The 67,508-nt window shown below is 29.8% G+C and overlaps 4 protein-coding genes across 4 annotated transcripts; 3 read left to right on the top strand and 1 right to left on the bottom strand.

Annotated features, from left to right (window-relative positions):
* Positions 1-16,064: 16,064 nt before the first annotated feature.
* Positions 16,065-21,557, top strand: LOC117916461 (L-ascorbate peroxidase 1, cytosolic). Its single transcript, XM_034832515.1, has 10 exons — positions 16,065-16,174; positions 16,537-16,667; positions 16,773-16,947; positions 18,774-18,839; positions 20,319-20,367; positions 20,489-20,574; positions 20,703-20,782; positions 20,922-21,024; positions 21,132-21,190; positions 21,312-21,557. The coding sequence occupies exons 2-10, from the start codon at positions 16,549-16,551 to the stop codon at positions 21,325-21,327; spliced, it is 753 nt and encodes a 250-aa protein (XP_034688406.1). The 5' UTR covers positions 16,065-16,174; positions 16,537-16,548; the 3' UTR covers positions 21,328-21,557.
* A 4,892-nt stretch (positions 21,558-26,449) lies between these two features.
* LOC117916611 (mitogen-activated protein kinase 3) lies at positions 26,450-29,988 on the top strand. Its single transcript, XM_034832730.1, has 6 exons — positions 26,450-26,745; positions 26,913-27,042; positions 27,522-27,659; positions 27,785-28,117; positions 28,502-28,685; positions 29,420-29,988. The coding sequence occupies exons 1-6, from the start codon at positions 26,573-26,575 to the stop codon at positions 29,587-29,589; spliced, it is 1,128 nt and encodes a 375-aa protein (XP_034688621.1). The 5' UTR covers positions 26,450-26,572; the 3' UTR covers positions 29,590-29,988.
* Positions 29,989-42,756: 12,768 nt separating this feature from the next.
* LOC117915846 (protein NRT1/ PTR FAMILY 2.7) lies at positions 42,757-45,672 on the top strand. The gene is made up of 4 exons (XM_034831565.1): positions 42,757-42,988; positions 43,077-43,294; positions 43,962-44,506; positions 44,724-45,672. Exons 1-4 carry the CDS (start codon positions 42,862-42,864, stop codon positions 45,565-45,567), a joined length of 1,734 nt encoding a protein of 577 aa, XP_034687456.1. The 5' UTR covers positions 42,757-42,861; the 3' UTR covers positions 45,568-45,672.
* Positions 45,673-65,276: 19,604 nt separating this feature from the next.
* On the bottom strand, positions 65,277-65,815 carry LOC117916710 (GPI-anchored protein LLG1-like). The gene has a single exon (XM_034832857.1). The coding sequence runs from the start codon at positions 65,806-65,808 to the stop codon at positions 65,293-65,295; it is 516 nt and encodes a 171-aa protein (XP_034688748.1). The 5' UTR covers positions 65,809-65,815; the 3' UTR covers positions 65,277-65,292.
* Positions 65,816-67,508: the final 1,693 nt, after the last annotated feature.

Consider the following 67,508-nt stretch of genomic DNA (forward strand, 5'->3'; position numbering starts at 1 on the left):
TTACTTATTTTTCTCTATTATATAAAAATTATATGATTTTAAAATGCATAAATTTCTAACTAATTTTAATTATATATATATTTTTTGATATTTTTCATAATAAAACCAAACAGAAGAAAACCTTTAATATTTTTTTATTTCCTTGGTATATTCCCGAAACCAAACATAGCCTAAAAGCATAAACTTATAGGGTTTGAGCTCAATTTATATATATTATGCTTCTTTATACCCTTCCTCGCATATGACTCTCTGCATGTGACTTATCGTTAAATCAAATTTTAATATCATGTTGAATTATCAATTTTTTAAAAGCTTAAGCTTATAAAAAATATATATATATTTTTAAAAATAAAAAACATATAGAATATTTGAAGTTATTTTCACTTGTTTTTTTAATAAATATTTTAAAAAATAATTAAAGATAATTTATTATGGATAAAGTTTATTTTAAAAATACAAAAAAATATGCTTAAACATACTTTTATTCTATAGAACATTAAATAACAGTTTTTAAAACTGTTTTTCTTTTTAACACTTTCCCGAATAAAGCATCAATGATTGCCGAAACATTTGCTTCACTTAAAAAGGAAAAAGTAATAAACCTTATTCCTTCTTTCATATTCCTTACTGAAAATTAGGTAACGTTTTCTCTTTATTTTCATTTTTCAAGCATACAAGTGGGTAGGATATGAAAGATACAAGATATCAACTCTTTATCATCCAATGGACCCTCCAATTATTGAACTAGAAGGGAGATGATTGTCCTTTTGTTTTTAAATCTTATGGACGTTTCGTTTGGCTGGATTCATGGAATTTGGAGGTTTTGGAATCACTTGTAAATCAAAATCTCTTTGAGATAAAAACAAAAATAAAAAATAAAAATAAAATAACATTCATTTATAGAAAATTGTAAATTTAAATTCAATTTGATGTAATTATTTTTGTACTTTTTTCAAAATTGTTTGGATGTGAGTTGATAATAAAAAAATTAATGGAAGGTATTTTTTGTCTACAAAGGGTTGTATTTGATATTTCTTCTTTTAATCAAGTAACCCATAAAATAAATGGTGTTACTAAATATTAAAATTGGTTATTTAACTCCCATATTTACAAATCTAATATTTCACATATTTTCAACCTAGAAAATAAGTCATTTTTTTTTTATAGAAAGTATCCTTCAACCCTTTGGTAATTAGTTTTGAAACAATTTTATAAAATAAAATTTTGTTTAAAAATTTAAAATATTTTAAAACTATTTAATATTAAAAATAATTTTTATATTCAATACTTTATTTTTAATTGTTTTACATATTTGTATAATTATTTTCTAAAACAGCTCTAAAAAAATAAAAAATAAAAGCAATTTTAAAACACTTTTAAGGTTGTTGTCAAAAAAAGTAAACCCAAATTGAGTATATAATAATTTTAATTAGATGCTCGATCATTGTATGTTGCATGATCTATTTTTATTTATTTTCTATTGAATTTGAAAGTTTTTGCACTTAATTAAGGTTATGTTTGGTTGTACATTTATTTTTGAATTTTTTTCTTTTATAATATTTTTTTTTAAGTTTTTTAAAAATTTTGATATTAAAAAGAAAAAAAGTTCTCAAAAACTTTTTATTTTATAAATTTTTAACCAATATTAGAATTTGAAATTAATAGTGACAATTCTCTAATATTTTATTTATTCAAAAGTATTTGTTGCATGAACGCTGCTCTCAAAACTAGCATTCTTTTTCCCATGTATAGCCTAGTGATGATTATGAAAATCCTTTGAAACAAATGAGAATGGGCTCAAATCCCATTTTTCAAAAATTTCCATGAGCAAGTGGCCCATTGGGCTCAAGGCATCTCTATCACCATACACCCCTTAAAAAAAATAGGATTCCTTTTTTCTTTAGTGTAGTCTAATAGTAGCTAACAGAAGTCCTTTGAAATTAATGGGGGAGGGTTCAAATCCCCCTTTTGAACAATCTTTTTCAAAATTTTTGTTTATGATGAAGGAGGCCATGCATAACACACCTACTTCTTAAAGACAACATTCTTATTATCTTTTAGTGTGGCTTACTGGCAACTATGAAAATTATTTGAAATAAATTCCAATGTGTTGAGATACCCGTTTAAACACTGGGTTTACAAATTTTTAATGACTATCCTTTTACGTGATAAAGTTTGGTATGATTCGTCAAAATAATTCAAAACATGAACTGAACATGCTTTTTACGAGTTTTGATTGAATATATTCAAATTTAAGTTAAATATGTATCGACTTGTATAACTTGTTTAATAAATAAATAGTTTTTTTTTGTTAATTTGTATAATGTAAATTTGACATAAATTAACTTATTTAATAAATAAATAGTTAAAAGTTGTCAATTTGCATAACATAAATTTGATATGAATTAACCCACTTGATAATTTTGTTAATTAGCCTAATCATAACTTTAAACTATTCAATTCATATTTGACTCGTTTTATTTATTTTTAATAAATATGTCAATCAAGTCATAAATATGTTTGGTTGAAATATTAATCATAGACTTATACAAGACCTAACTCAACTTGGTTATTAAATGAATTGTACAATGCATTATTTATTTAATAATTAAGTAACATTTAGGCTTATATTCATTATAAGATTATTATTTGTGTTAAGTTTGGATTAATTTATATTATAAAATGTTTAAACTTTAACACAATATAAATACAATCCACCAATTAATTAAAATTAAATAAGAATTTAATTTAATTTTTTTAAACACATCTAATGAAAAATTGTTGACTTTTTTTTTTTTTTGCAAATGGTTGGGGTGGGAATGAATGAGAACGCATTAAAGTAGAATGACAGAGAAAGTGATCTGACCATATGAATTGACATCCTTAACAAGAACCTAAATCCAATAATGACATCTGTGGGCCAAGGAAAATTAATAGCTATGTGGACTACTTTCATCCTACCCACCTACCCTACGTTTGAAGATAGTATTTACTATTTAGTAGCTTTGTTGCATTACATGAAAATATGCTAATGCGCTACAACCATTCAGTCATATGTAATCATTCCAAAACTTAAAAATAAATAAAAAAGTTAAAAAAAGTTATCTCTATAGAAATGATTATGAAAACTTTTTAGCTATCAAGACATCCGAATAACCCTGGAAATCGCTATATCTCTAAACAAATGGGCCCAAGTTATGCCCATATTCAAACCCAGGCCCAATAAACTGCCGTCTTATATTCAATAACTGGATATAAACTTGGAAGGTGGTGCAAACACCAAGTGGCTATGGATTTAGCTTTCCTTTGATGAGGCATAATAATATAGTAAACTAAGAGATAATTATGTCTTAATTAAGGTTAATTACCAATAATCAAGCGGAATTTATCCATGACTAGCAACCACTGTCACTGATGTTGGGATGTTTCTATTGGATTTTTGAAAAGAGTATAAAAGTTTTAAAAAATAATTTTTAAACTGAGAAAAATAATTTTAAATTTACAGTAGTTTTGGTCAAATCTTTTAAAAAAGTGAGAAATAAAAAAATTTTAAAAGTGAAAAATCATAATTTTTCACAAAAAAATGAGAAATCGTTTTCTAAAAAAAAATAAATAAATAATCCATTTTTCCATTTCCTAAAAACAATATACTTATACAAAAATAATTTTAATAATATATATATATATATATATATTATAAAATTAATTATTTTTGTTTATTAAATCTAATATATAAAAATAATTATAATTATTAAGATATTTTATATTTATCAACAATAATATTTATAAAATATAAATTATGTTTAACATTCCATATTTAAAATTTTTTATATTAAATTAGATATTGAATTAAAAAATATTTTTTTCTTAACCTTCAATTTTTTCTTTAAATTAATTCAATTAATTATAATTAATAAAATTAATTTAATTTGATATTGTTTTTTATTTATAAGATAAATAATATTTATCTATTATTTTTTGTTTCTTCCGTTTTGGAATTAAAAAAAAATATATCAATTGTGTGAAAATGAGTTTATAAAAAACAAATTTATTATTAATTTATTAATTAATTATGTTATTTTTTGAAGGTTTTTTTTTTTTAATTTATGAAAATGGTCCGATTTTGTCTATATTTTTATTTTTTTTCAATAACAAAATCGTCTCTTCATAAAGGATTTCTTATTTTTCTTTAATACACATTTCTTCCCTTATTTTATTTAGAAAATCGTCTCTCCTCTTGAAAAGACATTTTTGTCAGACAAATTTTTTTTATATAATTTTTTTAAAAGAAAATAAATTATCTTTTGAAAAAAAGACGATTTTTAAACTACAGTTTTCCAACTGCGTATTATTTTTTTAAACTACCGTGCTTTTGTCAAAAATCTGTTTCTATTCGACTTTTTGCATTGGGCTCTAATTATTTAATCCGAACAGGTGCCTACGAAATTAACTCGGATTGGGCCAACCCAACCCAACCTTGATGCTGGGCTACAAATGGGTCAAGTTCGGTCCAACCTAGCTAACCAACCCGATTCGGCCGTGCCGGCCTGATCCAACCTAGTCCAATGGTCTATTTGGCCTTTCATGTAGGAATTCCATGATCTCAAGTCTCCCATATTAATTCTCCTCTCATTTGCCACATTCTATTTTTTTTTTTTTTTTTATGCCATTTTTTTTATTTTCAATGTTTCGAGGGCTACATTTTGACACTGCTAAAATTCTCACAAAATGAACTTACATATAGTGGACACTCAGACAAATAACTTCTATTTTTTTTCCTTTCCCTTTATTTTATTTGTTAAGATTTACACGGTAATATTTATTTTTTAATTGAATATAAAAAAATGAAATATTTAATTTTTTTATAATCAATTAAAAGTAACGACTAAATTGAACATATTAATAATAAATCTATTTTAATTATGTTAATTGATATCAATAAATTACTTTTAATCGAATAAAAAAATAAAAAATTTTAATTTTTTTTATTTAACGAAAAAACAAACACCATCAAAACACTTTTTAAAGAAAATTCGTCATACCAATCAATTTTTTCTACTTCTTCACATTTCAAATTTTATTTTATTAAATTTCATAATAATAAAAAAGTATTTTAAAGAAATCAAGTGTAACTAACTACCGTAATAGTGGAAAGTAATTCTGAGTTTACACTTCTATAAATCAAAACCGATGAAACTTTGTAAATTTTTACATCATGTTGAAGCTCATATATTATACATTAGACACGTGATAGGTTATAATTTATCCACGTTGACTTTGCAAAATAAGAAATCAACATTTGCCCACTTCTCAAATTCATGTTGCATTTGAAAAATCATCTCTCACTGACAAAATTATATCATGGGCGTGTAAGAAGTGTAATTTAAAAAGGGCAAAGAATATTAACTCCGAAAATTTAAGCATTTTTGCTTGAGATCACATGTATCGAGAAATAATAAAAGTAATCAAATTCTGTCATCAAAGTCAATTGAAATTATATAAAATAAATAAATAAATAATAAATATGATTATTATTGCAGTTGTATTATCAACTCATGGTTGTGCGAATATGGTTATCATAGAAACAACCTGCCCAAAGTTTGACCGGTCCGAAAGTTTGGCATTTCTTTTCGCACCACTTCTGGATGCCTGTGCGGCAACCAAGACTTGTTGGGTGGCTACTCGCACGTCATCTTCAAATATTGAGTATTTGCTCGCACGTCGGAACAAGTCGTCCATCGTCGTAGGAGGCTTCTTAGCCAGCGATTCGAAGAATGGGGTGCCTGGACAGATGCTTCGCTTGAAGATCTGCAGGACAACATCCATGTTGTAAGAATCTACTTGTAACACGGTCTGACCAAACCGCTTCATGAATTCCCTTAAAGACTCGTTCTCCTGCATTTTTATGTTTTGTAGAGTGTTGATGTTTTGTTTATGCCGAGCGGAGCATAAGTATTGTCCCATGAAAGCTTTCGACAGGTCTCTAAAATTATCAACAGAGTTGGGAGGTAGGCGGTGAAACCATGAGAGGGTCTGCCCTTGTAGGCTGGCGGGGAATACTTTGCATAGCTGCCCTTGTAGTCATGAGTTGTCGATAATGCATGATGTGGTCGAAGGGGTCGCTGGACCCATCATACGTGGAGAATTTAGGCACGAGGAATCCCCTTGGGGGGTCGTAATGAACAATATGAGAGCAGAAAGGCGTGGAGAACATGTCGTCCAGCCTTTTGCTGATGGAGCCGATGGGTGGCTCGTTTGGGAGGTTTCTCACAGCTTGTCGTACTGCTTGGTGCGGGGGAACGTTCTACACCATAGGGGTGACCAGAGGGTCAGGGTGCGCTCCCCAAGTTGTGGCTACTGGCGGCCTTAGCCTCCCAGGCTCCTGTGGGCCTAGCCTTGCGCGCAACGCATCTGACAACTGGGGTCTTTTGTCGCGTTGTCTCTTTGCTGAGAGACGAGTAGAGTCTGAGCTTTCCTCCTGGGGAGCTGGGTGCATGGGCGTGTGTCGCCCTTGTGGCCTAACGTTGCATGTTTCAGGGATGGCTCCTGCTGTCCCAGGGTATATTGACTCTGGGTCAGGCCTCAAGTTTGCTACCTGGCCTCTTGAACGTTGACCACGAGGAGGCCCCGTCGATGAAGCCTGGATGCGCAACACAACGTTTTCTTCTCTCAATCTCGCTGTTTCCTGGAGGAGAACCTGCATTTGTCGCTCGCTTGCTAACTGTCTTCTCTCAATGGCTTGGCGTCATTCATTATCTTCTTCTCCCCTAGCAGACGAGCGGCTTCTGGAAGGTGTGACCATCTTTGCCGGCGACTGAATTAGCGTTTTCCCACAAACGGCGCCAATGTTGATGTCTTGCGTTCCTATGATCCACGTAGCTGTCAAGTGGACGCACGCTTTCAACCAAGATTGAGCTCTGGTTCAGTCCTCCCTGCAAAAGATGTCCGGACAGGGCTTTCGGATACACCCTCCGATGGTTTGGTTAGTCATGGCTCAAGAGATTAAGCTATCAGGCTTTTCCAGGGATAGTCAACTTACCTTCCTCCTTATGTGAAGGTCCTTTTATATAGTGTTAGAAGCTCTGCCTCCCTCTTTAATGGTGGGAAGACTTTTTGACCCGTCATGATGCCTCTAGGTGATGACATGGTCATCATCACCCTACGGGCGGCTGTCAGAGATCATGGGAAGCGACTTGCCATCATTCTTGTCATTTCGCCCTGTAGGCGGCGGAACGTGGGCTATGGCAGGCTGTCGGAATGATGTAGCAAGGCTTGCTCACTTTAGTCAATGATCCGGACAACATATCCAGATAGGATATACTATCGTCCGGGTGTGACGTTCGCGAGTGCCGTGTGCTTCTCCCTGAGAGAGTTCGGATAAGGGAGCGCGCCACGTGTCCCTCTTGGGGGAGTCCGGATAGCGATGCGCGCCACGTGTCATCAGGATGAGGGGTCTACTAGCCCAGATGGTACCAGGAGGGCAACCACACAGACCAAGTCTTGAGTTCAAATCCTGGGGACATCACTCTAGGTCGCTTTGGTACCAGAGCCAAAAATCGGGTCGCTTCGGCACCGATACAAATGGTGGCAACACCCAAATGTTGCAAAAAAGGCCAACGTTTATGTTGGGACGTCATTTGTTTTTGTCCGGGCAGGGCTGCAGAGTATATTTTTGGCTTTATGCCAGTCATGGGCAGTAGCTCAGATGGTACCAGGAGGGCAACGTCTTAAGCCTTAAGGCCTACAGGACCTAAGTTCGAATCTTGGGGAGGCCACTCTGTGATGCCCATGACTGGCACAGAGTCAAAAATATACTCCGCGACCCTGCCCGGACAAAAACAAATGACGTCCCAACACTCTTGAAAAGACATTTTTGTTAGACAAATTTTTTTTATATAATTTTTTTAAAAGAAAATAAATTATCTTTTGAAAAAAAGACAATTTTTAAACTATAGTTTTCCAACTACGTATTATTTTTTAAAACTACCGTGCTTTTGTCAAAAATCTGTTTCTATTCGACTTTTTGCATTGGGCTCTAATTATTTAATCCGAACAGGTGCCTACGAAATTAACTCGGATTGGGCCTGATAATGCTTCTTGGGCCCAACCCAACCCAACCTTGATGCTGGGCTACAAATGGGTCAAGTTAGGTCCAACCTAGCTAACCAACCCGATTCGGCCGTGCCGGCCTGATCCAACCTAGTCCAAAGGTCTATTTGGCCTTTCATGTAGGAATTCCATGATCTCAAGTCTCCCATATTAATTCTCCTCTCATTTGCCACATTCTAAATTTTTTTTTTATGCCATTTTTTTTTTCAATGTATCGAGGGCTACATTTTGACACTGCTAAAATTCTCACAAAATGAACTTACATATAGTGGACACTCACACAAATAACTTCTATTTTTTTTTCCTTTCCCTTTATTTTATTTGTTAAGATTTACATGGTAATATTTATTTTTTAATTTAATAAAAAAATGAAATATTTAATTTTTTCTAATCAATTAAAAGTAACGACTAAATTAAACCTATTAATAATAAATCTATTTTAATTATGTTGATTAATATCAATAAATTACTTTTAGTCGAATAAAAAAATAAAAAATTTTAATTTTTTCTATTTAACGAAAAAACAAACACCATCGAAACACTTTTTAAAAAAAATATGTCCCACCAATCAATTTTTTCTACTTCTTCACATTTCATATTTTATTTTATTAAATTTCATAATAATGAAAAAGTATTTTAAAGAAATCAAGTGTAAGCTAACTATCGTAATAGTGGAAAGTAATTTTGAGTTTACACTTCTATAAATCAAAACAGATGAAACTTTGTAAATTTTAAGGTCATGTTGAAGCTCATATATTATACATTAGACACGTGATAGGTTATAATTTATCCACGTTGACTTTGCAAAATGAGAAATCAACATTTGCCCACTTCTCAAATTCATGTTGCATTTGAAAAATCATCTCTCACTGACAAAATTATATTATGGGCGTGTAAGAAGTGTAATTTAAAAAGGGCAAAGAATATTAACTCCGAAAATTTAAGCATTTTTGCTTGAGATCACGTGTATCGAGAAATAATAAAAGTAATCAAATTCTGTCATCAAAGTCAATTGAAATTATATAGAATAAATAAATAAATAATAAATATGATTATTATTGCAGTTGTATTATCAACTCATGGTTGTGCGAATACTTCTATTTTTTATTATGGTTATCATAGAAACAACCTGCCCAAAGGAAAACATTAGCCCTCGTTTCATTCTTTTGTCTAGCATTAGGCCGGCACCCAACTCCCCTTATCTAAAAAGGAAAAAGCCCCGTTGTTTCCACTGGGGAAAGCCACGACCAGGCACTCAAATCTATACATTCCATACCAGCTCGTGTCTTGCAACTTGCAACCTTTCTTCTATATATTTTTTTAAATTTATTTTACTTGTTTTTTATATTATAATAAGATTAAATAATTTAAATATATAAATTTTAAATTAATTTTAATTATATATATATTTTTATATTTTTTCTTAATATTTTTTTACTTTTCTAATTTTTTTCAGAACCAAATATAACCTTAATATATTTTTTTTATTAATTAATTATTTATATATATATATATATATATAAGTTTTTAAGTCATTATAATTTATAGCAATGCTATTCTTTTTTATATTCAAATATATAAATAAAAAGACGTTATAAATTTTTTTTGTTTCTTATTTATTAGATTGTACACCTTGGCGTACCCTTAGTGTCAAGTAAATTTAGCTTTAATTAATCTAAATTGATATTAAAAATAAGACAATAATACATTTTTTATTTTATTATATAAAGTTTAATAGCGTGTGATACTTTACTAGATAGTCTTTCAATATTTGTTTCATAATATAATTTTTATTTTTTTAAAGCCACTTTCTCAAAATTTTCAATCAACCCAGTGGAAAGAGGCTTATGTATGAAAGTTTAAGATTTTATAGCTTATAAATAACTATATAGAGGTGATGAGTAGGTACTCGTAATTCTTGAATATTTGGTTAAATATTTAATTTTTAAAATTTTTTCAAATTCCTCCGCTAATAATTAATATATGTTAATCTTAAAAATTATAATCGTAGATGAGTGATTTATGTGGAAAACCACTCATAAAACTTTTCAAAGGCCTTGTAGATTTAAATAGATTGTAAAACTAAATTTATCGAATACGATGAATAAATACACAATTTTATTTTTTCTATTTTATTGACGCTGACATTGTTAATCCTTACATATTTCTTCATATTTGCAATAAAACAAATTTAATACTTCTTAGTGGACTCCACAACGACAAACAATATTGAATTCCTTTGAGAGTGCCAGGTTAAGGACAAAGGGTGATGATATGAAGATTAGTCATGTTCATGATAGAGACAATTTCATGTTTCACGGTGACTCCATTTAATGTTGCATGGACATTGTTATTTAATTTTGATTTTTCAAATTTTGTTAATTTTGTTCACACTTTATATCCTTTTTTCTTATTATATGATAATTAAAATTCATTTATAAATTAACCTATCATGAATTCATTATGTAATGACTCGCACCCAACTATGTAGATATTGCGGGGTCAACCGACAAATACTCTTTACGGAGCCAAACAAACCCTCACATTGGGGTCGAAGATCGGCTTTGATACCATTTGTAACGACCCGTACCCAACCATGTAGATATTGTTCGCTTTGGGTCAAAGGGGGTCCTCACGGCTTTATACTTGATTAAGAGAAGTTTCTACATATATAGCGTCAAAAACATTCTCCCTTATCCAATGCGGGACATTACACATTATATCCCTTTTAAATCATTATTTCTAATTAGCTCGCTCATCCTTATCTATGTTATTTTAAATTGATTTTGTAGTAATCTTAAATCTTCATAAGAAATGTAAATAATTGGAAGTCATATTGAGTCCTTCCACCAATATGAATATAATAAAATTATTAATTTAATATAAGTAACTTAATGTAATAATAGATATCATGGTCTAAAATGAAATCCATGATTAAAATATTAAATAAAAGTACATTTGGTAATATCTTTTAAAGTGGTTCCCAAAAATAATTTTGGAAAACAGTTTTTTAAAATAAATTTTAATTGTTTTTAATAATAAAATTTATTTTGGAATCTCAAACTTAAAAAATAGTTTTATCGACTTATTCAATGCAATGATATATAATATAGAAGTTCTCGAATTATTCTTCATACTTTTAATTTAATTGTTTTTCTAGAATATTCTATGAAAAAACACTTGAAAACACCTCAAGATGTTTTCAATTATTTTAAAGTGTTTTCAAAAGAAAAAAAATTGTGTTTTAAAGTTATAAAACTATTTTTAAGAATAATTACTTTCGCTCTCACTATGACAAGTAAAATAATTTAATCTCTTAGTCTCACGTGATAGCAGTTCATAATTAAAATTAAATGATATTAAAAAAAATGAAAATAATGACTTTTTTGTCAAAGACTAAGAGCATACTTTTAGTTTTGGCCTAAATTAAAATAGAGTTATTTGATTAAAAGGGTTTTTGAAAATCCGATATCTGAAATTTAATCTTCTACATTTTTTTGATATAATTTGGACAAAAATATCCTCATTATTTTATTATAAAAATAATCATTTTTTTAAACTTATATTTAAATACTTGAAATGACAAATAACATTTATGTAAAAATTGAATTAGTTTTCAAGAAAAAACATGAGAATGGTTATATTCGCGATTTGGGAATATTCATCAATTTTAACCAAATATTTCATTAAAATAACATAAAAATAAAAACACAATTCTTTTAGGCTATGTTTAGTTTATAGAAAAATTTGAAGAAAAATGTAAATGAAATAAAATAGAGAAAGCAAGTAGAAGGAAGTAAAAAAATAAAAAAATAAATTTAAAATTAACAAATTATTTTTATATAGCACTTCAAATTTATTTCAATTATTTTAATGATACAAATATTAAATAATTTGAAAAAATATATATTTCTAAATAATTTTGGAGTAGACATCTTTCTCTTAACTCGAGTAGACGTATTAGTATCAACTTCACCGATAGCCCAATAGGTATTATGGGGAAGACCACTTCCACATACACCTCAATGGACATCACATTCTATGGACATTAGAGCAAACCAAAAAATTATTTGGAGATAAACATGTGCTCAAAATAGTGCATCACATAACATATGAGAATATATCTGAATATGTATTAAAGAAGGACACGTTAAAAAATTATACTAGGGATCCGTATAATATATATCTTCAAAATAGGCCAAAAAACAATAATAAGGTGAGTAATAATGGACCACTAACGAGAACATGATAAATGACTCAACAGGGATCCTAAATATGTATACAAAGGGAATATGGATGAAGAGAGACAATTAGGATAACATGTGTTAAGAGAATAAAATTGAGTGTTACAATTGATTGTCATATCAGTAGAGAGTGATTTTGAGCAAACAAAGGCATATAATGCTATATAATTTATATGGTCATTATAAAACTTATGTGTTACACATTAGAAATATGATGTGTCATGATTACTCATATTCAACTTCTAAAATAGCACGTCAATACTTTGCTAAATAGATAATTTAAAATAAAATATATTTATTCGTTGCTGCTTCTGTTATACTTTACTAAAAAAAATGGATTCATTACGATATTTTGGGAGCAATTGGAATGACTCTTACAATAATAATCAACTGGTTTGACAAAACTAAAATTTGACATAACTTTATATTATATACAATTTCAAAATTTAATAAATAAAAATTAAAAACTATAAAATTATTAATATTTTCAAAATCATTTAATTTTACGGTTGGGAGTCTTGGAATTGAATGGACAAAATAGTGGCAAGTGGGACCAGCAAGACGGGCTACTTTTTTTCCGAAGTACGTAAAAACAAAATAGCTGTTTTCATGTGTCCTGCTGTCTCGATCTTCAACACAAAAATTAGGAAAAAAAAAAAAAAAACATATTTTCAAGAATGATGTCATGTGAAAGGCCCACCTGTCACGACACGATATCATTATTTTTGTTTTGTCTTTTGTTATTTAACTTGACCCGGTCGCTTTTCAATATTGCAAAGGAAGATTTTGACGAGTAATGCTTTGATATTATTCCTTCTCTCTTTTTTGATCCTAAAAATCACCTTAAATGCTTTTCTAAATTTTTAAATATTTATCAAATAGTTAATTTAATAATTTATAGAAAGGCTTTTGGTCTCTCTCAAAATTATTGATAAATTGGACTTAAAGTACGTTTAGGAGTGGTTTAAAAAAAATTTATAATATTTATAATATTTAAATAATAAAAAATTTTAAATATTAAAAATATTTAAAACATTTTCTAAAATTATTATTAAATGACTATTATTCTATAAGTTATATTTTAGAATTAATCGATTAAAAATGATGAAAATATTTTAAATTTATAAAACATTTTTTTTCATATTTTTTAATTTGAAAAGTAATTTATTTTTTATATAAATACTTTTCAACATTTTTATTGTTTACATGTGTATTTAATTATATTTGAAAGAAAAAAGTGAGGACATCATTTTAAATCTAAAATAAGTATTTTTTTTTTGTTAAAAGGGGTTAAATATACAATTTTATGCTTATTTTGTCACTCTTAATTTATTACCCCTATAAAAATTGTGTTTTATCGTTAAATATTTGAATTTTTTTTAATAAAAATAAATTATTGATATCAATTAATATAATCAGACTTATCTATAAATAACAAATTCATTTTAATTATGTTGTTTATTATTAATAACTTATTTTTAACTTAATAAAAAATAAAATATTTTAATTTTTTTTATTCAATAAAAAAAACACCTAAAAAAGTAAAAAATAATGATAATTTTATATAAAATACAAATTTTTGTAAATAATTAAATTAAGAATCTAATGATTTAAAAATAATTAAAATTCTAAAAAAATAGCATCTTAAAATTAAAAAATTTTGAAAACAATTTTTAATAAAATAATGGAAGTCTATATTTTTAGGAGAGTTTTTATTTTTATATGATATGCCAAAAAGCGTATTCAGCCAGACTTTTTAAAAATGATTTAAAGCATTCTAATTAATTATATAAAAAGCTTTTTCTGTTTCAAAAATTAATCCAAATAAAACATAAGTGTCAATTGGATACACTCATGTTTTATTTTTTATTTTTTTTAAAAGAATAATGATAATAATAATTTTTATATAAAAAACAATAAAAATAATTTTTAAAACTAACATTAAATTTTTTTTACTATCTTATTAAAATAATTACTATATGAAATTTCATATGTTTTTCTGCAGGAGTTTTTACTTTTTATTATTATTTTTTTATTTTTAAAATCTAAAAATAAAAAAATGTATTTGTCCGTTATACAGAATACGAGCATTTAAAATTATAAATTACGAGTAAGTGGTACGACGTGCTAATATTATAATAAATTAATAATAGTGGTTGATTCAACGTGTAAAGCGGCACGTATCAGGCGATTAGTGCGCCTCCGAGCCGTGTCAACGTTGCCGAGGGGCCAAGAGGATCATGCATTAGTACACGTGGCGATGAACTATTGCGTACCGGTCAACAACATTGATGGTGCCGAAATGTCCACCGCAAACGTCGGTGAGGCTGCCAGTGTACACAGCCAATGAAATTGATCAGTAAATCAAGGCAATAAATAGGGAAAAAAAAATGAAGAGACGTTGATGTGTTGTTCTCTTGGGATTGGACGGGTGAGATGGGTACCTTACCAGGCGGGTAATTTGATCGTTGCCTGGAAGGAATCTTGGGAAACCAGAGGCGTTCACACCTAGCGATCGAGACATTTCACGCTCTGAAAGTTCCAAGAATATGTAATTACCAAAATAACCTTGCCGAGCTTATTATTATTATTATTATTAGGATTTGCAACAAAAAGAGTATGTTTCGTAAAACATATGACATTTAAAATTTTTATCTTTCCTACCTTTAAAATTTAAGAGTATATTTATTTTAATTATAGAAAGATGAAAAAAAGATTACAATTTTAATTTTGGAAACCTAATTTGATAAAAATATAATTATTTTAATTTTTAATTTTTCATATATCACATAGTTAGAATTTAAAATTTTATTTAGGAGTTAATTTCACCCCTTTTATTTTTAATTCTAAAAACATGAAGAAAAAAAATTGATTTTTTTATTAAATTTTGGAAATCTAAAATTAATAACAATAATTTTCCTAAAAATATAATTATTTTTTATGAACCTATTTTTTAAAAATATTTTTCATAAAAATAATTGCATGGAAAATGATATCTAAGAAAATATATATATATAGTGAGTTGTATTTTTTCTAATTTAGGTATATCATTTCAAAAATAAATGTTGATTTTGTTTCTATAATTATAGCTAAGAAATGAAAAATTAGTAAAAATAACCCTTATAATTATTATATAAAAAATGATATTTAAGGGAAAAATTACACTATTCCTTTTACAATTTTAGATAAGATTTTTTTATTTAGATGTATTATTTCAAAAATAAGGATTTCATTTCCATCTTAATAGTTAAGAAATGAAAAATTAATAAAGGTAACCTTATAGAGGAGGGTAATAATTTATCATTCCTTAATTATAAAGTTACATTATAATCCAATTTGTTAAAATTGGAAAATATGGAAAATATAGAAAATATTTTCCATAAATATACTTTTAAAAATAGGAATATTACGCTAGGCACTTTAGTAATTTCCGAAAAGAACGTAAGTCCAGCGCTTTTGTCTTTCCTGTCCACGAGGATATCTTTTGGGTGCGCTCCTTTCATTGGCTGGCCCAGTCCAAGCTTTATGTGGATGATCACACCTAATAGTCCGAAAGATGTTTTCAACGAAAGACCTTGTTTTTTATCATCATTTTTCTCTCCATGCCCCATCTACCTTCCGTACATCGTTTTTTCGGACTGATCTGCACCGTCCATTCCTAAATCAATCCAAGCCGCTCGATCTCTAGGATCCGACGGGTCAGAGTAAATTACTAGAACCTTCGCCTTCCCCAAACCCTTTTATATCTCCGCCTCTGGCTCTATCGCAGCTCGTGTCCGACTCGTGCCGTTCGTGTGCTCCACATTTCTGTTGTTGAAGTTGTGAGTCAATTCTTGGCTCACTGATCTATTGATTTTGATTGTTTCTTTCATAATTTTGTTGGATCGGTGGTTGTTTTGGATCTAATTTTCACCTGTAGAGTCAAAATGCAGATAGAAAATTTGAGCTTAATTTCATCGTTTTTCTTCTCTGTTCCAAAATGAATCCGGCATTTTGCAATGATTTCCTTTGTTAATCCCGAGGAACAAAAGGAAAATTTTCTGTATTTCTGTATCGTTTGAGATGTTACTGTCTTGTCTTTGTTATTTGAAACTCTTTCTCGAGATAAATCGTTGTTGCTCGTTTTCCGATGGTTTGATTTTTTGATCTGAAATCTGGTTGTTTCTCGTGATGAATTTTGTAGAGAATCATAGCCATGGGGAAGAGCTATCCTACTGTGAGCGAGGAATACGAAAAGGCTGTTGAAAAAGCCAAGAAGAAGCTCAGAGGCCTTATCGCTGAGAAGAACTGTGCTCCGATTATGCTCCGTATCGCGTACGTCCTTTCTCTCTAAGATCTCAATAGTTGTTTTTCCCAGTTATTTGTTTGTTTATCTATTTATTTTACCAAGATGTTGACCGTGTAATCATGTGGTTTCAGATGGCACTCTGCCGGTACCTTCGATGTGAAGACGAGAACCGGAGGTCCTTTCGGAACGATGAAGAAGCCAGAAGAGCTAGCTCACGGAGCCAACAACGGTCTTGATATAGCCGTTAGGCTCTTGGAACCTATCAAGGAACAATTCCCTACCATTTCGTACGCTGACTTCTATCAGGTATTATCAATACTTGCAATTTTTTTCCTAGCTTCCTCTTTTCCCTTTGTTAATTTTCGTTTTGATCCTTTTCGTTTGCAAGAAACACGTTTAGGAAAATGAAAGAGAAAATATATATATGGATATATTTGTAAACGGACGCTAATTTTTTGCTTGGCTCTTAAAAGCTGCTGTAAATCTGATGGCCTCTTGGTTTGCTTGTTCACTTCAAACGTCAGTGGACGTGAGAATTTGTTTTGCATATTTATGTTTAGGATTCAACCAAATAGGTCGGTCAGATGGGATAATGACAGCCACTTATTTATCAAATTCCCTCGAGGAACTAACTTCTGAGACATTAACTTACCTTTTGTTAATTTTTTTCCCATTACTCCTTTCTTCCTTAGAGTTAAAAAAATTGGAACATTGAGTAATGAGATTATAACTTTACCCTACAATTCACCATGCTTAAGCTTATGTGGGTTGAAAAGAATAGGAAAGTCAAAGGATAACTAATACAAATTTATATACTTTTTTAAATTTCATTATTAGAAATTAGATTATTTGAAATATGCTTTTCTCATTAAAAAAAGAATTGAGATTTTTATTAAATAAAAACCAATCCCAAGGGTTAATATGCTACTTTATGCATGTAACAACAAACTTTAGCAATTGCTTATAGCTATGTAAAAGCTTTGTTACCCTAATTGAATAAACAGTTAATTTTTATGTGTGCTTTATTTTTCATGAGCATCTCAATTCAATAACACACAAATATTCGGCTAATGGTATGGCACATGAAAAAATTAAAGATTTTAATAATTAGGTTGTATTGTAATATAGTAGTGCATTTGTAATGTAAGTGTAATGAATTTATGTCCCACCTATTTTTTTTTATGACAAAATTAATAATTTTAGAAATACCTTTTTATACCCTATTGACATCATTACTTTTATGCATTGAAATTGTTTAATTATTTTTATAATTAAAAAAATGCTTCATGAATTCAAATTAATACTTTATTTGATTTAAAAGATGGTTCATAATATAAACATGTTAGCGAACATAAAAGTTTAAAATTTTCTAAATTAGGTTTTGTTGTAATGTATTATAATTTTAGTATATTTATATTGTAATTATAATATATTTTTATAATAGAAATAATAGTATTGGAGTTATACCTCATCGACATCCAATTGAAAATTACAATGTATTAACATCCATCACTGTATGCAATGAAAGAAAAAAAAAAAAAAAAAGATAAACATGCAGTGCAAACGAAAAAAACTAAAAATTATGAACATTATATAATTTTTTAAAATTATTCAATTGTAAAAAACAAAAAATGATGAAGTAGTGTTTCTAATTCTTTTAAACAACCCAAATAAAAAATTAGACATTTTTTCTTCACAATCTTAATAATAAAAAAACATGATTTATAAATTTGAAATTAGAGAAAAATTATGAAAAATAATCATTCTTATTGCATTATTATGGAAACTTTTTTATTTATTTATAAATTTAGATAAAAGTAGAAATGGAAATGTTTTAGAAAACATATTAGATGTTGTTTTGAAAATATTTTTTTAGAATTGTTTTGGTTTATTATTTTGATTTATGAAATTTTGTCCACTTTAACTAAAGGATAGTTATGAAATTTTGATTTATTATTTTGCTAAATGGCCTTTGTGGAATTTTTCCCCCCTTTGTCTTGTCCTTAACCAGAATGATCAAAATTGCTATCCCTTTCGGGCCATTATCACACCTATCCCACTCTATTCAATAATTTTTCTTTTATGCTTTCAGAGGTTGACTTTTCTTCTTTTTCATTTTCTATGTTACTTAGTTGGCTGGAGTTGTTGCTGTTGAGGTCACTGGAGGGCCTGAAATTCCTTTCCACCCAGGGAGAGAGGTAGGTGAATTATCACCATTCTTTCATTTCAGTTAAAATTGCATATTCTTTTTAAAGAAAAAACTTTTAAGTTCTAACTATTTAATTGATCTGTTGCTGTAATATGTTGCTTAGGATTGTCTTGTCCTTTTTATTTATGTTTTTCTTACCAGACTATCTCTGTTATATTCCATATTTAAAATTAGGACAAGGAAGTAGTTCTGTGTAACAGTTCAATTTTGTGATTGTTTTGATCTTGATAAGTTTTGTATGGGTTGAATCAAAAACTGAAATTTGGTGGGTTGGAGTTGGGCATCCTACCTTTTGCTTACTAGGTTCATGTATTTTATAGGTTGTAGTGAAAATTTGATGTGGAGCAGATATCATAGTCACCACATAATGCTTTGGTGGTAGCGGTGTTTGCATTGTTTCTTAATGCTACATTGCAAACTTATTAGTTGATATTAAAGCTTGGTAACCTAGAGCTTGCAATATGGTTGTCTAATTTGTCTGGATTCTAACTTCGCCTGCTTTAAAGCTTATATGATGCACTAATTTGTCCATATGCCTCTGGCAGATAACCAATGGATTGGTCTGAATACTTGGTAGAACCTATATTTTTAAATACAGCATGGCCTATTCACTCAGTTTTGGGACTGTGGCCCGAATCACAATGTTTCTATAAGCATGTTTTGTTTGATCTATTACTTTAAGAGGTGTAGATGCCATGTAAACTCCAATGCATGTATCTGACATTTCTTTATTTTGTTTTATTGGTCTGTCTTTCCTTTTATGGGGGAAATGTGGTTTTTGATGCCAAATTATCAAGATTTTGGGTATTTGGGTATTTCCTTTTCTGCTTTATGTAAAGTCATTGTCCTTTGAAAGGGGAAAAATCTTAATTAATTTCTCTACAAAAAAGAACAGTACTTCTAAAGTCGTTTTCAGACATAGCATTTGTCTGACAAAAAAAAAAGAAAAAGAAACTAATGTAATTATATTTCTATTCTAGTGGATTGGGGTTTTTGCATGGAGAATGGCAAAAAACTACAGCAATTGATCAAAAGGAGTTTAAAATGTGTTCCAAAGCCAGTGTCCATTTTTATTTATTTGTATAAAATTTTTCCCTAAAAATTTTCTGTTCTTTTTTCTGATTTTGTTTGGTTCATTGTAAAAGTGCCATTGGAGAAAAAAAAATCATGTGTCTTTTCCCCTTTTTCTTCTGGGGCCTTTTCTTTTCTTTGTTTAAACGGTATACATGATTTGCTTGTTTTTTTCAATTTTATCCTTTTCTTCTCATGATGCCACTATTCCTTTGTGGCAGATTAGAACAGATCTACATGATGGTGGACCTCCAAGTTTAGTTAAAATATTGTCCTACATCTGTTCTCTATATATATTCTGATTCTTGATAGATGTTACAATTTTATATTCTCTTCATTTATCGTAATGTATTTATCTTGTTATTTTATGCTGACAATGGTCCTCCTCTTATCTCAGGACAAGCCGGAGCCACCACCTGAGGGTCGTCTGCCAGATGCCACCAAAGGTTAGTATGTTTAAAATCTTATTTGCATCATGTTGTATGTTGAAAAGAAAAAAATCAAAACTTACTGGGAGAAGATGTATTGAGTTAAGAAGTTTATGTGGGTGAATCAACTGATGTGCAGGATGCGATCACCTGAGACAGGTGTTTGTTACTCAAATGGGTCTCAGCGACAAGGACATCGTAGCTCTCTCTGGGGCCCACACCCTGGTCTGTGTTCAGTTTTACAGTTATTCACACTTAATGAGTGCTGACAAGAATTGTATTCAGTCAGTTTTAAGATCTTACCATAATTGTGATCTGAAATTGAAAGATGCTGGTTGGTTTTATGTTTGCAGGGAAGGTGCCACAAGGAGCGGTCTGGATTTGAAGGACCCTGGACCTCCAACCCTCTGATCTTTGATAACAGCTACTTCAAGTGAGTTTTGTGTTCTTCTCCTTATACATTCTTTAATAGTTCTAGCTTTTGCTTTCTTTGTGATTTATTGACCAATGTTCTTGTGAAATCATGACCCAGCCTTGTTTGCTTATTTTGTTATTATTTGACTTGTTGACAGGGAACTCCTTAGCGGAGAAAAGGAAGGTCTTCTACAGCTGCCAAGTGATAAAGCTCTTCTCTCAGACCCAGCCTTCCGTCCTCTTGTCGAGAAATATGCCGCTGTCAGTAATTGCTCTGCTTATCTTCATTTCCAGTTCCCAACGATACAAGAATTTAGCTGGATTTTGATGATTTCCTAACTTAAGTTGCGACTATGATATCTTTTCAGGATGAAGATGCCTTCTTTGAGGATTACAAAGAAGCCCATTTGAAGCTCTCTGAGCTGGGGTAACATTTCCTATCTAAATTCTATATTTTCCATATCATGGAGTTTTCCCCAGAACCATGTGTTATTGTTATGTAACCGGACCAGAGGACTAAGTTTCTTTCCTATTTTCATCACTTGCAGATTTGCTGATGCCTAAAAGAAAATTGGACACAAGGTGGGTGGAGCTGGCAAGTTTCATTTGCTGATTTACCGTTATGTTTTTAGATTCTGGAAGCACTTATGTGGTCTGGGCAGTTTCATGATGAAGAAGTTGGAGTGATTTTTGCTTAATTTTGTTGGACATGGTAAATTGAAATATCAGCATGATTGCTTGGTTATTAGTGCAATGTTCATCCTCCAACTATAATAAAGAAATTGTTTACTGAATGCGCCCTCTATTGTGTTTTGCCACACTTCCATTTTTACCCCCCTGGTTTTGAATTATGAAAAAGGTTGAATTTGTGGTCTGGATTCCTTGTCCCACGCTGATTCCTAGTCTAGATCAAGGAGGAGGGGCCCTCCTGGCAAATCATAAAAGATTCTGAAGTTAATCACTTCGCCATGGAACCGTGGCCTTCATTTGGAATGGTTATATAGGAAGTGTTAGTATCAGAGGCATGCGTCTGGTATCTTCCCTGATTTGCTTCTGAATCTGGTGACTCATAGGGTTCACCCGTTATTTCCAGATTTAAATTTAATTGATTGTTTTGGGTTGGTTGGCCCTTTGATGAATCATTGCTTGAATACAATGATTTCATACCGCCATTTGATTTTACCAAATATCAGACCTGGCCGACTGCTGTTTCAAACAACCATCCATTATGCCGTGGACTGTGAAGGCCAAAGTTGTGACTCATGAAGAATGGGTCTTGTGTGGGCATTTGATGTTGGTTGGATCAAATTCATATATGACTCATAATCTATTAAACATGCTTTTTAAAAATAAATCAAATAATTATAATTATCAAATAAATATTATTATATAAGATAATATAAATTATAAGTTTTATAAAAATACTTAGGATTTGGCTTGTTAGTATAAATTTTAGCTACACCCAATCCAAATTAGTTTTGGACAAAAAAAATCTTTGAGCTTCAAAAATGATTATCTAAACTTATCCAAAATTACATCCAATCCAAATCTGGTTTGGGCAGAAAAATCTTGAAGCTTTGAAAATGATTATCTAAGCTTATCCAAAATTTGGATTAGACTCCTATTAGATAGGATTAATCCACCCAAATTGCACTCATATAGATATTTGCAGTTTGCCATCTGCAATGGTCTGAATGGGAGAACAACGTTAACATATGGCCAAAAGATTTGCAGGCCTCTGTCTATTTGTTCCCTAATGCCTCCTACTTCTTCTTCCTTTTTTTTCAACTATGACGTTGTCTTCAGAAATTTTCTTCAATGAATTAGGGTTTAATTACAGCATTAGCCCTTTTTCTCCATTCCACGTAATTTCCTGTACTCAAAGAAGAGAAGGCGGTACAAGCAAAGGTTGTGAATTCATCGACAACCAACATTAAAATTTCCTGTCCCACCCATAGAAACAACTTTAAGAATCCTGGTCGAAAATTTGATAATAATTAAAATATATTCTAAAAATGTTTAAAATCAATTCTCAAAAGAAGTATGAAATGGGTTTTAAACTTTTCTCATTTTTCTGTAGTTGATTGGAGCACCTCGCACGTGACTAGTTATGGTTGAAGATTTGAAGTTCTTCCAAGGACCAAGACCATTCAACTCATTATGCTCTTGTTGACCGACTCCAACTTTCCCAGTCAAAAATCCCGTCAAATCATCCAAAAGTAATAAGCATATCGTGCTTACGAATGAAATAAAAATGTAGCTCTCTTTTTCCCAAGGCGACCCTCATGTTCAATTTGCCAACTTCAACGTAATCGGCACTTGGCGGAGGAAACTTTTAGACCCTCGATTGGCCTAACATTTGTTTGCGTGAGAAACCGGAAACAAACGAAAACCATGGAAAACAATATTTTATTTAGGCGAAAATTTTGAAAGAAAATATAAATAAAAAATATAAGAAAAGAAAAATAGATTAAAATTTAATAAATTATTTATATGTGTTACTTTAAATTTATTTTATTTATTTTAATTCATCGATATAAAGATTAAATAATTTAAATATATATGAAATTTTCATTAATTTTAATTATATTTTATTTTTTTTATATTTTTCATAGGACAATCAATGAAAAACTCTTTTTTTTTGTATTTTTTTTATTTCTTTAGTATTTTTTAGAAACCAAATACAACCTTAGAGAAAAAAATCGTGTTCATGTCCCGATTACTTAACATTATTTATAAGCCATATATCCTCTTTCCTTCCTCTATTTTATTTATGGACAAAATGCTGAAAATTCAAAAGAAAGAAGAAATAAATAAAAAATAAAAAAATATATTTAAAGCTAGTTAATTTTTTATATGAAAAAAATCAAAATTTTAATTTTTTTTTTCTTTATGAACATTTTTCACAACCCAATATAACCTAAATTTTTTTTAATATTAGATTATTAACGAAGATATTTAAAGGTTGACTCCTAATATAATAAGAAATTATTATTAAGAAAATGTATTTATAATGTAAAGTCTATAACTTAAAATTTAAATTTTTCTAAAGATGTTATAAAATTTATATGGAAGAATATTGTAGTTATCTCTCAATGCCGTTTGCAGATATTCTACTATCTTTCCCAAAAAAGAAAAACATACTTCTTTGGCATAACATTTTGTGTACAAAATTCTATCATATAATTGATGTTGGAAGCTAAGGAAGATAAAATAAATTGAAGGGCGGTCGGTCAAACTTATACAAATCATGCTTGAATTCCGTTAGGATGGCTTGTACAAAAAATGTGAGCTCCTTTTCAACTTCATATAATAATAATACACTTCATGCGCAAACACTATTCAATTTGAACTTCAAATCAGCACATAATAATAATAATAATAGTGTAAGAAGTTAAGGTCTTGTTTACCAATAGTTTTCAAAAACAATGTTTTATTTTTTAGATTAAAAAATTTGAAAATAATAATAATAATAATAGTGCAAGAAGTTAAGGTCAATAGTTTTCAAAAATAATTTTTTATTTTATAAATTAAAAATTTTGAAAAACACGTTTCAAAATTATAAACTGTTTTTTATTTTTTATTATTAGAAAAAAAAATGATATTTTTAGAAAATATTTTTTAATTGTTTTCACTTATTTTTTTAGAGTTATTTTAAAAAATAATTATATAATAATATATAATTATTAAAAATAAAGTTGTGAACATAAAAATTATTTTTAAAACATATTTAAAAATATTTTAGATTTTTAAATAAACTTTTGTTTTACAAAATATCATAAAACAATTTTTAAAAATTGTTTTTAAAAACTATTTTTCATAATTGTTTTAAAAAACAATTATCAAACAAAACCACGGTGTTTTAAAAAACACTTTTAATGTAAGATATTTGATAAAATTTAAAAAATACTTTAAAATTTTGAAAAATTATTAAAATTTTGAGAGAAATTATTTTTTAAAAAACACTTTCATTTAAAATATTTTAAGTAAAAATATTTCTTCAAAGAACACGAGAAATGATTTTTTAATATTATAAATAAATTTTAAAATTTTTAAAAATTAAAAATGTAATTGAGAATGATTTTAAAAAGTGTTTCGAGCATTTTTAACACTTGAATGATAAAAAATTTTAAATATTAAAAATATAAAAATGTTTTTTAGAATTATTATCAAATGAAATTTAAATATTAAAAAAAAAAAGTTTTTTAGAATAAAAAATATTTTTTAAAAACACTACCAAAGGTTTTTTTATAAAATAAAAACATAGTTTCTCAAACAACTGTATTTTTAACAAGGTGACCAATTTTCTTAGGCATGACTTTGAAAGGAGAATTTCCATGGGACGAAAGTGGCCTGGCAACGCGGCGTGCTTAAACATTGACCCATCTTATTCTAGTCCATTGACCGCTCTTCACGCCATCGCTTTAATCCTGGAAGTTAGGCAGACAGAGAATTACCATTTTGCACTTTTTGTCATAAAGAATCCAACGAAAAAAGTGTCAAACTCGTGCATCTGACTCAAAAGCAATCCACACCATCCCTCCAGTCAAATGATTATGTTGACTCTAAGAAATAGCATCCAATGGTGGGTCTCCGTCTCACGAACCCTACACACGATACCGTTAAGGACTTTGTTAAGCAACGCTGAAACTCCTATCGAAATTGTTTGTGCTTCGAAAATCGAGGAGAAGGATGCAAGAAAAATTAGAAAGAAGAAAAAAAAAAAAAATTTATTTTATATAATAATTAAATAATAAAAATATACACAAATTCCTAATTAATTTTAATTACATCCTATTTATTATATTTTTTAAAAATAAAAACCTTAATACCTTCCTATAATCAAATATAATATCTAAAAAATATTTATGTTTATCAGTGAAAAAGATGTTGGATTATAAATTTGATAAAATATATTATCCTATTTTTTTTTATCTTATCTGAATCAATCAAATACTATTAGAATATCAAAGTTTACTAGAAGATTCTTATGAAAATCTTTCAATATATAATTTTACTTTGCCCTTTATAAGGAATCAAGCAGTGCTAGAATGTGAATAAAAAAAACATATGTTCTAAAAGTTTTTAGTAACTCCATTCATGGTAAAAAAAAGTGTTACGTGAAAGAACCAATTAGCATGCATTAGTTTAAAACTTTATCCCAAAGAACCAATAGTTTATATATATATTATATATATATACACACATATGAAGATATTTTATCCGAAAGAGCCAGGGTGGCAGAAGTATCCCAACCTAATTGTGAATCTGACCAAGTTGACAAAAGGGTTGGGGATAAGAATTTTGGCATAATGCTTGATTACGTGGCACCAATTAACGATTATAACAAATAAAATAATAAGCCATCCATCCCAGAAAATTTAAGAAAAATATGTCAAAAAAAGAAGAAATATAAAAATTAAATAATTTAAATATATAAGTTTTTAATTAATTTTAATTTGATTTGATTTTTTTTATGATTATTAAATATGATAAAATTATTTTATTTTGTGAGTCTGGTAGGTGTACAATCCAAATTAGCTGAAGAGGGGACCTTTGAAAAACTGGACTCGTCTCTACCGTCGATCAGAGGCGGCTGATTGTCAGCCGTCTGACCTCTTCTTCGTGGTACGCGTTATTGGCCCATCGCGCGTTTTCGAGTCCATTTCCTTTCATCTTCCCCGAAAGAGGCGGAGTCTCCTCTTCTTATATAAGTACAAATATCTTCGTGGCGTAATCAAACATCAGTAGAGAGAGAAAGTGGGAGAAGGTAGAGAGAGAAGGGGAGCTGCAACAAGTGAGTATAGAAATGGCTGACAATACGAGGAACTCCACCGGCGGTCAATTAAGTGATTTTCCGGCTGTTCCGACACATGGAGGTCTGTTTTTCCAACACAACATCTTCGGAAATCTCTTTGAGATCACAGCGAAGTACCGGCCTCCGATCATGCCGATCGGTCGTGGCGCATACGGGATCGTCTGGTATACGATCTTATGATTTATCTATTTATTTTCCCTTTTTGTTTTAGTTTTGATGAATCTGATTGGCGATCGTGTTGGTGGATGTTATAATTGTTTTATTTCCTATTTTGGATGATCACTGAGTTATTGGATTCGTTTTCTTTCTTGTTTCGGCTTGAATTTTGAAGCTCGGTGTTGAATTCGGAGACGAATGAAATGGTAGCAATCAAGAAAATAGCGAACGCCTTCGATAATCACATGGATGCGAAGCGTACGCTTCGGGAGATTAAGCTTCTTCGCCATTTGGATCACGAAAACGTGAGTGTTTATTTTGGATTTTTCATTCAATTATTTGAATATACTTCAAATAATCTATCATGTCTTTAGACTTTAGATTGATACAAAACGACATCAATCTCTCTATTTGATTGATTGTGGTCTGATAGGATAAACACTTCCTGATGGTATCAGAGTATTGTAGCTTGAGGAACAGTGTCTAAGAAAGGTCTCCACGAGCTCTGACCTTAGAAGGATTCTAGCATTTCGAGGCACACCGATTATCCAATTATCTTCCTGTTTTTGTAATAGTTGGCTATAAATTTCTAATTTGAGAAGGCAAATATGAATAATTGATGTTGATCAACTTTAAAAGGATGTCATCTCTTGTTATCTCTCTGCTTCTTTTGTGGAAAACAAAATATGATTGTAGAAGTTGTTTTTGTTGTCAATGCAAGTTTAGCTGTTAAATTTGACAGTTTCTAAATCTTTTTTCACTAAAAATACTTCCCCTGAAACAGGTTATAGGTATAAGAGATGTAGTCCCTCCTCCTTTAAGGAGAGAATTTTCTGATGTCTACATTGCCACGGAACTCATGGACACTGATCTGCACCAAATAATTCGCTCCAACCAAGGTTTATCAGAGGAGCACTGTCAAGTAATTCTCTTTGCATTGTTCTTAAGAGCAACTCAAAATTCTAATATTTGAGCTTCACTTCTTCCCTTGTTTATTTGTTCCGTTGGAGGAACTGCAACTTATTTTATAAGTGGAATTTTCTGCAGTACTTCTTGTACCAGATACTTCGTGGACTGAAATATATACACTCCGCAAATGTGATTCATAGAGATTTGAAGCCCAGCAACCTCTTGCTGAATGCGAATTGTGATCTAAAAATTTGTGATTTTGGTCTTGCTCGTCCAACTGCAGAGAATGAGTTCATGACGGAATATGTTGTTACGAGATGGTACAGGGCACCTGAACTACTGCTGAATTCTTCAGATTACACTGCTGCAATTGATGTCTGGTCTGTGGGTTGCATTTTTATGGAGCTTATGAACAGAAGGCCTTTATTTGCGGGTAAAGACCATGTGCATCAAATGCGCTTATTGACAGAGGTAAGAAGAAATTTAAATGAATAGAGTTGGTTTTTTAAGATTTTTGTAATTTCATTTTGCATTTGAAACATCTTAGGAGAAGAAATTTGACTTATTAGATCATTTTTTCAAGTATCTGAATTTGGTTTCATGGTTGCATGGTTGGAAATGCGGAATTGGATACGCTTTATCAAATAATAGCATAGTGCCCTGCTACAGAGTGGCCCTGCCACAGAGTAGCCCTGTTCAGATTTCAGCTTCCAATCTGTGTAACAATATTAAAGATTATTAAAAGTTGAATTGTGTGATTATGTATAATTTTGTTGGTTTTATACATATTTATTTAAGTGTATATATAATGCTTTATGCTGGACAATTGCTTACACATGCTTTTGTACTTTTTAGCTTCTTGGCACACCCACTGAGTCTGATCTTGGGTTTGTTCGGAATGATGATGCAAGAAGATATATCATGCAACTCCCCCAACATCCCCGCCAGCCGTTAGTAAAGGTTTTCCCACATATTCATCCACTGGCCATTGATCTCATTGATAGAATGTTGACATTTGATCCGACTAAAAGAATTACTGGTAATTTCCTTATCTGATGCTATTTGCTGCTCGCGTAGACAGAATTAAATAATAACTTACCTACTAGTTCTTTGGTCTCAATGTGATTAAACTCCATTAACTACTAAGCCCCATGAGTACATAATTTGACTTCATAGTGAGGTTTGTTGGCCAAAATCAAAATTTGTTTTACAAAACCAGTTCATATATTTATATTTAATTGGAACAATTTTTTTTTAAGTCCTTGTCCTTAAGTTTTCTTTTTCAAAATATTTCTTGAAGTGCATTGTTTTCCCTTTAAGAATATTCAACTGAATACTAAATAGTTTATCCTCAATTTAAGTGTGTCAAAATCAGGGTCAAGCTGGCTATGAAAGAAATTTGACCCATCTAGCATCCACGTTTACTTTGTTAGTTTTATAGCAATATGGTGTGACAATGTTGGCTTTCTAACTTTTTGAAAGACCGGTCAAGTTGACATTTTCCTACATTACGTGCTTATTGTATTCCTGTCCATGTTTTATTCAAAAATTGAATCCTTGATCAGTGTTGAGTTGGATGCCATTACAATACTGCCTTGGCATCATAGTGTTGTCTCAGATGGAGTTAAATTTATACACAAGATCACTTGCCTCAATGAAAATATTACCATCAAGATATCGATTGTATTTCTGTTTTTCCCTTTTTGGTTAGTGATTTCCTATTGCTGCTTTAATTTTCTTGTATCTAACATTGAATTCCAACTATGGGTGCAGTTGAAGAAGCATTAGCCCATCCTTACCTTTCAAGATTACATGATACAGCTGATGAACCAGTTTGCCCAGAGCCATTTTCCTTTGAATTTGAGCAACAAGCTCTGGTAGAAGAACAGATGAAGGATATGATTTACCAGGAGGCTTTATTTTTCAATCCAGGTTACGCTTAATACAAATGAAGCATCCACCCATCCGGTGAATCTCCAAGTGGGAGTGTTAAATAACTAAAAAGTAAAAACACTACTGTGATTTGAAGGTTGCACCCAGTAGAGGAAACTCGGACAAGACAGTAAAAAAGAAAAAAAAGGCAGTTTGTAGACAAAAAATTGAGAATATTCTGCCGATTGTGCGTCTTGTGACTGGTCATCAGGGGGACTAGGCCTTGCTGTTAATTTTATAAGGTCAGCCCATTCCCTTGGTTTATTATGTATTTTGCTTTCATGTGTTTGAGAGATATGTTCTCTCGTTTTCCTTTTTTTCTTCTGTACCATGTGCACATGTGTAGAAGATTGGATGAGTGTAAGCGTTAAGCACATTAATGAAATTAACCTATTATTTTGTTCTTCAGATTCAAATAGCAAGAGTCATTTATTTGTCTAATATTAGCCAAATATAATATTGAACTTAAGAAAAATTATATGGTATTTATTATCATATTGAAATTTTAATCAAAGCTTTTGGTATGTATGGCTAAATCTAGACTACTGAACAAAGATATAATAGAATATATAGGTACAAAGAAAGAAGGCCTGATCTACCCAGATAAAGCCTTAGGAATTTGCTATTTTGTGGAATGATGATCTGTTCCACCGAATAGACTAGGATAACACTAGTTCCTAGTCTATCTCCTTTTTGAATCCTGTTTGCTCAAAAGCCTCGAATGCGGATAGGCAAAGTAGGTCTTGATGGTAGTTGAAGAGGATTTGAACAAGGTTCCAAATAGTTTCAACGTCTCAAAGAATCCTTCCTTAAAAGCCATGATTGCTTTTTGCATAGTGTATCCTTGGACTTGTGACAGCTCTAAGTTGAACTTGCTTATATAGGGGTGGGATGAAAATCGATTCACACTCGTGAAAAATGTTAAAAACAACATAGAAAAAGTTATTGAAATTGTTCTTTTCAAAAAAATAATATATGTATATATGATAAAATTAAAGTCATTGGTATATACTAATCACAAATTTGAGTTCAAAAAATCGAATAATGATTAATAATGTGGAGTTTATTTCATTGAAATACATTTTTTGAAAGCACATTGTCTTTCAGTATTTAAAAACACATTATATTTACAAAATAGCTTAAATTTTGTTCGGAAATATCTATATTAAAAAACCTAATAACTTTAAGTTAATTAAAATTATTTATATTTTCCTAATTTATGCTAAAATGATCTTAAATTCATTTCAATCCTTATTTATTTATTTATTTATGAAAAAAATTAAAACCTACCAATGGATTTATTTATTTTATTGAAACATTTTTATTCATTTTGAATAAAAAATAAATCATTCAAAAATTGTAAATGATACTTTATATAAAAGATTTTATTTGAAAGTCCATTTTAAAAGTCTTTCTAAAAAATTTATTTGATAATTTTTTATTGTTAGTTTATAATTTTTTGTTAGTTTATTTAAATTATTGAAAGTTGTAATTGTAATTTATGTTATTAAATTAATTTTTATTTAAAGCTTATATTTTATAAATATTGAAACAACTTTTTTTTGTGTGTGTGCACATTTTAGTGTTTTTCCAAGAACTTTTATTTTTAAAAATAAATAAAAAGTTAAAGTTATAAATATGATAAAAATAATAAATAAATAAAGTGTCTAGTTCTTTTTAAAAAATTTTAAAATACAAAATGTAAGTGATAAAAAGAATAAGTAATACTTTAAGGTCATTCTTGAAAGAAATCTTCAAGCTATTTGGATGTTGAGGATTAAATTTGTTGAAATATCAATATGATTTTTGGAGTAATTTAGTCTATCAAGGTACTCCAGTTGATCAAGACAAATGTTGAGAAGTGTGGTCTTAATGAGAGACATATAGTCTCAGGTTTGAATCCTACTACTAATGATACCCTAATTTACTTGGTGTTGGTTGTTATAGGCGTAGTCAACATCTCAAGACTTGGGTTCTTATAGAGAGTTCTAAGGACTTGACCATGAAAGATTCCTCGATTATAAAATAAATAAATAAATAAAAAGTTTTTGAAGTAATCCACCAACAAGTCCGGGTCACTAATAAGTACGAAATTAATTGTATAAAATCCTAAGGAGTAAGAGCATTCAATCAAGTAAATTTATATATCTTCCTCCCACTTTCAAGTGGTATACATCAAACCATCCGTAAAAAAAATTGAAAAAAAAATAAAGATTATAATTTTAATGTTATTTTGTTGAGACTACCTATTTAACATATGCAAGAACTTTCAAGTGATGTCAAAGTAGATGAAATTTAAAAATCAATTTTTCAGTTCTTGCTAATTAGTTTGATGACTTTGATCAATGGAACCACAATGAGTTTGGTACATCCATAAAATATCCACAATTTTTTTTATGGGAAATATAACCCCATTGGAAAGTTTGAATAATTTTTTTTCAATCTAGAATACAATGGAAAATAGGGTAATTACCCATGGCTACTGATAAAATGGTAGACTTACTAGTGAATTGAAATCCGAAGGTTTATTTCAAGAATGCCCTTGAAAGTTTGAGAGATGAATACTTAGGGTTATAGACATGACAAACCTCTAGTATGTCATGCATATTCAACATAATAAACTTGTGTATTAATACCAAAAACTCAGGGCATTGACTTGGAAAAAAATTATTACTTCAATTTTATAAAAATGCTCCCATAAATACGAAGAATAGAATGTAAAATATACATTTTGAACTACCTACATGGAATGTTTGTATCTTTATTTCTAAAATTACTTTAAGAAGGGTGAATAAATACTCAGGATATTATATCCAAAATTTCAATTTTTAACAATTAATATTTTTTAATCAATATAAAATAGTTAAATATTAAAATAAATTTCAATCGATGAACAAAAGACATGTGATATATATGAAAAACTATCAAAAAGTCTATTAGAAACTATATAGATGGAAAAATCATAATAATTACTATAAAAACAAATTTATTAAATTCAAAAGAACGAATATATATGTAGACCCCCCGAGGAGCTTGAGCTCTTTTTATTATTTTTTTTTTTTTTGTGGCTTTCTGAAGGCCTCTCAAGTGGGCTGCTCTCGGGCAGCTAGATAGGATGGGGGGGGGGGGGGGGGATAGCCGCCAGATGGGACGGGTGGCAGAGGGAAGATGGCTTGCTGAGGAAGACGAAAACAGGGGAAGTAAAGAAAACGAGAGATCTGGAGGCGAAGCAAAAACAAAAAAAAAAGGGATCGCGGGAGAAGAAGAGGAAGCTTGGGAGAAAAAGCAGGGTAGCGGACGAATTTTCTGGGGAAAAGCTTGGAGTCCTGCTGGTCTTGCTGGAAAAGACTTCCTCAGGTATGAATGCAACAGGTTATGGTTTGATTCGGATTCTTGCTATCCCATGAATGCAACAGGCTATGGTTTGTTTCGGATTCTTGCTATCCCTCTGCATTTTCTTATTGATATTTTGGATATTTGTTGTTTTGTTTGGAGTGGATAATGAAGGCCACTTGTTGTTTATTGAGATATAACCATGCATTCATGTTTGGCATTGTTAATCTAAGCATGCCTTATCTTTGTTGCGAAATGCCCCAAAAATCATGCCAATATTTGCATTTGATATTGTTCTTCTCACCTGGTCAGAGGGCTCACGGATGACCCACGAATGAAGTCTCATTTGAGGATATTTTCATCTCTTATTTTTCATGCTCTGTTTCCATGATTTCTTCTTTGTTATGGCTATTCCTTGTTCTTGGACCATGTTCAGTGCATGAACTGTGAGGGAGGAAATCTGGGTTTGACTGTGAACTTTTGCAAGGGTATATGTTCACAAGGTTTAGATGACATGGAAGAACAGAACTGAATAGAAAAGACTTCAGATGATTCAACACTTCGGCTTTGTCAGCGTTATTCTTTTTTTTTTTGGCAGCCAATATGGCGAGAATAGATCATGACTTGAAGAAACGTTCAATGGGTTTCCTCACTAAACGACATCATCACAAAGCACTGATTTTCCCATTGGCATGAATAGCAGCACCTATACACCGACTGAACATCTTGTATTTTCATCCCTCTTAGTCGCCCTGAATCCTACCGACCCATTATAACCTCTTCATGAACCCGAGGCAATAACAGTGAAAATACATTGAGGTGTCATGAAATATCTAGAGAGCTATTATGGAGAATAAGGACCTTTGTGGCAGACATTTGTATCATCTTTAAGAGTGTATGAACCGCTATCAGTTGGAGGTGCAGATGATCCTCATGAGGGAAGATATGACTTTGATGGTGCAGAAGAAAAAAAAAGGCTTGAATCCTTTATAATCCAATTATTTGCGTTGCTGTTGACCATTGTGGGTGGCAGAAGATTGGCAAAGGCTGTTGCAAATAGATTTAGTGAGTCACACGAGTTCATTCACTTGCATTTAAGGCCCCACGTGGATTGTGGGTTGATGGGAAAATGGGTTTCTATGGGTTTGTGGCTTTTTATTATTATTATTATTAATATTTGTTTGTTTGCTTTTCTTAAGTGCACGCCTATTCGCCATGCTAAGGCCATTCCTATTTTTATCATTTTCTTAGTTTTTCCAACTTTTGATGCCAAAGATTCATTTTCAAAATTTTATTTTTAATTTAATTATTTTAAAAAAAAACTCCTATTAAAAAAAATATATATATATATAGTTTTCACAACTTTGACCTCCCAAACTCAAATTATTTTATTTATTTATTTATTTATTTATTAAAATTTCATCCTTAATAATTTTTCGGGTTTCTAATTTTTGAAATTTAATTTTCCGGTGTACCATCCTTAATAATTTTTCGGGTTTCTAATTTTCAAAATTTAATTTTCCGACATTCCATCCTTAATAATTTTTCGGGTTTCTAATTTTCAAAATTTAATTTTCCGACGTTCCATCCTTAAAATAATTTTTCGGGTTTCTACTTTTCGAAATTTAATTTTCCGACATTCCATCCTTAATAATTTTTCGGGTTTCTAATTTTTGAAATTTAATTTTTCGGCATTCCATCCTTAAAGTAATTTTTAGGTTTCCACTTTTTTTGAAATTTAATTTTCCGACATTCCATCCTTAATAATTTTTCGGGTTTCTAATTTTTGAAATTTAATTTTCCGGCGTTCCATCCTTAAAATAATTTTTCGGGTTTCCACTTTTTGAAATTTAATTTTCCGACATTCCATCCTTAATAATTTTTCGGGTTTCCAATTTTCGAAATTTAATTTTCCGGCGTTCCATCTTTAAAATAATTTTTCGGGTTTCCACTTTTTGAAATTTAATTTTCCGACATTCCATCCTTAATAATTTTTCGGGTTTCCAATTTTCGAAATTTAATTTTCCGGCGTTCCGTCCTTAAAATAATTTTTCGGGTTCCCAGTTTTTGAAATTTAATTTTCCGACATTCTATCTCTAAACAATTCTTCAAATTTCCAATTCCCAAGTTCACTTCCCAATTTTCACAATTATTTACCTAATCATTATTACTATTATTCCATTCGTTTATCTATTCACTTATTCTTTTATTTAAAATATCATTTCTAAATAACTCTTCAAACTTTCAATCTCAAAGATTCCACTATTCATTTAAATATTATTCTCATTATTATTATTATTCTATTCATTTATTTTACAAATTCCAATAATTAAAGTTCAAATTTTCAAAATTCCGTTTTCCAAATTTAATTTTCAATATCAGAAATTCCACTATTCACATTTAGTTGTTTAATGATTAATTTCATCATTATTATTATTTCATTCATTTATTTATTCACTCATTCGTTTATTAAAATTCTGTCTTTAAATAATTCTTCAAAATCCCGATTCCTAGATTTAGTTTTCCGAAATTTCAATTCCTTTCAAATTTAATTTTTAAAATTCTCATTCTTGTACTTAATTCCTAAAATTTCAATTTTCAAATAATCTTTAAGGCTCCAATTTTCAAATAAATTTCAAAAATCCAGTTTTCCTTCAAACTGTTTTCAATTTCTATTTGGTGATGCATGTGATATGTTTTGTGCTCTTTATTATACACTGACTTCATTTTTATGATAGCGCATTGCTCGTTCGTGGCCCAAGTACGCATCCCTTCCCATTTCGATCATTCTCTATGCATATTTTGATACCCACGTGTGCATGGTCGATTTGAGTATCCATTGATTTTCCCATTGATTGCCACGTCAGCTTCATTTTATAAGTAGAGACCCGACTTTAAGGACTTAAAGGGGTGCTACGATCTGTACCGTACCTTCCCGATAAGTAACCAGACCCCCGCACCCGATCCGGTTTTTCGCAGACCGTCTTTTCCAAAATAAGGAGTTATACTTAGGGTTTTTCTTTCTTATTTTGTTTACCCTTTTAATTTAAAAATAAAACAAAAATAAGTGGCGACTCCAAGTCATTTGTCTTAATCAATAAAATTAATTTTTCAAAATAAAAATCGAGCTCACTATTGAGTGGGAAACGCATGAGCCAAAATGCGGGGTCCACAATATAATTTTACTTGACCAAATACTACCTTCTTCTAAAAATCTTATAACAATCAATATCTACACTTGAATACACATTCACAGCTCAATACCTCATGTTTCTTAATGGACTCTTCAATGTCTTGAGAGGGTGAGTCAACCTTTATGAACAAATATTCATCAAGAATAAGTTTCTTGAGTGTGTTGCGAATGCACATGGGAGAGTGGCAACTTCGATATAGGACGCTTCTCAAACATTCAACAAAATAAGTTGTATTTATATTATGAAAACCCTAGCTAGCGAGTTAGACCAATAACATGAGAAAAAACTAAATAAAAAACAATGAGAATATACAAAAATAATCCCAAGCACTTGAGCACTCATGAATGTTGTTGTGCAAAATCAATTTTTTCAATCCAAAAGATTTTAATCATATAATATACTCAAAATACACATTTTAATGCTCTTGTTCATCCAAACAAATTTAATTATATTTACTTGAATGACCTTAAGTCTAATCTTGTTCACTCACATCTCTTTGTTCAGTAATTTTGTGATACATTAATGATTATATAAACCCTCCAATACTCTCAGAAAGAGTTTACATATCATACAATCTCTTATGTCTAAACTAGATATCCTAAATTAATAATATTTAATCAATAAATTGCAAATCGTGAAATATTTTGAAAACTTGTGATTTATACACATGTGAAAAACAAAGCATAGAAAAATATAATCTTACAAAAATAATGAAGTCACAAGCCAAAATCTTGATATCAAATCCTGAAAAATAAAAAAAATCAATAATTAAAGACCTACAACCAAGCATAGTCTGAAATATGAAAATCAAACAATTAATAATCAATACAATATAAATAAGCATAGCGTAGCATAATCCAAACAATCATAATCTTCCCCTTTAATAATAAAAATGACATGGAAGTAGAAAGTAAATCAATGAAAACCATGACTCTCAAAATGTAATATCATAGGTATTGGCAATGATGTCCAAAACATTCAACCATATGTAGAATAATACATCAAAAGACATATAGAGTATTGTATACAAATGGTCCAAAAATAAATCAAAATATAAAGCTAGGAATTCCAAGTCTATATAGCTTGAATTGTCTGGCGAGGGAAATGGTCTGGAGCCTGAACTTTGTCTAAACCGACACCTAACACTCGACAACGGCCAATCATTCATCCATATCTTGAAAGAGATCATACAACTCGCTGAAACAAGTATCCAGCATAGTTGGTCGATTGACTCCCCCAATCGCTCTACAAGCTGAGTAGAGCATCCCTCAGCAGGTCCGAATAGTAGATTAGTAGCTAGTCGAGAACTGCCAGCTTGCCCAAGACATCATGACTTTTGGTGCGTGGGCCTCAATGCTGATCTCCTCCTCTCTGCTCCATCCTTAGCATCTCGGCCTTCTTTGCAAGAGTTGATAGTGTCCAAAATGAACTGGGTTATATCAATCAAACAACTATAGCAGATAAAACAGGTGATGTTTATTTTGTAACTTATTGAATGTAATTTATTTTTAGATTTAAAATTATTTGTTTTAATTTTTTTTTCATTTATTACTTATTTTTAAAAAAATGATTGAATAGAAAATGTTAAAATATTTTATTTTTTTGCTTAATGGCAAAAGAAAATTTTAAAATAATCAAAACACAAAGATTACAAGAACCCAAGTTAACTTAGCAAAGTTAGCGAGGGAGATATAGAGGAGCAGATCCCCATGTGCAACCTAGTCAAGTTGCACAGCCATTGTGTATGTTGAAGATCATGATGTGATTTGGATGTGGGGGTTTGGCCTATCCTTCGTCGGATTCGCTATCTTCTCACTAGTAAACCGATTCTACCGTCATGTCAGGCAATCCATTTATGGATTTGGCTCGTGTTTTTTGTGGCAGCTAAAGGAAAATGCTGCATTCATTGAATAAGAATTATTGAAGATAGTGGCCGCCGCTGCAGTACCTAGAGAGTTTAGGTAAGGACAAGGGGTTTAATTCCAAAATAATCCATTGGTAAAAAAAATGGTAAGAATAGTATCAAGATATTTGTCAATGTAATCTTATGAATCCGCCATGTAAGCATCACATGAATTTTATTTTATTTTATTTTTTTTGTCAAAAATCACCATTATTAATTGTGATTTTAAAAGTTTCAGAAATATCTTTAAGACCACAGTCATAAATTATGATTTTATAATTTTTCTTAGAATCATAATTAGTAATTGTGGTTTCAAAATTATTTTTAATTCATCCCGTTTTAATGGTATTGTAATTTTAATATTATTTTTAAAATATTTTTTATCATAATAACCATAAAACCACAATTAATAACTGTGGTTTTAAAAATATCCTAAAAATCATAATCACAGACTGTGGTTTTACAATTTTCTTTAAAATCATAGTTACCGACTATGATTTCATAAATATCTTCAAGGGGAACTCAAGTAACCATACCTCAACTAAAAAAAATAAGATTTAAGAACTTTGCTTTTTTATTTTTAATTTTAATGTAAAAATAACTGTGAATATATATGGTTTTAAAACAGTCGTAAATAAAAAATTTATTAAGGATAATTTGTAAAAATAATAATTTTAAACTGATAATGGAAAATTTTAAGAATTTTTTCCCACTCCGAAACGAACTTTAAGGAAATTATTGATGTACCAAAATTTCTTAACGATGTACTAAAATTTCTTAAAGTTCGTTTCGGAGTGGGAAAAAATTCTTACAATTTTCCATTATCAATTTAAAATTATTTTTTTTTACAAATTATCCTTAATAAATTTTTTATTTACAACTTTTTTAAAATTATATATATTCACAGTTATTTTTACACTAAAATTAAAAATAAAAAAGTAAAGTTCTTAAATCTTATATTTTTTTTTTAGTTGATGTAAAGTTACATGAGTTCCTTTTAAAGATATTTGTGAAATCACAGTTAGTAACTGTAGTTTTAAAGAAAATTGTAAAACTACAGTTTGTGATTGTGATTTTTAGGATATTTTAAAAACCATAGCTACCAAGGAAAATTGTAAAACCACAACTATGACCGTGATTTTTAAGGATATTTCTAAAATTTTTAAAACCACGTATTTTTTTTACATTTAAGACAAGGATTGATCAATTATTTTTCAACTTCTCATTATTATTATTTTTGGTTTGTGGTTGGTCAAGATGGAGGCTGCCGGTGCCGCTGCATACCATTCACGTGACGAAAATCTCTGTCCGGCCGGCTTGGATGAGAAGCTATGTTTACTTTGTGGATAAGCATAACCCCCCTGAAACAAGTATTAATCATCAAATTGATGGTCGTTGGTAAATCTCTTCATCATTACTTCCTATAAGCCTATCTTATTCCTCGGATTACATGGGGGCTCCCCATTTCGGTACTGATCTTCTTTGTCCCACTGCACTGGGACTACTAGTCTACTACCATCAAAATGTAAATAGATTTTTATGCTCTATTTTTACTTAAAATAAACTTGAAAATTAAGATTATTCTCTTGTAGTAAGTTCTTTTTTTTGTTTGTTGATTGTAACATTTTACCAATTAACTTTTTCTTTGTCCTCGGATAATTATTATCTCCACTAATTGCTCCTCTGATTAAAGTGATTTAAATATATATTTTTTTAACGATGACTTAAGACAAACGCAGTAGCACCCAGAAGTCAGAATGGATTGAAAATTATCATAATATTTTTAAATTATTATTTTATTATAACATATTTATTGAATTCTTCGTCTCGTTTAAACAAAATTTTTTATTTGCTCGATATTCAATTCTGTACATAACAAGTAAATATACAAAAATAAATATTTACAGAAATAAAATCAAATAAGAGTGGGAATTAAAATATGTACCAAAACAAACTTATAACAAATTCAATGCTCCATTTACAGCTTTTTGAATCTCACTTTGTTCCATGAAATTTCGTGCTCCAACGTATCATAAATTTATACTCAACTAACAGGTTTACAAAATGAGCCCATGCAACAACAAAAATAGTCCAAATGTGTAACAAAAAAGTAGAAGCTCAAGTCCAAATAAGATAAACAATATACAATTAACATAATCCAAATGTCCCAAATTAATCACCAACAATATATCAGCCCAAGTTTCATATTAATTTATCACCAACAAATTAACTCAAATTTCGTATTAATTCAACAATTCAAATATCACAACCAACAATTACTATTGTAACCAAATTAAGAAAAATGAATAATAATAACAATGGAAACGGATGAGATGGGAAGGGGGTCACCGGCCGACGGTGGCTTGCCGACAGCGACGGGTCGGTGTCCCGGTGGTGGCGGTGAAGGGTTGAGTTTTTGAAAAACAAATAATAATAATAATAAAGAAAAGAAAATAAAGAGTAAATAAATAAATAAATAAATGAGATAAAGAAGATGGGAGGAGAATAGGGAAGGAAACGAGAAGAGGGTTCCATGAGGAGTTAATTTTACTCATAACTTTGTGATTTTGTATGAATATTTTCAAATTATCTTAATTAACACCTCTATAAATTTATAAATTTATTTTTTGAGAGATTTTAGGTAAAAATATTTTAAGTAAATGTATTTAATAATTTTATGAAAAATAAATTATATATATAAAATAAATTTATACGAGTGCTTTTAGAGTGAAATTTGAAATCGGTACTTGGTATATTTATATTAAAAAAAAACATATAAAACTTTTCATTTTAAAATTAATTTTCTTTTTTTAACACTTGTATACACTACTTCAAACTTACATAACTTATTTTAATTTTTTATATAAAAATTAAATAATTTAAAAATATATAATCTTCTAAATAATTTTTAAAAAATAACAAATATAAGATATATCTCATTCTTTCATTTTTCATATTAATTTGGACTAGGTGGTGCATTACCTCTTTTATTCTTGAATTGAAATGAAGACAATCGAATCAAATGATAGCCTTTCCTAAATGATTTATAATAAATTTAAATTATTTTATTGGCTGTATTTTTTTATTCTCTTAATTTCCAAAAACATCACAATTTGTAGGGCATTATAATTATTATTTGACAGTGAGACGACAGAGTGGTTGGACCCGCTGTCAGAATCGGTTAGCTCGGTACCCACGGCACCAAGAAAGACAGTAGCTTGATACCAAGGCAGGCCAAGTTGCTGAGAACGCGTCAGCGTCTTCCCATAATATTCGCTACTCTCACTGTGGCTACTGTATTTTCCACTGTTTCCTCATTGACTTTGTTGAGACCATGTGGAACCTGGACCTACCCATGATATTCCCATAATAGTATTTTGTAATGTAGTTGGATAGACGTAGGTTATAAATTTTAGGGTTAATTTCATTCCCTCTCCTAACATTTCGGTTAAATATATTTAATTTTTGTAAATTTCAAGTATTTAAGAATGTTAAAAAAAAAACCCTATTCTTAAAATTATAAAATATGTATTTTAATAAATTTAAAAATAATTATATAAAAATAAAAATAATAATTAAAAAAATATGTAATAAAAATTTTAAAAATTGATTAAAAATATTTCTCATTGTCAAGTATATACTACAATAGTATCTCAAGATCCACTTGGTTCATTTGGTTTTAGTGGAAAAAAAAATATCATATGAACTAATTACTTGAAAAACAATGGATTCTAGGTTTCCAATCTCCAATTGGTTATTTTCTAAAATAACTTTTCAAGACCAAGAGAATACACATGATATGTTTATTTAGAATGCATTTTAAAGTAATTTTAAAAAGTATTTATAATATTTATAATACTTAAATGATAAAAAATTTTAAGTATTGAAAGTACGGACTCTTAAATAACCAAATCCAATACTATATTTTGTAATTAAGTATGCAAATGTTTAGGTATTTATTAATTATTAAATAAAGTTTAAACAAAATATACTTTCTGTTTGGGTGCTAAATCTCTTTGACCCACTCCTGTGTCAAATGGGATTTTTAATAAAATAATAATATTATTTTCAGAAAGATTTGGTGACACTTAAAGAACTGTCGATGATATTAGTTTAAGACCTAATGATTGTTTTAAGACCTAATGAGAAAATCATTGAGATTTTTGTATTTTATTTATTTATTTATTTATTTATTGTTCTGGACAAAGTTTATCTTGTTAGGAGTAGTGCCCATTGCCATCATCATCATCAACTACAATATCACGAGAATCATGCTTGTCCCCATTATATCATAATAACATTTTTAATATATTATTTATTTTCATATGGATTTTGGTATGATGTAATATCAATTCGAAATCATGTTTTGCTTCAATATTATTTCAATAAAAAAATGTAGTATTTTTTAAAAAACAAAAAATACTAATAATTTCTATATAAAATATAATAATTCTTATATTAAAATGTTTTAAAAAAATCGGAGGAAAATGAAAAAAAATGGGAAAAGAAAGTGAAGAACAAGTAATAATTTTGAGGCGTACTTTATTTTATTTTTTCCTTCATGACCAAATTTTTAAAAAATATTAAATAAATATTATAATATTTTGTTCAGGTTGATAATTTTTCTTTCTCATGATACATAATAAAGGAGAAAAAGAAAAAGAAAAAAAGACAAAAGACAGGAAGGACAGCGATGCTTTGCTTCTACACTTACAGAGGTGTAGAACAAGGAGCAGAGGCGGTATGAATGGCCAACGTAGGACCCCAGAAACACTTCAATTATATACTTATATTAACACGGACGGAGATCCTACTGTAAATCATATCTCATATACCAAAATAACATAGACCAAATGGCAGCCGCAGACCTGCAAAATCCCGATTGCACCGCCCAACCTTCATTCTCCGGCGACCGTGAGTCTCAAATTTCAGATTCCGGCAGCACAAAAGGCGGCTGGATCACCTTCCTCTTCATCGCAGGTCTCTTCACACATATCACCCACAACTGATCTCTTCTTTTTTGACATGTAAAATTACGTAATAATTGTGTTTGTTACGTTGAACCCAGGTGCCCTGACGGGCTTGACACTGGCGGCCGGCGGATGGGGGGCGAACCTGATCGTGTATCTGATAGAAGAGTTCAGCGTTAAGAGAATCGACGCCGCTCAGATTTCCAACGTGGTTAGCGGTTCCACTAGCCTGTTTCCGATCGTCGGAGCTATCGCTGCTGACTGTTTCTTTGGAAGCTTCTCCATCATTGCTCTCTGTTCGTGTATCTCTTTGCTGGTAATTAATTATGCTTTTATTTCTGTTTTATTTTTTACTCCTTTTTTCCGTGAGTTTCTTGCTAAGATAAAGAAAGTGGAACAAGCTTAATTCTCCGATCAGTCAATTAAAAGACGATATATATTGAACTAAAGTCAAACAGCTGGCATGAACTTTCTCCTTCACTAATTTATTTGACACAGGTTGGGAAGCAACTACATCATAAATTACTTCTAGCCTTTCCTTTCTATGTTTGAATTTTGAAAAGTTTCAAGAAAGTAAGAGCAAGGTGAGGAATAAAATAAATTTTTAAAAGTATTTTTTTTTAAATAAAGGTTAATAAATTATTTTTACAAGTTTCACTCGTTGACTTGCTAACCCGATGCCTATTTTACTTAAAATATATTTAATAATTATTTTAAAAGGTGTTTTTAATTTTTATAACACTTAAAAATATTTATATAAATTAAAAATATTTCTGGAGCGCTTTTTTGTTGATTAAATTTGTTTCGTAAAATTGAAAAAAAAAAAAACTCATTTAGGATTATATGCAATATTTAGTGGGCCTAGTATCCTAGGGTTTATAGATTCTGAATTTAATGCAAGTATCTTTTTTAGGTGAGCGATCCTTTATCCTTTTTTTTTTCTTTTTTTATTCAAATCAATTACAATTTATTTACACATGCAGGGGGTGGTACTTTTAGCCCTAACCACACTAGATTTCTTGAGGCCTCAACAGTGTGAATATGGATCTACCCTCTGCAAAAACCCATCAAAAATTCAATTCGCAGTCCTATACTCGGGTATAACACTGGCCGTAATAGGTCTGGGGGGTACCCGATTCACTCTAGCGACCATGGGAGCAGATCAATTCGATAAACCCAAACATCAAGCCACTTTCTTCAACTGGTACTTCTTCGTTTTCTACGTTTCTGCTGTAATAAGTAACACAGCCATTGTGTATGTTGAAGATAACGTGAGTTGGACATGGGGTTTTGGCCTAACCGTTGTGTGTAACCTCATTGGCTTAGTCATTTTCTTATTGGGAAGTCGATTCTACCGCCATGTTAAGCCTCAAGGGAGCCCGTTTGTGGATTTGGCTCGGGTTTTTGTGGCCGCCTTGCGGAAAAGGAAGGTTCTGATCTCTTTGAATAGCGATGATTATTATTATTGCCATAAGCATCAAGGATCTGTGAAGATGGTGACTGCCACTACACCTACAAAGAGTTTTAGGTAAGGATTTGACCGTTCATTTCCATTTTTCATTATTATATGATTAAAAAAAGAAACTCAACATGATGTGAATATCCTGATTCCTGACCAACTTCACCAATCCATGAATTAAGTAAAATAAATGATAATGTGACTCACACACAACCCACGAATTGGCATCGCCCTTTATGGGTTTTAGCTTGAGCTGATTGGTAATATACTCGTCAATTTCATGCAGGTTCCTGAATCGAGCAGCACTGAAAACTGAAGGAGACATTAGAGCAGATGGCTTAATCGCAAAACCATGGAGGTTATGTACAGTCCAACAAGTAGAAGACCTCAAAACCCTAATCAGAATCTTTCCACTTTGGTGCACTAGTATATTCTTAGGCACCCCAATAGGAATCCAAAGCAGCCTAACAGTCCTCCAAGCCCTAACCATGGACCGTCACCTTGGCCCTCATTTCAAAATCCCAGCAGGCTCCATCCTTGTCATCGCATTCATCTCTGCTGCCATCTCTCTCACCCTCATCGATCGCATCCTATGTCCATTATGGAAGAAACTCACCAATCATTCTCCAACGCCCCTCCAAAGGATCGGCCTCGGCCACATTCTCAATGCCCTTAGCATGGCGGTCTCCGCCCTGGTCGAGTCGAGGAGGCTTCGAATAGCTCACGCCCACCACCTCCAGAACCAGCCTGCAGGCCCCATAACACCCATGCTTGCTCTATGGTTGTTTCCACAGCTTGCTTTATTGGGCATTGGCGAAGCCTTTCATTTTCCGGGACAAGTTTCGCTCTACTACCAGGAGTTTCCCACTTCCTTGCGAAGCACTTCCACTGCAATGATTTCACTGCTTATTGCCATAGCATTCTATCTGAGCACTGCGGTGATCGATCTTATTCGAAGAACCACCAAGTGGTTGCCAGACGATTTAAATAATGGGAGGCTCGATAACGTGTATTGGTTGCTGACAGTGCTCGGAATGCTCAACTTTTTTGGCTACTTAGTGTGCGCTACAATGTACAAGTACAAGAATACTGATGAGGGTCATGGAACAAGTAATGGGTCCGATCAGTGAGCTAGGCTTCATGATGAGTAGTTGAACTAATATTCTGTTTATCCTCTTTATATATCTTTTATGAACATATATAAAGACTGGTATTAAAATGGACTTGGAAATTAATACTGTTGTCTTGTGTCAAGTGTTTTACTTGATTATTGATTCATAACAATTTGTTCATTAAGGTTTCCTCCGTTTTAGGATGATATTTATTCTTACTAATTTTTTCCATGACTAAGGTAATCAAAATATTAATAAAAATATCAAGACTATTTTGATAGATTTTCAAAAATTATGTTTACACATATAACGTCTATGTCACATTATTGTAAGGTCAAATAGATAAATATTCAGTGCAGATTAACTTTGATACCATTTAACAATTCTTATAAATATTGTCGGATTTTAACTTAAAAAGGAGTATATTATAATTTTGAAATTTATATTTTTAAATAATATTTAAAAAAAATAAATAAATTTTGATATAATAAAAAAATTATATTTATTTTTAAAAATTATTATAGAGTAGTTGTTTAAAAAAATTTATATCCTACATCAAAATTAAAAAAAATTATTTATATTTTAAAGAACAGAAAGTGCCGTCACCACTCACCAGTGTTTCTGATATGCCCCGTACAAGTTTCTTGTTTAGAATTATTTTTATTTACGCTGAAAACGCGTCTGGTCGTCAATGATGCGAGCCTGCCCACCTGGGCTACAGATAATTCAATGATGGTTCCAATAATACTCAGTGCTATTACTGTTTTGACCGGGACAAGCCAACAGATCCCACTAAATTTTCCACTACATCGTCATTGGTTTCCCCTTGTCCCTTGTGGGAACGGGGCCCAATTTTATTCAGTATTTACGTCATTGATTGAAAAGTTAGCTTGTTTTGTATTATGGGTAGATTCAAATCCAACATTCAGCCACAGGGATGACAATAGTGTAGGGGTTCCCTCACGTGCCCCTTTAAGCCCGGACACTTTGGCCGTTTAGGGTAAGCATGCAATCCAGTCGGATCGTTTCATCCGGACCAGGACAAATTCCATCTGACACTAGGAGTGAGAAGATTCCTTTCCCCGCAAACCAAACGACATTGTGAGTCTGAATTTTTTCAAGAGCTAAAACATTAATATCAGCTTCTTCTCTTTTTCATTATCTTAAAAATATTTATCATAATCTTAAAAATCTATGATCTAACGCAGTAGAAAAAATGACTATTAAAAATTATAAAAAATATTTTGGATTTAAGGATTATAACTCATACATGTAATTTAAATGTTCTCAAATCAAATTCAATTAGTAGAGGACATTGATGGCTATAAAAAACCATAAAATATATTAGACTTAAAGATTAAAACTCATATTTGTGATTTTAGTGTAAAAATAACTACGAATATATATAATTTTAAAAAATAAAAAATTTATTAAGGATAATTTGTAAAAAAAATAATTTTAAATTGATAATGGAAAATTGTAAGAAATTTTTCCCACTTCGAAACGAACTTTAAGAAAATTTGGTACGTTAAAAAATTTTGGTACATTCATAATTTACACTAAAATTAAAAATAAAAAAAGCAAAGTTCTAAAATCTCATATATTTTTTTAGTTGATATATGATTACATGAGTTCCCTTTAAAGATATTTGTGAAACCACAGTTAATAACTGTGATTTTTAAAAAAATTATAAAATCATAGTTTATGACTGTGGTTTTAAGATATTTTTAAAACCACAACTACTAACTGTTGTTTTATGATTATTATGATAAATAATATTTTTAAAATAATATTAAAATCATATTACCATTAAAACATGGTGAATTAAAAATAATTTTGAAACCATAGTTATTAACTGTGGTCCTAAAAAAAAATTGTAAAATCATAATCTATAACTGTGGTTTTAAGGATATTTTTTAAAACCACAGTTACTCACTATGATTTTTTACATTAAGAAAGAAAAAACATCTATGTTGATGTTTGGATGATACAAAATATTATTTTAATAAATATTTTAAGATGGATACTATTTTTACCATTTTTTTTTAAAAAAGAATGGATTATTTTGGACTTGAACTCAAAGTGACAAGGATTCGATCAATATGGAGGCTGCCGGTGCCGCTGCATACCATTCACGTGATGAAAATCTCTGTGTCCGGCCGGCTTGGATGGGAAGCTATGTTTACTTTGTGGATAAGCAAAACCGAATAATGGGTCAAAATAGTCTTCCACTGAAACATAATGTTCAGAAATGGCCTGCTGTTCAAACAATGGTTCAAAATAGCCCTTTTGAGTCCACGTCAGCATACAAATTAATTTTTTATTCTTTTTATTTTTTACTTTCCCAAACTTCAGCTGCATTTTTTCTTTCCCAATCCCAAACTTCTATCCGAGCTGCTCTCTTCCCTCGTGCTCTGCGTGTGGTTTTTTTGTTAAAAACCCTAGCCCCACCAGTGGGCCACAGGGAGACATTGGAGCTACAACTTCCATCCGAACTGCTCTCTATTCCCAGCCCGTGCTCATTTTTCCTTAAAAATTCTAGCCCCACCAGTGGGCCACTGAGGGAGAAGTTGGAGGTTGAGGTTAGTGTTAATTTTTTTTCAGATCTGAGCTTTTTTTTATCATGTGTTGTTAGTATTTTTATTTTTCCCGTTGGATGCTGAGAAAAGTGGAAAACGAGAATGAAAACAGAAAGAAAAAAATTCTTGATTTTTCCCATTTCTCAGTTTTGATTTAGGGTTCTTGAAATTTAAATCCAATGGCACAACAACAAAGAGACCCCTAAAACGGATCCAGAAAACACAAAGAGCAAAAGAAAAGCAATTTTTTGCATGGATTTTCTCGGAAATCAAACGAGAATGAATTTTTGCGGAAATCAAATGGGGCATGGATTTTCTCATAAATCAAACAATGATGAATTTTCCCGGAAAACGAGGATGAATTTTTGCAGAAATTGAATGGGGGATGGGTTTTCTCGAAAATCAAACAAGGATGAATTTTCCCAGAAATCGAATGGGGCATGGATTTTATTGGGAATCAAAGGGGGTTGCAAAAAAAAAAATAATAATAACATGATTAGCTTAGTACCTGCGAGGATTGAGAGTGGCAGAGTGTGGCTTTAGGATTGAGAGTGGCAGAGTGTTGCTTTTTTAGGGATTCTCCCGGCTGGATGGCAACTTCAGAAAAGGGGTTCTTCATGCCCGAGTGAGAGAAGTGGGTAGCTTTTGATTTTTAGATTTAATAGAGTTAAAAAAAAAATCATGAGAACAATTTTATCTCATCTTAATAGAATATATTATAATTTTTAATAAAATTAAAGATTAAATAAAAAAATATTAATAAAAATAATTTTATCATATTATTATTATGAAATTTTCCTATGGAATTATTATTATGGGTTTGCTTTGGTATTGGTACATCAGCTTATCACTTTTCCTATGGAATTAACTGATTTTACTAAATTTATATTAATATTACTAAATTTCCCTATTGATATTAAGTAAATTACTAAATTTATAAAATATTTATATATTTGAATATTTAAATGAATAAATGAATATAAGAAATAAAGTTTGAAGGTGTAGTAGAGTCATTTTTATAAATATATCATATTTAAATACTTCACTTTTAAATAAATTTTATAAAATATAGTGTTATTTATTTTTATTTTCATATTTTCAATTGCTAATTTACTTAAATCTTGTTTTTGTTAAAAAATATTATTTAATTTCATAACAAGTCAACATAATACCACAGTTATGCGTGATGTTCATTAATCAATTATCAAATTTCAATTAGAAAAATTTCTCTTTATTTATCAAAAAAAAAAATTCAATTAGATAATTGCTGGCTTTTGAATAAGACAAGGGGACCCACCCTAGTAATTGTTAATTATTCAAATCAAAAGGGTAGTTGGTTGGTTTGAAATTTGAAACTTTGGAATTGGAATAGTTGTTTTATTGTTTGTTTTTTATATTGATTGGAAAAGTCAAAGTAAATACTTAATAATGGATGATAATAATATAACTATTGAAACCTTGGAACATCTTGATTCACTTGAGGTAAGCGAAGTTGCTAACTAGTCATGGTTTCACTTTTTATTTATTTTTCATCATGATCATTATGAGCCATTCAAAAGATGAAAATACGTACTTTCATTGACATTAAATTTCATTTGTGATTTGGTTGGTGATATTTTGAATGCTGTGATTACATTTTGTGTGTAATTGATTGCTTGATATTTGACAACACTAGGATGGTTTTCTATAATCAAATAGGCGGACTAGGACTTCAATCTTTTGAGATTTAAGGAGAAGAAAGATAAAATTATAATAGTAGGGAAAAAATAAAATAAAAAATAGGAAAAAAAAAATAAAGAAGCAATCTTACAAACTTACATAGGCCCTAGGAGTCTCACTTAGACGAAAAATAATTAAGTCCTACCATGAAAATTGCAAAATTTGCACCCATAAAAAAATAAAAATAAAAATCTTTGGATCATCAATCATCATCCCCTTTTACATCCATTAGCCTTATTTATAAAGTTTTAGAACCCTTAAAACTAAAAAAAATTATGGAAAGCATACCTAACCTATGTAGCAACTTGTTAGGACTATTGTTCATTTTTGAGAACTCCTAAATCTTTGAAAAATAAAATAAAATAAAAAAGACAAAAACTCCTTTTTTAGAATTAACATCCTACTTTATAGAAACACCTTCGAATAAAATTTCTAATAACAAAGACTTCAAAATTCTGAAGACTCAAACTAGAAACTTAAAAGAAAAGAGATTAATTTATAAAATAGAAAGTTTAGAAATATTGACACTTCTTTTAAGAAGAAAGTTTCAATAAAAAAACTTTTCAAATTATGAATACAATTCAAGTACCAATTTTTGACTAATAACATTAAAAAACGCCAAATCTGCAAAATTACCTAAATGCACTTTATAGAGTAATTTAGGATTTCATTTAATTCCTTTCTTTAGCAAGTATTGTCAATTCATCCACGTCACTGTTTCACTTTCTTTGTATCATTTCTTATCCTCAACCTAAATTTCAGAATATTTGTATCTTCATCTTAGGTAGTTCTCGTATTGGTTGATTTTTTTTCTCATTACACATTTGATTTTGTGGGGATCCTAATCTATGGTTGATTGTGTGGTTAGGAGGTACTAGAGTTCACTATTCAAAATCTGTATATTCTAAAAATTATTCCTTAGCTTGTGGACTAGGGTGGATTTCTTGCAATTACTCAAATCTCAATTTTTATTTAAAATAACATATTTAACATATATTTATTTTAACAAAATATATTTAACAGATAATTTTGAGTTGTAAAAGAATTAACATAATTAACACATATTTATTTTAAAATTTAATTTTTAATATAAAAATATTAATTTCATTTTATCAAAAAAATATTAAAAGTTAATCTCATCCTAATTATGAAATTAGAAAAATAAATTAAACGTGTTTGTAACCCAAACACATGTAAAACATTTTATTGGATCACAAAAATAATATTAATTCATAATATCATCCTACTCTTTACTTATACACTTATTTGCTTATACATTGCTTTCATTTGAGTTGAACTTGGTATTTAGACATGAAGCTTTGTTACATTCCAATATTTATTAGGTTTATTATTGTATTTTATGAATCATTGACCATAAAGTATTTACTTAAATAAATATAATTTTTTTATGTAATAACCTTTTGTTATTATTTATGTGAAGACGATTATGACTGATTCCACAGTAGAAGTGCTATGTTATTGGAATGGAACAATTTTGAGGACAGAAACGGACTTGAGATATATTGGAAATAATGTAGAGATTGAACCTATAGATGTGCCCATTCATACGACCTTTGTGGAGTTGTTGAAGATGATATATGATATCATTGGTGTTGACAGAGACGATCAATTAGTCTTGAAATGTCGTCATCCAACTGAAATGAACAAATTTCAACCATTAGTGGTGAGAAATGATCGGACAGTTGCACGTATGCTACTGGTGCCATCAAAGTATGGAATGTCTTCAGTTCAATTATTCATAGAGCAAACTCCCAACCATTATCATTTGAGTAATGAAATGGGTCATTTGACACGATTATCAACAGGTGATACTGATGTTGATGACGGAAATGAGAGAGATAAGGAAGATGATAGAGATGATGCAATCGACACAGATGAGATTCATTTACCTAATGATGATGAAAATTGTTGTCAAACAGAAAATATTGATTTGGTGATGGTCCAACAAGTTGTGGAATGTGAAAGCACAAGATTTGTGAACCTTGAAGTTGATGATAGGTCTAATAATCCTGAGGTTGAGTTTGAGGTTGAAAACACATCACTAGTTGCCTCTCCACATGGTACCCAATTCAATATCTCTAATGACAACCTACAGGAAACATTTGTACCCGTTTCATACCATATGCCACCTACACCACAATTTTTAAATATGGACGCGGCAATTAATTGTGTTGTAAGTGATTGGACTCCATGGAAAAAGCCAACTTTAGGAAATGTTGATGGAGAATTATCAATTGGCCAAATATTTTCCTCAAAATCAGATTTGCAACATGCTGTGAAGATGTTTTCCATAAAGGCGCACCAAGAGTTTACTGTTTATAGATCAAATGCAAGTGTGTTAGTTCTTCAATGTAAAAAAGCACCAGAGTGCCAATGGCGACTAAGGGCAATGATAGTGAAAGATACGGGTATGTTTAGAATCACAAAGTACAAAGGTCCTCATACATGTGTCAATCCATGTATTAATCAAGATCATTCACAGTTGGATTCTAGCTTTGTATCTAAGTATATTGAAACATTGGTGAAGGCAGAAATGACCATTACAGTTGCTGTAATTCAAGCTGTTGTTGCGGAACAATTTGGTTACCAAATTTCTTATCAAAAAGCAATGAAGGCAAAAAGGAAAGCAATGACTCGATTATTTGGTGATTGGTACAAGTCTTATGCAGAGTTGCCTCGTTTCTTCCTTGCCTTGGAGCAGTCAAATCCTGGATGCATTATGTATTCCAAAATGGTTCCTGGAAACAATCCGAATGAAGAAATTTTTCATCGTGTTTTTTGGGCATTCGCTTCATCTATTACAGGGTTTGCACACTGTCGACCAGTTCTCAGTATTGATGGGACACATTTGTATGGAAAATACAAAGGGACTTTGTTGATTGCTATGGGATGTGATGGTAATAACCAATTGTTTCCACTTGCATTTGCCATTACAGAAGGAGAGAATACAGATAGTTGGAGTTGGTTTTTGGCATGTATCCGAGTTGGAGTAACACAAAGGAAAGGGTTGTGTCTGATTTCTGATAGTCATCCTGGCATTATAGCTGCTGTCAATGAAACATATTCGGGATGGACTCAGCCAGATGCTTGTCATAGATTTTGCATGCGTCATTTAGCGAGTAATTTCAACACAAAGTTCAAAGATAAGACTTTAAAGGATCTCATGTGTAGGGCTGCTATGGAGAGTAAAGTTAAAAAATTTATTTCTCACATGGATACAATTGGCCGGATAAATGCCGAGGCTAGAAATTGGTTGGAGCAAATTCCTCTTGAAAAATGGGCACTCTCATATGATGGTGGGCGGAGATATGGGATTATGACAACTAATATGTCTGAAGTTTTTAATGGTGTCCTTAAGGGTGCTCGTAACTTACCAATAACAGTTTTAGTCCAGTTAACTTTTTATCGGGTTAACAGTTACTTCACAGTCAGGCGGGAGCATGGTGCCAGTCGGCTCGCTTCAGGTGAAGAATTCACTCCACATATTGACGCCAAGATAAAGGCTAAAGTTGTTAAGGCGGGTGCACATGAGGTTCTTTTGTTTGATCATGTGGCGGGACGTTTTCATGTTAAAACTAGACACTCTATTGGAAGCAGTAATAGGAAACCTCGCACATATCATGTTACCCTTCAAACGGGGTCTTGCACATGTAACAAAACACTTTTGTTAGGATTCCCATGTTCGCACATTCTTGCTGCTTTATTTTAACAAATATTTTGAGATGGATATTATTCTTACCATTTTTTTTTCTATTAATGGATTATTTTGAACTTAAACTCAAAGGATTAAGATTCGATCAATTATTTTTCAACTTTCTCATTATTATTATTTTTGGTTTGTGGATAAGCAAAACCCCCTGAAACAAGTATTAATCATCAAATTGATGGTCGTTGGTAAATCTCTTCATCATTACTTCCTATAATCCTATCTGATCCTTATTATTGCTTCCTACAAGCCTATCTTTTTCCTCGTATTACAGGAATGTGGGCTCCCCATTTCGGTACTGATCTGCTTTGTCCCACTGCACTGGGACTACTAGTCTACTACCATCAAAATGTAAATGGATTTTTATGCTCTATTTTTACTTAAAATAAACTTGAAAATTAAGATTATTCTCTTGTAGTAAGTTCTTTTTTGTTTGTTGATTGTAACATTTTACCAATTAACTTTTTCTTTGTCCTCGGATAATTATTATCTCCACTAATTGCTCCTCTGATTAAAGTGATTTAAATATATATTATTTTAATGATGACTTAGGAAAAATGCAGTAGCACCCAGAAGTCAGAATGGATTGAAGATTATCAGAATTGAAATTAAAAAATTTATTGAAATAATTTTTGAAAAAGGAATAAAACTTATTTCTTTGCCGTGTGTATTATAATTGTAGAGAAAAAGGAATGTCGTGTATAATTTTTTCATAATATTCTTATACCGAAAATTTGAAAATTTATTACAATCAGAAAAAAAAAAATTATGATTATAGAGAGGAAAATTATTAAAAATAAATGGCAAGAAGTAGAAATTTGTTTAAGTGAGTGTTTAGTAAAATTTAATTACTTAGTAACTTAAATTGATTTTAAGTTAAATTATATTTAAATTGATTTAAATTTTATTATTTAATTATTCCTTTAAATATTAAAGTTCTTTGATAAAATTAACTTAAAATTTATTTTAAGTTATCAAATTAACATATTTATCCTCATAAACTATAATTAGTATAAAGGAGGTAGTGAAGTAGTAAAAGAGATTTAAGAGATAATTAAAACAAATATCGGTAAAAAAGTAAAATAAAAATATGGATTAAATAATAAGTTAATTATTTTTATTTATTGCTGAAAATTGTTTTTGAGTTTAAGTCATATCATTAAGTTATTTTGTTAAATATACTTAATTTATTTAATGACTTAAATTAAATTATTAAGTCACTTCAGGTTATTAAATTGATTTATCAAACACCCACTAAATTTTTGTCTTAAAAAAAAAATTGTCATCATTTTTAAATATGTAAATATTTGTACAATTGAAGAAATTTAATTATTTTCCCTAATTTTATCAATAGAATTATTGAAGGCACAAAAAAAAATACTGTCATTATTTTTAAATTTAATTATCTTGCACAAAAAAAATTAAGTCAAAAGAAAAATAAAAAGTTACACATTCTCTTAATTTCAGTAATTAAAAAGGTGTATTGACACCCATAATTCTCTTAATTTAATTCTCTTGTAGTATTATATAAGTTTGACTAGTCATCTATGTGAAATTCTAACAACGTTATGACATGTTCAAATTATTTATTAACCTAACTATGTTAGTCATTTTAACCATTGTTGTAGCTCAATAGATGTATTCCATGTTTTAATTATTGACTATGATAGACATGTCATTGTCTACACATCAAATATGGATTGTGAAGATGGTGGTCGTCACTGCACTACCTACGAAGAGAAAATTTTCAAATTTACAACAATTATAGAGAGGAAAAAAAAAAACTAATTATGATTATAGAGTGGAAAAATTATTGAATAGATGGGCAAGAGAATAAAACTCATTTATTTAACTTTTTTGCATAATAAAAAAATTGTCATTATTTTTAAATATGTAAATATCTGTAAAATTAAAGAATTTTAATTTATTTTTCCAATTTTTATTAATAAAAAAAAATTGTCATTATTGTCGTGATTCTTAACTTTGTTTCTCTTGCACAACAAACCTAGTTGACATTTGCTCATAAAATTATATACAAAAATATTATCCTTTATTTCTAATCATCCTACCGATTAAAAGACACATCATACTTATATTGAGTATAAATCATGTAAATTTAGGTTTTTAGGAAAATCAATAGTTTAACATGGTATTAGAGCTTGGTTTAGTGCGATCGACCCCTTCTCTATGATTTACATTTTTCCTATTTATTTTTTGAATATGAATTCAAATTTTGTCTATCTCTTCACAAATAGGAGTATATTGAGCACAAATTTGCAACCTTAAACTTTTAAGAAAATTGATAATTCAACACATACGATATTTGAAGACAAATAATTTGAGAAGTTAATTTTACTCATAACTTTGTGATTTAGTATGAATGTTTTCAAATTATCTTAATTAACACCTCTATAAATTTATTACGTTTATAAATTTATTTTTTGAGAGATTTTAGATAAAAATATTTTAAGTAAATGTATTTAATAATTCTATGAAAAAATAAATTTTATTTTTTTAAAAATAAATTATATATATATTATACATTTATATGGATGCTTTTAAAATGAAATTTGAAATTGATATTAACTTGGTATATTTATATTTTAAAAAAACATATAAAACTTTTTATTTTAAAATTAATTTTCTTTTTTTTAGCACTTTTATATACTACTTCAAACTTACTTAACTTATTTTAACTTTTTTATATAAAATTTAAATAATTTAAAAATATATAATCTTCTAACCAATTTAAAAAAAAATAACAAATATAAGAGATATCTCATTATTTCATTTTTCATATTAATTTGGACTAGGTGGTGCATTACCTCTTTTATTCTTGAATTGAAATAAAGACAATCCAATCAAATGATAGCCTTTCCTAAATGATTTATAATAAATTTAAATTATTTTATTAGCCGTATTTTTTTATTCTCTTAATTTCCAAAAACGTTACAATTTGTAGGGTATTATTATTAGAGACAATTGTGTTTTAGACCTAGTTGAGCTCAAAAATTAAGTTTTGATATATATAAGTTCATCATTTAAATTCAAGACGTAAAAGAAGTGTAAAAATTGAGAAGAATATTATGAATTTTTTATCTTTTCAAAAATAATATTTATTGACTATGAAAAAAAAGAATAAAAAAACATTAATTTAAATTTTATTCATTTTGTAAACCTCAATAAAATTTAATTTAATTTAATTTAGTGATTTAGAAAAAAAATACACTTTTTCCAAAAAAATGAAAATAAATTATCATTATTATTATTTAAAAATCAAACATCTTGAAAAATATATATTTTTAAAGTTATGTATTTAAAAAATAATTAAAAATATGTCAAAATTGTTTTTTATAAATGATATATTTTTATATTATATATTTAAAAAAAATTAGTAAAAATAATGAAATTTTATAATAATTATTAAAAAAAATTAAGATAAAAAGGTTTGGTATATATTATGGTAGAAAATATTTAAAATAGTTTTGACACCAAGAAAAACAGTAGCCTGACACCAAGGCAGGCCAAGTTGCTGAGAACGCGTCAACGTCTTCCCATAATATTCGCTACTGTGGCTACTGTATTTTCCACTATTTCCTCGTTGACTTTTATTCACACCTTGTGGAACCTGGGCCTACCCATGATATTCCCATAATAGTCTTTTTATAATACAGTTGAATAGATGTAGGTTATAAATTTTAGGGTTGATTTCATTCCCTCTCCTAACATTTCAATTAAATATATTTAATTTTAGTAAATTTCAAGTATTTTCATTTTTTTTAATAAATTCTTTTTGTTTTATAAATATTGTAATGGTATTTTAATATTTTCTTTAAGAAGGTTAAAAAAATAAAATAAAGCTCTATTCTTAAAATTATAAAATAATTATATAAAAATTAAAAATATGTAATAAAAATAAAATTTTAAAAAATGGATTAAAAATATTTCTCAACTAAAGCTCAAGTATATACTAAAATAGTATCTCAAGTTAGATCCACTTGGTTCATTTGGTTTTGGTGAAAAAAAAAATCATATGAACTAATTACTTGAAAAACAATGGATTTTGGGGTTTCCATTCTCCAATTGGTTGTTCTCTAAAATTACTTTTCAAGATCAAGGGAATACACATGATATATTTATTTAGAATGCATTTGAAAGTAATTTCAGAGAGTGTTTCTAATATTTTTAACACTTGAATAATAAAAATTTTCAAGTATTAAAAGTATTTTATAGAATCACTACAAACGGACTCTTAGATAACCAAATCCAATACTATATTTTATAATTAAGTATGCAAATGTCTAGTTATTTATTAATTATTAAATAAAGGATAAAAAAAATTATACTTTCTGTTGGGGTGCTAATCTCTTTTAGACCCACTCAATCCCGTGTCAAATGGATTTTTAATAATATAGTAACATTATTTTTAGAAATATTTGGTGACATTAATGTTATGTTTGGTTCTCATAAAATTTGAAGGAAAAGGCAAAGAAAAGAATATACAAAGGAAAAGTAAAAGGAAATAAAAAGTTAAGAAAAATAAAAAAATAGATTAAAAATTGATAAATTATTTTTTTTTACTTCAAACTTATTTTATTTATTTTAACTCACCAATATAAAAATTAAATAATTTAAAAATATATAAGTTTTTAATCAATTTTAATTATATTTGATTTTTTTTTATATTTTTATAATACAACCAAATATGAAAAAACCTTTTTTTATTATTTATTTTATTTTATTTTTTAGTATTTTCCGAAACAAACCTAACATAAAAGAACTTTTAAGCTTCAACTTTTTATTCATTTATTTCCATCAGAATTTGTCTTCGAAGGAAAGTTTCCTTCTCGGCCCAATCAAATAGATTTGATATATAAAATAAAACATTTCAATAATACCCGTACTTTTTCCCTATATACATTGACTGAGACGAGTTGATATTAGTTTAAGAACTAAATGAGCAAATCATTGAGATTTTCGTATTTTGTCTATTTATTTATTTATTTATTGTTCTCAACAAAGTTTGTCTGTTAGGAGTAGTGCCCATTGCCATCATCATCAACTATTCTTAAAATTATAAAATATATATTTTAATTATTTTTAAAAATAATTATATAAAAAATAAAAATAATTAAAAATATGTAACAAAAATAAAAATAATTAAAAATATGTAATAAAAATAAAAATTTTAAAAATAGATTAAAAATATTTCCCAACTAAAACTCAAGTATATACTAAAATAGTATCTCAAGTTAGATGCACTTGGTTCATTTGATGTTTGTGGAAAAAACAAATCATATGAATTAATAATTACTAGAAAAACAATGGATTTTGGGTTTCCATTCTCTAATAGCTTGTTCTCTAAAATTACTTTTCATGACCAAGAGAATACTCATTATATATTTATTTAAAATGCATTTAAAAGTGATTTTATAAAGTTTTTTAGTATTTTTAATATTTAAATAATAAAAAATTTTAAGTATTAAAAATATTAGGATTTTTTCATAAAGATTCGATGACACTAAAAGAATTGTCGTTGATAATACAGCTTCAATTTTATTCATTTATTTTCATCAGAATTTGTCTTCGAAGGAAAGTTTCCTTGTCAGACCAATCAAATAGATTTTACATATAAAATAAAACCTTTCAATAATAACTGTACTTTTTCCCTATATACTTTGACGGAGACAAGTTGATATTAGTTTAAGAACTAAATGAGAAAATCATTGAGATTTTTGTATTTTATCTATTTATTTATTTATTTACTTATTGTTCTGCCAGTAGTGCCATTGCCATCATCATCAACTACAATATCACGAGAATCATGCTTGTCCCCATTATATCATAATAACATTTTAATTAATAAATTATTTTTATAAGTTTTTAAATAATTAAAAAATATATAAAATTTTAATTAATTATTATTAAAATTTTTATATTTTCACTTATACACTTGCTAACTCGATGCTTAATTCACTTAAAATATATTTTATAATTATTTAAAAAAGTGTTTCTAACTTTTATAATACTTAAAAATATTCATATAAATTAAAAATATTTTTTAAAATTATTGATTATTGATTTTAAAATATTTTTTAAAATATACATATATAAAGACTGGTATTAAAATGGACTTGGAAATTAATATTGTTGTCTTGTGTCAAGTTTTTTATTTGATTATTGATTCATAACAATTTGTTCGTTAAGGTTTCCTCGATGATATTTATCCTTACTAATTTTTTCCATGACTAAGGTAATCAAAATATTAATAAAAATATCAAGACTATTTTGGTAGGTTTTCAAAAATCATGTATGCACATCTATTTCACACTATTATGAGGTAAAAAGATAGATATTCAGTAGGGATCAACTTTGATACCATTTATAATAATCTCTATTGAATATTGTCCGATTTTAATCTAAAAAGACTTTCACTATTTTAAAATAGGTCTACAAAATTAAAAGAAGTCTATATATATAATTACAGTAATTTTCTCTTATATTTGACGTAGCATATCATAATTTTAGAATTTATATTTTTCAATATTATTTTTTTTAAATTAAATTTTGATATAATAAAAAAATCATATTTATTTTTAAAAATTATTACATTTGTAAAGTAGTTGTTTAAAAAAATTGATATCCTACATCAAAATTAAAAAAAATTATTTATATTTTAAAGAACAGAAAGTGCTGTCACCACTCACCAGTGTTTCTGATATGCCCCGTATAAGTTTCTTGTTTAGAATTATTTTTATTTACGCTGAAAACGCGTCTAGTCGTCAATGATGCGAGCCTGCCCCCCTGGGCTACCGATAATTCAATGATGGGTTCCAATAATACTCAGGTGCTATTACTGTTTTGACTGGAACATGCCAACGGATCCCACTAAATTTTCCACTTCATCGTCATTGATTTCCCCTTGTCCCTTGTGGGAACCGGGCCTTCCTATTGTATCCAGTATTTACGTCACTGATTGAAAAGTTAGCTTGTCTTGTATTATAGGTAGATTCAAATCCAGCATTCAGCCACATGGATGACAATGGTGTAGGGTTCCCTCCACGTGTCCCTTTTCAGTCCAGACACTTTGCCCATTTAGGACAAACATATCGGATCATTTCATCCGGATCAAGACAAATTATGTGTAGCACCAGAAGTGAGAAGGTTCCTTTCCCCGTAGCCAGATGATATTGTGAGTCTGAATTCCCAAACGGGAAGGATTGTCCAATAAAGTCTTAAAGACATCTAACATGCGCGATCATTCACGTCTGACATTTGAGCTGCTGACGAAACTTCATTTAGCCCACAAGTCCATATCAATTAATTGTTGCACATAATCACAAACATCGACAGGCTGAGGGGACATAACATATGGCATCTGCCAGTTGCCCTTAATTAATTGTGATGATTGCCCAGCCTCCTGTAGGACAATCATCATTACAGAAGAAGGTCAGAGTGTCCAGTCAGCACTACAGTGGTGGTGTCATAAGCCCTATATAAACCCTCCGAAAAGCATAAATAAGGTACGCACACACATATACGCTCACTCTCTCCCACAAAACAGCTTGAGCTATTCTTGTCTAATTTAAGCTTCGGAGGAGTGTACCCACACCACCTGTCCGGACATCCTTTTATGTAGGAGTGAAACTCGTCCAGTTTCATTATTACTAGACGGATTATTCGAGAGGCACGAAGAAAGAAAGAAAGTCTTCTAACTTCAATCATGCTAAACGGACTTGACACTAGTTGGCTTAGCATCAACAAATGAGTCGGGGGTTTTTTCGAATATCTGTCCCGCTTCGCCTTAATGGAACGGGTTTCGCTTCATCCTAATGGGACGAGTTTTAATTTTAACTGAACAGATTTGAGACAGGTTTGAAAAATTTTTTAAAACCCGGGAAGAGTTCAGGTATTGCCTTGTCTCACCCCATCCCGTTCCATCCCATCCCGGTTAAATTATAAATTAAATTAAATTTTACTATTTTTAATATATAGAAAATAATAATAATTTTTTATAAAATAAGTTATAAAAAATATAATAATTTAATTATTTATAAAATATATTTATTTTAATGTAATTAAAAATTTTAAAATAATTTTTTTAAAAAAATGAAATAAAAGTTAAGTGGGGTGGGTATAGAAATTTATTAAACCCGTCCTACCATTTTAAATAGGATGAGGATAATGATTATTTTGAATAAACAAGATTGGGTTGGGATGGAAGCGACTTATCCCAAATCCACCCCATTGTCATCCTTATAAAAGCATCCCCATGCTAGGTTCTATGAAGTTCAAGTCCCTTTTAGCACCAAAATTGAAGTATCCATGTTCAATTTGGACGAAGAAAATTAAATGGGCTGTTTCTCGAAACAATGATGGGTTCTCTTTCAACTCTCTTATCTTGGGAATAGATTTTCTTTGGTTTCTATTAATTGAAGGAATCCAGGTATGGTGTGGAGTTACCCAAAAAAATAACAGTGCAACAACTCAACGATAATAAAAATTTGGCATAAGAGCATCAATACACTTGGACTAGAGACAGAATAAGGAGGTAGGTTGAAGAAAATCGACATAAAGATTTTTTAGTTTGCCTCAAGCTTCAGAATTTGAGTTAAGATGAAAATTGTTCAAAAGTATGCTAAATTCTTATATTTAAATATTAATTCTTTGATTTCAATTAATTATAGGAATCCTTTTAAAAGACATGGTGTGGATCCCTACTAATTAAAAAAATGTTAGATTTTTTTTATTATAGTACCTTTTCTTGTTCAAATGAAAGTAAGTTAATAATAAAAACAAGAAAATACATATTTTTAAGGTATGAGTTGTTGTATGTAAATTGAAAATCTTCTAAATTTTTATTAACCTTGTTTCAAGGTTGAGAATTTGAGTTAAGGTGAAGATTATTAAACAGTATTTTAAATTCTTTTTTAAGTCAATTTATGAATCTTTTATAATTTTCTACTAGAATACATTCTTATAGATATTTTTCTATTATTTGAAAGAAATAATTCTATTATGAATTTTTCTTATAGAAATAGGTATCTTGAATAATTAGACAATCAATAGTTTATAATGGAGCATTTTTATTTAATTAAGAAAAATTTTGATCGGAAGAGAATGTTATTGGGGCTTCGGAATTTCAAAGTTCTATATCTATTGTTTTCATTAATTGATGTAGATTTTAAACTCAATCACACAAGTATTGTTTTCTTTGTATTTTCTATTTTCATTTTTTTATTTTACTTTTTATTATTGTTCTCTGTTGTGATTTTTCATGACAAGATGGAAGATAAAGCTATTTCAAAGGGAATAATATTTTTAAATTTCTTATATTCATTTTCATTAAAAAAAATTGATGTATATTTTAAACTCAATCTTAAAAGAATTATAGAGTTTGACTGAGAATGTTTTCAAAAATTGCTCTTAAAAAACAATTTTTGAAAATATCTTGTAAAAACAATTCTTTCATAATTTTTAAAACAAAAATATGTTTGAAACTGAGAATTTTTTTAACTTAGTTTCTATATTTTCAAATGTTTCTTAAAACTACATTTTATATGTAATATTTTATTTTCGATTATTCTTCCCATTTATTCTATAATTTTTAAAACATTTATAAAAAATAAGTGAAAAATAATTAAAATATGTTCTAAAAAATCCCTATATTTTTAGTTTTTAAGAAGATAAAACTCTTCTATTTTTATGAGTGTGAAATATGTTTTTATTTTTTTTCTTTTAAATTATTTTTAATAACAATTACCTAAGTTACCTAATATGGGAATTATTTTTAAAGCAAATTTATGATCTTCAAAACAAAAAACCATATGAAATACCTTTGGCACGGAAAAAATGTTTTCTATTTTATGTTCTTAAAAACATAAAATAAGGTTGTGGACCCCGCATTTCGGCTCAATGTGTTTCTCACTCGACGGCGAGCTCGATTTTTGTTTTGAAAAATTATGATTTTTATTTATTAAGAAAATGACTTGGAATCGCCACTTATTTTTATTTTATTTTTAAAAGGGTAAACAAAATAAGAAAGAAAAACCCTAAGTGTGACTCCTTATTTGGAAAAAGTGGTCTGTGAAAAACCAAGTCTGGGTTCGGGGGTCAGGTTTAATTATCGGGAAGGTACGGTAAAAAACCGTAGCATCCCTCTAAGCCCCAAAAATGGGTCTCTACTAATAAGATGAGATAAGTGTGACAATTGATTGATTAAACACGGATACCAAATAGTGATCAAATGTATGAAAGCAAGACACGCATGTTAACAAATAAATCAATAAATACAATCGGACACAGGGCGTACCTTAGTCACAAGCTGAGCGCTATCATAAGAGACGAGGTTAGTGCACAAATATAGAATAATTGCATGCAAGTCATAGAGCAAGGTAAGTCAATCAAACATAGCAATCAATCAATCAACCAATTAATGAGGAAATCACATATGTTGGGCCCCACCAAAAGCCCGATCGATCTTGCATGAATTAATCTCACAAATTCCATTATTTTGGGATTATGAAAATTGTCTCCGTGCTTATTAAAAATTAAGAGAAACATAAAGTTATTTGAAAACCAGAGTGGAATTAAAAATGTTCGAAAGAAAAACTAGATTTTTGAAATTTATTTGAAAATTGGAATTTAAGAATATCACTAGAAAATTTGGAGTTTTGGAGTTCATTTGAAGATTAGACTTTCAAAAACTAAATGTGAGAATGAGAATTTTTAGAAATTAAATTTGAACGAGATTGGAAACTTGAAAACGATTTGAGAGTTCGAGATTTTAAATGAGGGGATGAGTGGATGAGTGAATAAGTAAAAGAAATAGAATAACAACGATGGTGAAATAATAAAGATTAGATAAATAATTGCGAAAGATGGATTTTTAGAGACTTGAAGATGCGAATTTAGAGTTTGAAAACTTAAGAATTTATTTGGAGATGAGATCTTTGGTATATGAATAACCGAATAAGTAAGTGGATGAGATAACATTAATAACAAGAATAATCATCGAACATCGATATTTGGACGGTGGAGCTTTTGAGGTTGGAAATTAGATTTGAAAGTCGGGTTCTGATGAATTGAACTTTAATGATTGAAATAAATAAATAAATATGGAATAATAATGCTAATTAACAGAAATAACATTTAAACGAACAAAAAAATGAATAGTGGAATTTTTTAGATTAAATATTAAATTAGGACGTTAGATTTCTGAATAACTGAACTTGAATGATTTGAATTTTTAAATGAGATAATTAAATAAATAAATAGACAAATAAAAAATAAATGAATAAAATAGATAAAATAAATGAATGAATTTGGAACGTTGGGATTTTAAAAGAATTATTTGATAACAGGACTTTCAAAAAAAATGAAATTTTTAATATGTAAAGTGGAATTAAGAAGATGACACGTGGGAGAAAAGAGAAAAAAAATAATAAAAACCATCTTGAAGCCTGCTGGAACCATGCCACTGATGAAGAATAAAAAATAATATAAAAAACTCATATCTTTGACTTTTAATTCACCAATTATTTAAATAGTTTCATGCCTGCCGTGCAATACATTACTCTTCCTTTTTTTCTTTTATTATGCTCCTGCTACCACTATGAAGGCTAAGTAGATTCGGGACCTTAAACCATGAATTTTCAAAATATTTAGGTGAAATATATATATGTAAGACAGTACATGTGGGCAGTCATATTTCATCCTTCAAGACAAGTGGAATAATAACACTAGGAAGCCAGCCAACAGTGTCAGCATTGAGTAAGAAGAGACTATCTGACCTCTGCTTGCATTAACAGAATCTTTAGCAGATTCAGTTGATGGTGCCTGAGTAGGACACTCCAGACCTTCCTTTCCTTCTCGACACTCACTAGCAAACAGGCCAGGTGGGTATTTTCCATAGAGGTTTATGTAGCTGAACATGGTTGAGGCGCAATCATTTGTCAGATCATTCAACTCATTAGCATAAGGGCAAGCAAAGTCCTTAAAGGCACCACAACAGAGCTTGGGTGAGTACTGGGGTCCTTTACACTGGCTTGTGATGATTGTGTAATTCAAAAATTCAAAGTTCACAAGGCAACTCTTTTTGGTCTGGAAGAGGGTACGGCCAGTAGATTCATGAGATTGAAGGACGTCATGAGAAATGAAAGAAGAGGAAGCGGAGGTGACCAAGCAAGCGAGAAGGAAGAGGAAGAGCAGAGAGAGACATGGATTGAAGGCCATTGTTGATGTTTGGGGATCGATCTGGTGCTCCCAAACCACCACCTTCTTCTTCCGAAGAGGTCCGCTTGGATTGGTGGTTTTGCAAATTGGAGCGCAGGCTTTCTAAAATTGTAGAGAGAGAAAAGGTGATGAAAAAGAAAGTGGGTGGAGATGGATTCGGTGTAGTGGGTTAAAAACAGAGGATATGCATAAAAACAGAGCACAAAAATACAGCAAGCCCTTCAAATATTAAACCAAAAATCAACAGACCACAACAACTCAATAAACATAATTAAAAATCCAAGAGAATGAAATACGAAAAGTATGAGGAGTGGAAAAACATACGCGGAAACCATAGTAACCAAACCTGAAGGTCTCTTCTTCAGCTGGGTGTTTTTTTGGGCTGCAACTTATTGCTCAGTATCGGGTAAATACTCAGCTCAAAATCTCTCTCAAATGTTCCTCAAGTAACTCAACTCTCTAGTTCTCCTTTGTTTTCCCCCCCAGCAGCTGCTCGCTTCCTTCTTTGAAAACCCTCCTTGGAACTGCTAAAAAAAAAAAAACTCCTCTCTAATGGCCAGCACCTCCCCTCTCTATCACCCACTCTCCTGTGTCTTCATCAACAGGCATGACCCCTCTCTCTATCTTCCTGTTCCTCTATTCTGCTCTCTAGATTTTTTTCTCTTCAAAGAATCCTCCCAACTGCTACCCGTTTTCCTCTCTTTCACCCAGCTCAAGCTATCTCCCTCTCCAGCCAGCTTTCTCTTTTCTTCACTTGGTGCCCTTCTCCATATCACTTATTTTCTTCCTTCACTTCATGTGGCTGTTCCCGGAAAAGACATCTCTCAAGGTTCCCCCCTCTTTGCCCGTCTTTCCCCCTCCTTCTTTTCCCCCCAGCTATCTCGTTTTTCTTTTCTTCCTGCCCAGATCCGGAAAGCTAGCACCTGCTCCCCTGTTCCCCCGCTCTGCCCGTCTGGAGCCCCAACCACCACCATGGCTCTAGCCACCCGTCTCCAGCAGCTCCATTTCAAGAAGCTGGTCCCCCACTTCAGATGTCCTCCTCCGGGTGATCCTTAAAGTGACGGGAAAGCTTAGAATGAATGAAACAAATATATATATATAAAAAGTAAAAACAAAGCCAAAAGAGGGGTCTACAAAGGTGTTGTGAGATAACTTTTTTTTTTTCCTTATTTTATATTATTTGTATTTGTTTTCAGAGGAATATTTTAACTATTTTAAGAAATAATTATACAAACATATAAAACGAATAAAAAAATGCTACATATAAAAATTATTTTAAAAACATAGTTAAAAATATTAAAAACAGGTTAAAAACATTATAAGTTTTTAAACAAACTTTTTTTTTTTTTACAAAAATCATATAATAATTTTAAAAAATACATCCTCAAAAACTATTTTCCAAAATTATTTTTAAAAACAATTACCAAACAAACTCATCTTTGTTATTTTCCTCTTATCTCTACCAATATCTTCTATCATTCTTTTTTCATCAAAACACCTCAGTTCATTTTGCCCTCGAGATAAAAGGAAGAAAAAAGGAATATTGGAACAAACAAAAAGCAAACTGCACCACGTGAAAAAAATTAATAAATCTGAAAAATTAATATATTAAGAATAAGGAAAGCTATTAACATGTTAAAAAAATTTCTTCTGGTAAGATGCCTATAATTTTTTTAGAATATATCTAAAAATAATATTTT

This window comes from Vitis riparia, chromosome 6, assembly GCF_004353265.1.
Source record: "Vitis riparia cultivar Riparia Gloire de Montpellier isolate 1030 chromosome 6, EGFV_Vit.rip_1.0, whole genome shotgun sequence".
Lineage (NCBI taxonomy): Eukaryota > Viridiplantae > Streptophyta > Magnoliopsida > Vitales > Vitaceae > Vitis > Vitis riparia.

Bases quoted from the DNA above. Each gene is read 5' to 3' on its own strand.
- LOC117915846 (XM_034831565.1), top strand. From the start codon at position 42,862: ATGGCAGCCGCAGACCTGCAAAATCCCGATTGCACCGCCCAACCTTCA. The intron at 43,295-43,961 runs GTAATTAATTAT...TTACACATGCAG, and splicing joins GTTCGTGTATCTCTTTGCTG to GGGGTGGTACTTTTAGCCCT. The intron at 44,507-44,723 runs GTAAGGATTTGA...AATTTCATGCAG, and splicing joins ACACCTACAAAGAGTTTTAG to GTTCCTGAATCGAGCAGCAC.
- LOC117916461 (XM_034832515.1), top strand. From the start codon at position 16,549: ATGGGGAAGAGCTATCCTACTGTGAGCGAGGAATACGAAAAGGCTGTT. The intron at 18,840-20,318 runs GTAGGTGAATTA...CTCTTATCTCAG, and splicing joins CTTTCCACCCAGGGAGAGAG to GACAAGCCGGAGCCACCACC. The intron at 20,783-20,921 runs GTGAGTTTTGTG...ACTTGTTGACAG, and splicing joins TTTGATAACAGCTACTTCAA to GGAACTCCTTAGCGGAGAAA.
- LOC117916611 (XM_034832730.1), top strand. From the start codon at position 26,573: ATGGCTGACAATACGAGGAACTCCACCGGCGGTCAATTAAGTGATTTT. The intron at 26,746-26,912 runs GTATACGATCTT...TGAATTTTGAAG, and splicing joins GGCGCATACGGGATCGTCTG to CTCGGTGTTGAATTCGGAGA. The intron at 28,118-28,501 runs GTAAGAAGAAAT...TGTACTTTTTAG, and splicing joins AAATGCGCTTATTGACAGAG to CTTCTTGGCACACCCACTGA.
- LOC117916710 (XM_034832857.1), bottom strand. From the start codon at position 65,808: ATGGCCTTCAATCCATGTCTCTCTCTGCTCTTCCTCTTCCTTCTCGCT.